This window comes from Salmo salar, chromosome ssa16 (assembly GCF_905237065.1).
Source record: "Salmo salar chromosome ssa16, Ssal_v3.1, whole genome shotgun sequence".
Lineage (NCBI taxonomy): Eukaryota > Metazoa > Chordata > Actinopteri > Salmoniformes > Salmonidae > Salmo > Salmo salar.
In genome coordinates this window covers 38,361,629-38,433,717 of record NC_059457.1, presented here as the reverse complement: position 1 = coordinate 38,433,717, position 72,089 = coordinate 38,361,629, and the positions used below count along the sequence as shown (strand labels likewise).

General features: G+C 44.4%; 1 protein-coding gene across 1 annotated transcript; it reads right to left on the bottom strand.

Annotated features, from left to right (window-relative positions):
* Positions 1 to 41,248: 41,248 nt before the first annotated feature.
* Positions 41,249 to 71,256, bottom strand: LOC106573601 (midnolin). The gene is made up of 8 exons (XM_014148791.2): positions 70,580 to 71,256; positions 67,870 to 68,098; positions 66,323 to 66,410; positions 66,037 to 66,099; positions 55,324 to 55,848; positions 54,002 to 54,149; positions 52,849 to 53,178; positions 41,249 to 44,779 (listed from the first exon to the last, which is right to left on the bottom strand). The coding sequence occupies exons 1-8, from the start codon at positions 70,653 to 70,655 to the stop codon at positions 44,517 to 44,519; spliced, it is 1,722 nt and encodes a 573-aa protein (XP_014004266.1). The 5' UTR covers positions 70,656 to 71,256; the 3' UTR covers positions 41,249 to 44,516.
* Positions 71,257 to 72,089: the final 833 nt, after the last annotated feature.

Genomic DNA, 72,089 nt, shown 5'->3' with positions numbered 1-72,089 from the left:
ACAAACAAGAAAACAATCGAACGAACAGTGTTGCATGCTAACACACAGCAGTACAACAACAACTTCCCACAAAGGGACAGGTGAAACAGGGCTACCTAAGTATGACTCTCAATCAGCAACAACGATGTACAGCTGTTCCTGATTGAGAGCCATACCAGGCCAACACAAAGAAATACACAACATAGAAAACCATAGAAATACAAAACAAGAACAAGAACATTACCCAAAAACCCCGGAACACATAAATCAAACACCCCTACTACATAATTACATATACCATTAAACCCCGAACCACATAAAACAAATACCCCCTCCACGTCCTGACCAAACTACAATAAACAATAACCCCTTATACTGGTCAGGACGTGACACTGTACTTGAATTGATGTAATGTGGATTCGGTTTTTTTTCTCATTTCTTTGTGGAATCCCTCTGGCTGTTATGTTTATGTTTTGCATGTTACTGTTATTAATAAAAATAAATAAAAAAAATACATTTTTTTTTAAAGAAAAAAAAGTGAGTCTATGATGAATCAGGAGAACAACGGTGATCTGACCGACCTCAACATACGTGACTACTATTTGTGCTTGGCAGCCTACGCAGCCAGAGACTTTGTGAGGGGTGACTAACAAATACAGGATCGAGAGAGGAGATGAGAGGAGAGGGAGTAGGAGGGAGGTAGGGCACAGGAAATGGACAGAGAGAGAAAGAGAGCTAGAGAGAGCGAAAGAGGGGAAGGAAACGAAGAGGATGACTACAACAACAATCACTTCCTCTAATTGTGTGTCTCCCCCTTGGCTGTCCGCTGAGAACTGTGGCATTTCAGTTCTGTCTTTATCAGTCAAAAAAAGAGAGGCTAACTAATTTAGGTCCAACGCCCCACTCGTTAGCGATGAGGGGTCAGAGAACATGCTGCTTTCTCAGAACCAGTAGTTACGCCACTATACCCCTCCTTCCTGCCTGACGGGAAGGAAGGATTATTTGTGAAAAATGGAGAAGTACTGTATGTGAACACGCATCTTACCCCGCCCACACAGACTGTGACAGGGCTGAAACCCACAGCCGATTCTGCTTGAATGATCCCATCAAACCAACCAAGGGCAGGCTCCCTACCAGCAGGCCAGCCTCCAGCTACTGCCAGCAGGCAGCCAGCCTGGTATGTCAGGTATATAGGGAGGAGAGAGATGGGGGACCATTCTAGAGCTACAAGCAAGTCAAGACGATGCAAAATTGGTTCACATTTCAAGAATCCATGGTGCAATTGCATTGTACACTCTATACAATGATACGGTCACACTATGATCTACAGATGGTCATACTATCAACAAACTATCTGTTGATAGGTATCTGCTTGCTAAGATCACGTTTAGGTTTAGAATAAGGTTTAGGGTAAGTGTTAAGGTTCGGATTAGGGCTAGGGCTAGGGCTAGGGCTAGTGTCTACTTTGTTGAAATGTTTTTGACAGTTACTGAACATCTATGGAACATCTACCGTACTTGGGACTATCCAAAAGAAGTGCTACCTGACAGGATATTATTCACTCACAGTCCAAATTAATGTTAGATTTTTAACTCAGTGAGTCAATTTGGACAAATGTTAACTTTGGTTCAGTTCTGCAACATTAGGTAAACATTGTTTCAGGGTCACGGAATGACCGAAGTATTTTCTGATTAATTATGGAAAATATTGAGCTGTCAGATAGGGTTTGTGAAGTTTCGGTAACGTGCCGTTTGCTCCTCACCCAGTTCCCCTTTGCGAGTCTCAGAAAAGGGAACTTGGCCAACAAGCACTCATGCATTCTCAAACTTAAACAAAGGAGCCAGCCTGCACAATACATTTGAGGAAGCACACAAATGATTGCATCAATGAACTCCAAACAAATCAAATTGCAGGTGTGTTATGAATTTAAGAATGCTATCGAAATGTCATTTGGAGTCAAACGTTTGTTTTGGAAGCTGTCAAACAAATCTCCCAATCAATATTTCACTTTTTGCTATTTTCCATCCTGGACTTTCCATTCAAATGTGTTTGTTGTTCTCATTCCTATACTTCCCCCAGAAAGCTCTTCCTCACTTTAAGATGCCTGTGGAATTTACAGGGTAAGTTCAATAGATGTGTGGTATATTGATTTATTCAAAATCAATAACTTTATATAAATATTATTCAATGACCCCATGCATCATGAATACGTTGTAGAGTATTTTGCACAAGGCAGATGAGTCAATGCCATGTGAAATCTATCTCGTTTTGAGAACATGTAGTATTTGATATCTATTACGCAGGTTCTCCATTTTCAAGTGGGAGAGGAGGACAAGGGTTTAAAAAGCCACAGAGGCATGTGCCCAGCAAACTATCACACACTCACTAGAAGCACTCTACTGAGATGGGTGTGTAATCCCTCGCCACTTCACTACCCCTCCACACACTCGCACACACACACACACACACACACACACACACACACACACACACACACACACACACACACACACACACACACACACACACACACACACACACACACACACGCATGTTTTCTTCTGGATCAAATGGAGGCATGACTATGGGCATTGCCAATGGTGCAGTTGACGACTGAACACTTGAGGCCCTCATGTTGACCGCAGTAACAAAAATGAACTGTTTTAAAGCTAGTTTCCTGCTACACATGTTGCTATGTGGTGGATATAAAGTGTTTAAGTTTTAAAGCTAATTTTGTGTAATTCTACACATTTTGCCGTGGCTTATGCCATCTGAGTGACTGAAACATTATAACAAAATCAATGGGGGCCACATTCAATGACAGAAATACTCCGGAATGCATAATTAAAAAAATATATATTCTCCTTGACTGTCTAGCTTTTATTTTGGTGATTGTTAGTTCTCAAAGTTTACATTATAAAAAAGTATATAGGTCCATTATCTTTTCTACACACTTTATATCTGGTTTTAATCATTTACAATTACACTGAAAACATTTTACCACCCAGAAAATATTATTTTTTTAAAATCATAAAAACATTTTTACTGTTTGGACTTTTCTGTGCAGAAAAAACCCTGACACACACACATACGCACACACACACTATGTACGCCAAAAACATTAGTTAGAAGTGCTCACATTTTACGGAACCTTCAGCTCCCAGCTTTCAGCATAGGCTTTTTCCATTTGTGGTGGCATGTTTGGGTGAGCTGAGCCCCTTGTTAATGTAAAAAATGTACCCTTACCTTTATCCTGATGGAATCTTAATTGTGCTTCTCTGGGCCGCCTGAAAGCCATTCATCAGCGTCACACTCGCCCAGGAAAAGAGACAGGGTCTGTCGAAGATCATTTTTTTGATCATATCAGTCTCTGAAACATGAAACAAAGCGATATACACTGCTCAAAAAAATAAAGGGAACACTAAAATAACACATCCTAGATCTGAATAAATGAAATAATCTTATTAAATACTTTTTTCTTTACATAGTTGAATGTGCTGACAACAAAATCACACAAAAATAATCAATGGAAATCCAATTTATCAACCCATGGAGGTCTGGATTTGGAGTCACACTCAAAATTAAAGTGGAAAACCACACTACAGGCTGATCCAACTTTGATGTAATGTCCTTAAAACAAGTCAAAATGAGGCTCAGTAGTGTGTGTGGCCTCCACGTGCCTGTATGACCTCCCTACAATGCCTGGGCATGCTCCTGATGAGGTGGTGGATGGTCTCCTGAGGGATCTCCTCCCAGACCTGGACTAAAGCATCCGCCAACTCCTGGACAGTCTGTGGTGCAACGTGGCGTTGGTGGATGGAGCGAGACATGATGTCCCAGATGTGCTCAATTGGATTCAGGTCTGGGGAACGGGCGGGCCAGTCCATAGCGTTAATGCCTTCCTCTTGCAGGAACTGCTGACACACTCTAGCCACATGAGGTCTAGCATTGTCTTGCATTAGGAGGAACCCAGGGCCAACCGCACCAGCATATGGTCTCACAAGGGGTCTGAGGATCTCATCTCGGTACCTAATGGCAGTCAGGCTACCTCTGGCGAGCACATGGAGGGCTGTGCGGCCCCCCAAAGAAATGCCACCCCACACCATGACTGACCCACCGCCAAACCGGTCATGCTGGAGGATGTTGCAGGCAGCAGAACGTTCTCCACGGCGTCTCCAGACTCTGTCACGTCTGTCACATGTGCTCAGTGTGAACCTGCTTTCATCTGTGAAGAGCACAGGGCGCCAGTGGCGAATTTGCCAATCTTGGTGTTCTCTGGCAAATGCAAAACGTCCTGCACGGTGTTGGGCTGTAAGCACAACCCCCACCTCTGGACGTCGGGCCCTCATACCACCCTCATGGAGTCTGTTTCTGACCATTTGAGCAGACACATGCACATTTGTGGCCTGCTGGAGGTCATTTTGCAGGGCTCTGACAGTGCTCCTCCTGCTCCTCCTTGCACAAAGGCGGAGGTAGCGGTCCTGCTGCTGGGTTGTTGCCCTCCTACGGCCTCCTCCACGTCTCCTGATGTACTGGCCTGTCTCCTGGTAGCGCCTCCATGCTCTGGACACTACACTGACAGACACAGCAAACCTTCTTGCCACAGCTTGCATTGATGTGCCATCCTGGATGAGCTGCACTACCTGAGTCACTTGTGTGGGTTGTAGACTCTGTCTCATGCTACCACTAGAGTGAAAGCACCACCAGCATTCAAAAGTGACCAAAACATCAGCCAGGAAGCATAGGAACTGAGAAGTGGTCTGTGGTCACCACCTGCAGAACCACTCCTTTATTGGGGGTGTCTTACTAATTGCCTATAATTTCCACCTGTTGTCTATTCCATTTGCACAACAGCATTTGAAATGTATTGTCAATCAGTGTTGCTTCCTAAGTGGACAGTTTGATTTCACAGAAGTGTGATTGACTTGGAGTTACATTGTGTTATTTAAGTGTTCCCTTTATTTTTTTGAGCAGTGTATTAGGCTACACACACTGGCACACACACACACTCACATCATACACACAGATGTGAGGATTCACGTACACACAGGGCCGGCTCCAGATAAGCGATATAAGCAGTTGCTTAGGGACGCAGGCCACTAGGGGAGAGTTAGAATAGTAGAAGTTGGACATTTGGTTGCATCGGCAAATGTTCTATTGTTACATCAGTCAGTGATAGTCACTCAATTGGCCATGTCAGCTAACAATTTTTTGATTGGGAAGTTAGCTGGCAAGTCTTTTAGTAATCATTGCCGAATACCAAGCGGTCAAGCAGGACAAGTGCCCAGGGCCCCTGACCTCCAGGGGGCGCCCATTGATTTTGTTAGTCACTCTCACTCAGATATCTTTAACATGGCACAAGTCATGGAAAATGTGTAGAATTACAGGAAATTAGCTTTAAACTGAAAAAATTGTCTCTCCACCCCGTGGCAAAGTTAGTAGAATTGCTTGAAATTTTACCAAATCTCGCTTATTGCCCCTAAAAGTCTGGAGCCGGCCCTGCGGGCGTACACAAACACATTTCTCCCCAAATTAAATTAGTGTTTGTTGTTTCCATTTGATTCTACTGGTCATCTATTGTCTTTTGATATTGATCTTGATTTCAATGGATCGAACAGAGAACACAACACTGAACAATATCATTACAAAGGGTCCTGGGCTACGTTAGTCAAGGATGATTTGAAGGTTTACTGGTGAATCCAATTCATTCACTCCAGTGCAGTTTATTCAATGTAGCCTGATATTGATAAATGCAAAGACAAGGGCTGCGTGCACATATGGGCTGTGGAGACTTTCAGAGGGTAGTGGCTGTGTGTGTCTGTCAGGGGAGGGACTATTTTTCATGTTTGCCATATCAGCCAACCACTGAGGACAACACCACAGTGGCACTGTAAAGAACCATGCATCTGAATCATGCGACTCTGAGGCCAACACCACAGTGGCACTGTAAAGAACTATGCATCTGAATCATGTGACTCTGAGGACAACATCACAGTGGCACTGTAAAGAACCATGCATCTGAATCATGTGACTCAGTGTAATTGATAGCCTGCCTTTCAGCTTCGAAATGAAAGTAAGATTTGGCCATTTTTTAACACAGAGGGCTAAAACAAGACTGCAATCCACCACTTCCCTTTGTGAGAAATCTCCCCATACAGCGTATACCCACTTCTGTTTTACCAGAAGCCATTAAGCAAAAGCAGCAGTCACTAAGTAAGGTGCTATAGGCCTGTCCTGCTCCTGTACAAGTAAATATACTGATGCTTACACAGCCAGGTTCCCTGCAGTCTCTTCTGTCATGCCAATGCAGATTCACTGACTGATTCTTATTCTGTTGTATGATTATTTCTGTCATATCTTGTAGCCTACAGCTTCACTAAGTTATTCAGATTTCAGAGAAAATATACATTCTGCTTTTGCTTATTGGGAGAAAAATAGACAACCATTGTATTTGTGACAACCATTGTAAAACAATTGCCCTTTTTTCTTTTGGACGTTGTTCACTTTCTGTTCCGACTTCACTTCTGCCAGCCATCTGCAAGCTCAGGGGGAAATGACCAATGTTCCCTCTAACCGCGCTCTAAGCTGCGCTCGTGCGCGGTGTGCGCAGTAGACTGCCGTGCAGAAGAAATATCAGCCCACAGAGAGAAACACTACAATGAGTTTCACTCAACTTTCTTGAGCAGTGGTCACCAACTGGTCAATCGCAATCCAAGGCATTGGTGTTCTCACCCAACCTTTCTGTAAAAAACCCAACAATAAAACCTGTTGGCAGTAGGTGTACCCGAATTCAGCTGCCCTGCATGCCGGGTAGGCGAACTGTTGCCATTTTGAACCATTTCATGTGTCTGAAGGTACAAACTCTGCCTTCCCAGCGGGCGGGCCCGGAGAGCAAATCAAGTGCACTATAGGCCTATCGCTGGCCAATCGGATGGCTCAGATTACCGTGTCTGCAGTAATGTAGCAGGCATAACAAAAAGCTATAGAAAATTTGATACTGAGATTTCAAAACATTTAAAACCATTACTAGAAAGAGACTGTCAACAAATACAGCAAAGATCTTCTGTTTTTATGAGTGAGTTCAAGTTTAAGTTCTTACTCAGCACTGTCAACACTTTGTATTCAACACTTTTATAAGCCATAAAATGCGTGTTCTTTCTATTTCAACAGCGCTACAACAAGCACTGCAGCAGTAATGAATGAATAGGAAAGTGTACTTATAGGCTTGCATTGTTGTTATTATTAGCGGCTTGGGTCTTTTTTAATATATTTAACTTTCTCTCTTCATAGGAATAACAACATGAATGCGCGCATGAGGCAGAATGAAAGTGGTGCGACTCGAGTTTCGCAATCAGCTGGAAGACAGTGTCCCTTTTTAGTCAGTGTCAGTGGAGGAAAGGGAGAGCGGAGGGATGCTGAGGGTCCTGTTCTCTCCCTCCACTGAGACTGACCATCAGATGCAGGCACCATCAGCCCAGTAAAATAGAGTTTTTCATTGTTAACACTCAACATGTCCTTTTACTGTGAGAATTGTGATCGAATCAACGCAATATTAGCAACTTTCAATGCAACATACCGAAACAAAAATAACTAGGCAAGAAATGTTGTTGTAGGCAGAACGCATTGGAGCAGGATTCTATTACACTGACACGCACAACTCAGCCCATACTCTACACAGACCTGTGTGACATAAACAAACAGAGCTGCAGTAGACCTATATGCAAATAGACCATTGTCATATATGGATCTGTCCCATTTACTTTGAACTGGACTGTGTTTACAGCATGAGCCGTCATGAGTAGATGCACATGTTTTGAGATCAAAGCAAGAGATGCATGTAGCCATGTGTGCACACTGTGTTCATATCCATTGGTGGTTAGTGAGTTATTAGCCCAGTTATAGATCATTAGTAGTCAGCAATAGGGAAGTGATTGCTTCCGACAAAAGCACAAAACGTGTATATTTCTAGACCTCTTTGAAAGCGAGTCAGGTAAAGAGCTTTTTTTGTCTTGAAGGGGCAGTGTTGTATTTTGAGACAGGCTTGATTAAGCTAAGTGGCCAATAGGCAGATGTTAGCATAATTTGTCTGATTCACTGTAATAATGATATGGGAATAATAATGCATTTTATTTTGTAAAGTGGTTTCTTGCATCAAACAACACAACAACATTTGCAGTCAACTCCTTGTCTGAAGGACAAGTGAATAAATTGGTTAATGTTTTTTTCAAAAGGCTCATGGAATGTAGGCCTACATTGAACACCACACATTGGCTGCTACTGTAGGCTGATGCATGAAGTGAAAGGTTGAGGTGAGTGTCTGTGCATGGATGCGTGCCTGTGTGTGTGTCCCTGTGTGTGTGTCCGTGTGTGGGGAAAACAGGTGACATGGCAGGAGTCCTGATGAGGGCCAGGGGAAAGTCAGCCTGATCAGGTTAAACACCACATGGGTTCCCATTGATCCAATCAGCCATCCACAACCTCTCTGATATACTGCTGTTTCGCAATTTAACATTTATCTAAACCAGGGCTCTCCAACCCTTTTCCTGGAGAGCTACGTTCCTGTAGGTTTTCACTCAACCCTAATTTAGCACACCTGATTCTAATAATTAGCTGGTTGATTAGCTAAATCAGGTTAGTTACAACCCGGGGTTGGAGTGAAAACCTACAGTACGGTAACTCTCCATGAACAGGGTCGGAGAGACCTGATCTAACCTCATGCTCAGAGGCCCGCAATCTTTCTGTGTCAGAGTTCCTTATTGAGCTGTATGAGAAGGGTTAATCAGTATTTGCCAGCAGGCCTGCATGCCTCTCCCCTCCACCTGCTCTGACCTCTACTCAGACTACCTGCAGCCATGTGTGTTGTCACCAGGCCCTATCTATCTATCTATCTATCTATCTATCTATCTATCTATCTATCTATCTATCTATCTATCTATCTATCTATCTATCTATCTATCTATCTATCTATCTATCTATCTATCTATCTATCTATCTATCTATCTATCTATCTATCTATCTATCTATCTATCTATCTATCTATCTATCTATCTATCTATCTATCTATCTATCTATCTATCTATCTATCTATCTATCTATCTATCTATCTATCTATCTATCTATCTATCTATCTATCTATCTATCTATCTATCTATCTATCTATCTATCTATCTATCTATCCCTCTCCTGACTACCACTCCCTTCTTCTCCTCTCCTCCCCTCTTCCTCCACTCCTCCCTGCTGTGCACACCTGCTTTGGGAGCCTCTTGCCCAGGCAGGGTGGAGGAACAGACACTCTCTGTTTTCTTCCAGATAATCATCACATTGCTCACATGCTTACTCTTCTCTGGCTACCTGGCCTGCCTCCAAGCTTACCTCAGCCAAGACCGATGCTGCATCTGCCCCGCCATACACGGGCCCCACTAATAGCCTCTGAGAGCACACAATACAGCCTCTCTCTTTCTGTCTTCACCTCTACTCCACCTCTCTTTCTCAATGTTTCCACCTCCTTCCCACTCCAACCCTACCCCTGCATCTCCTACCGCAGGTGTCCCCAGGCTAAGGGAATAGCAGGGTTCATTACGCTGTTGAGGTACAGCTAGGGTTGTAAATCCACCCCGCCCCCACCTCCACCACTTATATACTGTAGCTATTCAAAGAAAAGAATGCAAAGAGATAAAGAGATGTAGTCCTTCCCCAACACACATGGCAGATCATCCACCATGTCTCATAACCACAGTACATTTGGAGGGTATATCATCAATCGTATTGTCACTATCTGACCTTATTCTCAATGGTCCAGGCATGTTTGGTGTTCAAGTGCCTCTTATCCAGAGGTCTGTTCATCTCTTCAGTGAACAACTAGCCCTATGGGCTCCAAAACAGCCATTGTGACTGTGTAAGCAAACCCCAGTGGAACAGAGTGGCCCAGTGTAGAAGAAATAGGAGAAATTGTTAATTTATTAATTAATGCTATCAGGTTGCCCAGTTCATGTTTTACAAAAAGCCAGGCAGAGGCAGATTAGTTATCAGTGCCAGCTGTCCAGTCTAGACTGGCCTCCTTCTCTCGCTCTCTCGCTCTCTCTCTCTCTCTCTCTCTCGCTCTCTCTCTCGCTCTCTCTTGCTCTCTCTCACTCTCTCTCTCCTCTCTCTCTCTCGCTCTCTCTCGCTCTCTCTCCTCTCTCTCTCTCACGCTCTCTCTCTCACACTCTCTCTCTCTCTCCTTCCCTCCCTCACTCCTTCCTTGAGTTTTACTGTGGCCAGAGTCTCTGTGCAGATGGATAGGGCCCTGATCAATCAAGGAGGATCAATAGCTCCAGACTGGTGTGGGGTGAAAGTTGTGGGCTGACTGACATGTGAATGGTTGTCTGGGTGCAGAGGGGAGGGGACTAGGGAGTGGAAAGGGGAAGGGCCCGTGTCGGGTAGTGCCACAGACTGTATTCTCTCAACAGGGGACATGAGTGAGATGGATGGAGAAACAGTGGAGCCAGTCGACACTACTACCTACCGACCTGACTGTCACTCCTCTCTGTTCACGATTCATTAAGTCAACAACCAGTTTGGTAAATGTCACCGTGCTGGAGGGGGAAAACACAGAAGAAAACTCTTTAACTGTTGTGCTTTCTTAGCGTGTGACACCGTGCACTGTACTTTCTCAACATGTAGGGAGGGAGTATTCTTATGTTTGGCACATAGCCAAATTACTAAATATTAGTTTTTCCTATTATGTATTCCTTTTTCTGTTATTCTAGATTACATAATGTGTTGATCTAAATGACCTGATTTATGGTTAAGTGGTATCCGACCCTTATTTGTTATCAAGCACTTCGACACTTGAAGTCAACATTGAATCTGGTATTTCCCTCCCCAAAAACAAAGTTCAAACGAAGCACAACAGAAGACCCTGGCACATTGAAACAAACCAGATATGACTTAACAGCTTAAATCAGCATAGAATCCCATCCATCTAGCTGAGAGGCGTGAGGCCTCTGTGAGGTGATGGTGGTGGACAGGGTCACTGCTCTGTACTCTGCTTTATTGTTTCTGCTTGTCTTCCGGCCGGTTGCTGGCTCTGGTCTATGTATGATTCAGTCCAGACTCTGCCGTGTGTGGTGTGTGTGCCTCATACTAAGCCCTGTGACACTAGACACAGACAGTCACCAACAAGAAGGAAGGAAGTACAACTCAGAGTCCAATCAGCCAACTGGCCGACCAGCAGCTGGCACGCACTAGTGAAGAGTTCAAGGGGTTCGTTCTGCTTTCACAGGCCACCTACTGTAAAAGAGGAAATGGTTCAGAAATGGGGAGTCAACAAAAATAAACTCCAGGTTAAACTGTTAACTTATGAAATAAGGACCTAAAAACTAAGGACAGAAAAATCCAGTAAGCCAAATCTCCAGGCTACAAATCAGATACATCTCACATTCACACACCTACTCACAGACCTACTTCTGTATATATTGGGTTTGAGCTGAGGGTTGAGTTTTGGGCGGCAGTCAGTCAGAAGTCATGGCGGTGTTTCCTGTTGTAGGGCGAGGAGGTGCCTCATGGTTGCATGCAGAGACAGGAAGTGGAGGGTAAATAGAGGGAATCCCATCCCTGCCGCCACTTCACACCAGCGCGGAGATTTCACAATAGCTTCCACTGAGGGATCCCGTCCCCTGGCCTCTCGTAATGACAAAGGAAGTTTGTGTGTCTGTCTGTCCGGCCAGCTCAGCCAATGAGACAGAGAGGAGGATTTAAAACTTATTTTGTATTCAGATGTTGAAATTCAATCAAACCATATGTATATGCTGTGTATTTGTTTCCAGACTAATTGTAAACCTAAAGAGGGTAAAGAGCTATGGCGTTAATGTTGCAATGCAAGTTTGATTGAATTAAGCCCCAAGTTTTTCCTGATGCCATCATATGAAACTTTCAATCACAACAAAGAAAACACAGCGAAGAGATATGTTTCATTCTAACTCTGCAGGTTCAGGGTTATTATTTGCGGGCCCTTTGGTGTGGTTCGTAAAAAATGGACATTGTGCAGAACGATGACAGATACAAGACTAAGAGAAAGTATGTGAACATATCATTATGATGCAATGGTGTGTAACCATGGAATGTTCTGGGGAATTAGCCTAGTTTGGGAAATGTCATAGTCATTGCTCACCTCCGCACAAAGCACTGGCTTCCCTTAGATGGTGACCTTATGTTTTCTTGTCTTTGCCTTCCATGTGAGACCTTGGGTTCACACATTTATAATTCACAATTATTTCCCGAGGATAAATATTGCTCTGAACTGCCATCCTGTACGACGGTAGCATCATTTGTATTGACAACGTTGTAAAACCGCAGATCTGCTTAATGGTGACGTGATATGCTGCTCCTGAATATTTGATGTAAATTTTATAGGAAAGTCATAAAAGATTTTCAAATCTCAATTTATCCTGTCAAACAAATATTGATTTAACCTGTGAATTTACGGAACCTTTCCTCCAGTTCCTGGAGGGCTAAAGGATGAATGGTTGGACCGTAAATAGCATGTCGAACTCACAATTACATTTTTTTCACTTTTTACATTCCAATAGGGCTTAACTATCTCATTTGAATTTACTTGCGAGTATGATGGAGTGCCTCAGGGAGAAATATTGATTCCACAGATTTAGAACCTGCTGCCTGGATAAATGGAAGCCCAATACCAGCAGTTGACGCTATTGAGTCGTTTAATCCTACCATCCAAAGGGAATGCATGCAGCTATACACTCGTATCTCCCGTGGACCAGTTTATACATTCTCTATTAAGGCTGCAAAGGTGACAATTTCCTCCTTCATTGGATTTAATGGTGAGAATACAGGTAAAAAAAATATGCATTCTTTCTAAATGAAATACTATTTTCCACCACAATGCTAGAGTAGCTAATGTTAGTCCTGGATGTTGCGTATCGCATTCAGCCAATCAGGTGAAAGTCACCCAGTAAAATACTACTTGAGTAAAAGTCTAAAAGTATTTGGTTTCATGTATACTTAAGTATCAAAAGTACATGTTATTGCAAAAATATACTTACATTACCAGTCAAAAGTTTGGAGACATACTCATTCAAGGGTTTTTCTTTATTTTTTACTATTTTCTTCATTGTAGAATAATAGTGAAGACATCAAAGCTATGAAAAAAACATATGGAATCATGTAGTAACCAAAAAAGCATTAAACAAAAAAAAGAGTAATATTTAAGATTCTTCAAAGTAGCCACCCTATGCCTTGATGACAGCTTTTCACACTCTTGGCATTCCCATAACCAGCTTCATGAGGTAGTCACCTGGAATACATTTAATTTATCAGGTGTGCCTTGTTAAAAGTTAATTTGAGGAATTTATTTCCTTCTTAATGCCTTTGAGCCAATCAGTTGTGTTGTGACAAGATAGGGGTGGTATACAGAAGATAGCACTATTTGGTAAAAGGCCAAGTCCATATTATGGCAAGAACAGCTCAAATAAGCAAAGAGAAATGACAGTCCATAATTACTTTATGACATGAGGGTCAGTCAATTTGGAAAATGTCAAGAACTTTGAAAGTTTCTCCAAGTGCAGTCGCAAAAACCATCAAGCGCTATGATTAAACTGGCTCTCATGAGGACCACAACAGGAATGGAAGACCCAGAGTTACCTCTGCTGCAGAGGATAAGTTCATTAGAGTTACCAGCCTTAGAAATTGCAGCCCAAATAAATGAATCACAGAGTTCAAGTAACAGACACATCTCAACATCAACTGTTCAGAGGATACTGCATGAATCAGGCCTTCATGGTCGAATTGCTGCAAAGAAATCCCTACTAAAGGACACCAATAATAAGAAGAGACTTGCTTGTGCCAAGAACCACAAGCAATGTACATTAGATCAGTGTAAATCTGTCCTTTGGTCTGTTGAGTCCAAATTTTAGATTTTTGGTTCCAACCGCTGTGTCTTTGTGAGACGCAGAGTAGGTGAATGGATGATCTCCGCATGTGTGGTTCCCACCGTGAAGAATGGAGGAGGAGGTGTGGGGGTGCACCGCGATCCTGGTCGTTGTGGATCGTTTCTCTAAGTCCTGTCATCTCCTTCCTCTGCCCGGTCTCCCTACAGCCCTACAGACTGCGGAAGCCCTGTTTGCACGCGTCTTCCGGCACTACGGTGTGCCTGAGGATATAGTGTTTGATCGGGGTCCCCAGTTCACGTCTATGGTCTGGAAGGCATTCATGGAGCGTCTGGGGGTCTCTATCAGCCTTACTTCAGGTTTTCACCCTGAGAGTAATGGGCAGGTGGAGAGAGTAAACCAGGATGTGGGTAGGTTTCTGCGGTCCTATTGCCAGGACCGTCCGGGGGAGTGGGCGGCGTACGTGCCCTGGGCCGAGATGGCACAGAACTCACTCCTCCACTAACCTCTCTCCCTTCCAGTGCGTACTGGGGTACCAGCTGGTTCTGGCACCTTGGCATCAGGGTCAGACCGAGGTTCCTGCGGTGGACAATTGGTTCAGGTGCGCAGAGGAGACATGGGAAGCCATCCGTGTCTCCCTTCAGCAGGCCGTGACCCGTCAAAAGAAGAACGCAGATCGCCACCGCTGTGAAACCCCTATGTCCGCACCGGCGGACCGGGTCTGGCTCTCGACCCGAAACCTGCCCCTCCGCCTGCCCTGCCGGAAGCTGGGCCCGCGGTTTGTGGGGCCATTTAAAGTCCTGAGGAGAGTGAACAAGGTTTGTTATAGGTTACAGCTTCCACCCGATTACCGTATTAACCCCTCGTTCCATGTGTCTCTCCTCAGGCCGGTGGTGGCTGGTCCGCTCCAGGAGTCTGAGGTGCGGGACGTTCCTCTGCCCCCTCTGGACATCGGGGGGCCCCGGCGTGCTCCGTTCACTCCATACTGGATTCGAGGCATTGGGCGAGGGGCCTTCTGTATCTCGTGGAGTGGGAGGGGTACGGTCCGGAGGAGAGGTGCTGGGTTCCGGTCGAAGACATGTTGGACCCTTTTATGCTGCAGGAGTTCCACCATCTTCGTCCGGATCGCCCTGCGACTCGCCCTACGGGTCATCCCCAAGGCCGGTGGCGCGTCGGGGGGGGTACTGTCACGACTTCCGCCGAAGTCAGTCCCTCACCTTGTTTGGGCGGCGTTTGGCGGTTGACGTCACCGACCTTCTAGCCATCGCCGATCCACTTTTCATTTTCCATTGGTTTTGTCTTGTCTTCCATCACACCTGGTTCCAATTCCATCAATTACATGTTGTGCATTTAACCCTCTGTTCCCCCCATGTCCTTGTCTGTAATTGTTTGTTGTCAGTGCTTGTGCATGTTATGTTCTGGTGTGCGTCGCGTTATGTACCTATTTATTTTCATTGTTCTGTATCCAGTGGGTTTTGATGATTAAACTGAGCCGTTGGAAACACAGTTTTGCTCTCCTGCGTCTGACTTCTCTGCCGCCAGTACGCGCCCCTGACAGTTTCTGACAAGCAGGGCCTGACCCAGGCATAAAGGGTCGCTTAGGGCGCCAGGTTGCTAGGGGGCCCCCGACAACTATTGAGAGTAAAAATAGAGGAATACACCTGGTGCAATTTTGAAATGTGATTTTAAACTGCAAATATGTCTCTCCACTCTGTGGCAAAATGGGTAGAATTGTAGGATATTAGTTCTAAAACTGCATATTTATCTGTTTGCCCCATGGCAAAATGTGTAGGAAGTGCAGAGAATGTGCTTTAAAACTGCAGTATTTCTCTATGCCCAATGGCAAAATGTGTAGAATTGCAGGAAATTAACTTCTTGGCGTCAAATCTCGCTTAGGGCCCCCAAAAGGCTTGGGTCGGCCCTGCTGACAAGCAAGAGATCCAATCCAGACCACTCATTATATGTTCCAGATCGTGCCTGTTCAAACAACAATATTAATCCACATTCAAACGGACAGCTGGGTCTTGTTTAGTATCCGTTCTGTCCATGTACCTGTCATCAACAACAACTGTACCATAATAGTGTAGCAGAAGGAACATCACTGAGCTGATCTGATCGAGAGTTAAGATGGAGACTGAGACACTGATGATCAGGCCAGTCACACTGGTAGGTCAAGGATCATTCTTCCTGTGTGGGGGCCAATGCACACAGATCAATACATAATATCGTACAAATTGAATTTGACCTGGATCGACCCAGACGGCGTGTGCGGCTGGCTGTGATCTGTGGACGAGTGCACAGTAAATCCTAATGATCAGCATGGGGAGGGGGAGTGAGGCGCGGTTGGGGGTGTAGTATCAGTTCATCACATCCAGCCTGGAGGTCAGCCAGATTCCCTACCATTACCTTCCAGAGGGTTTCACTAACATACAGCTCTGGAAAAAATTAAGAGACGTCTGCAAAATTATAGGTTTCTCTGGTTTTACTATTTATAGGTATGTGTTTGGGTAAAATTAACATTTTTGTTTTATTCTATAAACTACTGACAACATTTCTCCCAAATTCTAAATAAAAATATTGTCATTTAGAGCATTTATTTTCAGAAAATGACAACTGGTCAAAATAACAAAAAAGATGCAGTGTTGTCAGGCCTCGAATAATGCAAAGAAAATAAGTTCATATTAATTTTAGCTAACTCCCATCTCCAAGGGGGAGGAGTCTACAATAAATCAATTAGAAAGCACAAAAGGAGGGAGAGGCAGTGCAAACCATAGAAATTCATGCTAATTAGAAGTAGGCACGTATAATATGGTAAATAAAGATCAACAAATTCCAAATAATCATTTAACACACAAAAAGGGCTGGTCTCCATTTGGGGGAAAAACAAGGTAGGGCAACATGTGATACGTATCTGTTTGTATTACTTTTACCCCCATCTTTACTGGATCTCTCTATCTTGTGCTTTTCAAACAGGCCCCCAGACCATGGTATGGCATTTTTGTATGTAAATAGAACAGTAATTCCACATAAATGAATAAAAATGAAAAGGCTGGTTGTTTTTATCCAAGTAAAGACAAAGGAGATGATTGTGGACTAGAGGAAAAGGAGAACCGAGCACGCCCCAATTCTCATCTACGTGGCTGTAAAGGCGCAGGTTGAGAGCTTCAAGTTCCTTGGCGTGCACATCACCAACAAACTAACATGGTCCAAGCACATCAAGACAGTCGTGAAGAGGGCACGACAAGACCTATTCCCCCTCAGGAGACTGAAAAGATTTGGCATGGGTCCTCAGATCTTCAAAAGGTTTTACAGCTGCACCATCGAGAGCATCCTGACGGGTTACATCACTGCCTGGCATGGCAACTGCTCGCCTCCTACCACAAGGCACTACAGAGGGTAGTGCGTATGGCCCAGTACATCACCGGGGCCAAGCTTCCTGCCATCCAGGACCTCTATACAAGGCGTTGTCAGAGAAAGGCCCTACAAATTGTCAAAGACTCCAGCCACCCTAGTCATAGACTGTTCTCTCTGCTACCGCACAGCAAGCAGTACCGGAGCGCCAAGTCTAGGTCCAAGAGGCTTCTAAACAGCTTCTATCCCCAAGCCATAAGCCTCCTGAACAGCTAATCAATTGGCTACCAAGACTATTTCCACCCCCCCATGCTGCTGCTACTCTCTGTTATTATCTATGCATAGCCACTTTAATAACCCTACCTGCATGTACATAATTACCTCAATTACCTCGACACCGGTGCCCCCACACATTGACACATTGACTCTGAACCGGTACCCCCTGTATATAGCCCCGCTATTGTTATTTACTGCTGCTCCTTAATTATTTGTTTTTCTTATCTCTTACTTTTTTTTGTATTTTCTTAAAACTGCATTGTTGGTTAAGGGCTTGTAAGTAAGCATTTCACTGTCAGGTCTATACCTGTTGTATTCGGCGCATGTGACAAATACATTTTGATTTGATTTGATTTAAATATGTATTTGAACAAAGCTTTACTTCTGTTTTTTCTTAGCAAGATTTGTTTGTCTTGCTGTATGTAATAATCTCGTTCAGTAGAGATAATATAGATGTGTTTGTCTTTGCTGTATGTAATAATCTCATTCAGTAGAGATAATATAGATTTGTTTGTCTTTCCTGTATGTAGCAATCCCGTTCAGTAGAGATAATATAGATGTGTTTGTCTTTGCTGTATGTAACAATCTTGTTCAGTAGAGATAATATAGATGTGTTTGTCTTTGCTGTATGTAGCAATCTTGTTCAGTAGAGATAATATAGATGTGTTTGTCTTTGCTGTATGTAACAATCTTGTTCAGTAGAGATAATATAGATGTGTTTGTCTTTGCTGTATGTAGCAATCTTGTTCAGTAGAGATAATATATACAACAGTTTGGGTGCTTTTTATCCCTTCCTAATTTAATTTATATCTGATGCAACATAACATAAATGTATCATAATTGATGCTAGTTCTCTATTCCTCAACAGATCATTTGTAAGACAATGGTCACAAACTGTCAGGTTGTTAAAATAACTCAGTGAATGTTAACGTTTATGTCAAGATTTCACCTCATCCTATTTCCACTACAGCTATGACAGGGGGCCACATGGTTATTTAAAGTTCTGCTGAAAGTTGTTTACTAGAAAAGTCAGCAGTAATCATAAAGAGAATGAACCGAGTCTCTTTACCAGGAACAAAAACACACTGCTAATTTGGCCAACAACAGATGACTACGTGTGTTTTTACAGAATCTGCGTCTGTTAAAGCAGTAGGCGAATATATTTGTGTATCTGACAGCCTTCACAGGGTCAAAGTGAAAAACAATCTGTAGAAAAAGCTCTCATTCAATTCCACCCGGCAACACAGCTCTTGTGAAGGCTATTGTGTTGGTGTCGTTTAGATGGACAGTTTCTGCATATACAGGGGGAGGTTAAGGGCACATTTATTTGAGTCCATCTAATTGACGTTTGCAGATCGATGAATCAGAAAGCTTCTCTGCAGAGCCCGCCAATACAGACCTATTCCCCTGAGTGTCCCGGGTCCCCCCCAACATGCGTACGAGGCCAGGCACATCATCAGTCACAACTATTGGTCCAGTCACAACATTCTGCACCTGCCCCACCACACAATCCCCATTGATCAGCAGGGGCACCTACCCCTCCTCCATGAGGCTCCATATTGTTGGAGGAACAGCTCACCAGCATTAGTGGATGTGTCACTGGTGGCAATGCCTTGTCTATTGTCGACCAATTCCATGGGTATACGTCAGCTATGATAGAATGAAATCACATTGTCAGGATTCCCTACGATAAGTCATAAGAACCGCTAGCCCTTTGATGATTAGTGGGCCTGTGTAACCTGATGACGTGGACTAGTTCTAATGACAGTCCATTTGGCAGTTCCAGCTCTGACGCATAAGACCATGCTGAACAGAACACACAGATGTTTTCTGAAGATTGGTCTTCTGAGTGGATTTATGTTCTTGGTTGGATCATAACTGAGAGTCAGTGTAACACTTGTCACAAGATTCAGGCCACCTAATTGTCCCTAGAATTTCTAAGCAAACAGCTGGAGGCAGGGCTTTCTCCTATAGAGCTCCATTTTTATGGAACGGTCTGCCTACCCATGTGAGAGACGCAGACTCGGTCTCAACCTTTAAGTCTTTACTGAAGACTCATCTCTTCAGTAGGTCCTATGATTGAGTGTAGTCTGGCCCAGGAGTGTGAAGGTGAACGGAAAGGCTCTGGAGCAACGAACCGCCCTTGCTGTCTCTGCCTGGCCGGTTCCCCTCTCTCCACTGGGATTCTCTGCCTCTAACCCTATTACAGGGGCTGAGTCACTGGCTTACTGGTGCTCTTCCATGCCGTCCCTAGGAGGGGTGTGTCACTTGAGTGGGTTGAGTCACTGACGTGGTCTTCCTGTCTGGGTTGGCGCCCCCCCTTGGCTTGTGCCGTGGCGGAGATCTTTGTGGGCTATACTCGGCCTTGTCTCAGGATGGTAAGTTGGTGCTTGAAGATATCCCTCTAGTGGTGTGGGGGTTGTGCTTTGGCAAAGTGGGTGAGGTTATATCCTGCCTGTTTGGCCCTGTCTGGGGGTATCATCGGATGCGGCCACAGTGTCTTCTGACCCCTCCTGTCTCAGCCTCCAGTATTTATGCTGCAGTAGTTTATGTGTCGGGGGGCTAGGGTCAGTCTGTTATTGTTATATCTGGAGTATTTCTCCTGTCTTATCCGGTGTCCTGTGTGAATTTAAATATGCTCTCTCTAATTCTCTCTTTCTCTCTTTCTTTCTTTCTCTCTCTCGGAGGACCTGAGCCCTAGGACCATGCCTCAGGACTACCTGGCATGATGACTCCTTGCTGTCCCCAGTCCACCTGGCCGTGCTGCTGCTCCAGTTTCAACTGTTCTGCCTGCGGCTATGGAACCCTGACCTGTTCACCGGACGTGCTACCTATCCCAGACCTGCTGTTTTCAACTCTCTAGAGACAGCAGGAGCGGTAGAGATACTCTCAATGATAGGCTATGAAAAGCCAACTGACAATTACTCTTTAGGTGCTGACATGTTGCACCCTCGACAACTACTGTAATTATTATTATTTGACCATGCTGGTCATTTATGAACATTTGAACATCTTGGCCATGTTCGTTTATAATCTCCACCCGGCACAGCCAGAAGAGGACTGGCCACCCCTCATAGCCTGGTTCCTCTCTAGGTTTCTTCCTAGGTTTTGGCCTTTCTAAGGAGTTTTTCCTAGCCACCGTGCTTCTACACCTGCATTGCTTGCTGTTTGGGGTTTTAGGCTGGGTTTCTGCACAGCACTTTGAGATATCAGCTGATGTAAGAAGGGCTATATAAATACATTTGATTTGATTTGAACACTCTGGTACTGTTGACTTACATCCCTTCCTGGTGGACTCCCAGAGTGTCTGGTTCTTCAATGGTGAGGATGTTTTGAGAGTGGAAGACATGTTCTGAGAGGAGTGAAACCCAGGCCACCCCAGCACCCAGAACACCCCTGGCTGTTTCAGGAGAAAGAGGGTCTGGGTGGGGAGGAGAACTGTCTGTCTGGATGATTATAGGAGGCAAACAAGCAGACGTGCAGGGGGTGAGTAGTTGAGGGGCAGGGTGTATGTGTCTGTGTGTTCTGCGAGGTGGGGGGTTCCTGGAGAGATTTCGGTGGCATTTCAGAGGAGGCTCAGCGTGGGTGGCTCAGGGTTAAGTCAAACCCCCCTCCCACCCCCCCCCTTCTCCTCCACACCCCAGACCCCCCCAGTCCCCCCTCTGCACCCCACCACCTCCACTGCATGCCCAATTCACAATCAGTTCCTCCACTCTACCCCTACCAACGATACCCCCCGCCCTTTGCCTAACACACAATCTAAGTAGAGTCTCTCTCATGGATTCAGCCTTGAGAGCCAAACAAAGTCTGAGCCCCATCTCCAAGCCTCCATGCTAATAGACCAGTAGCCTCATCAGCATTAGGGAATAATTACCATCAGTGAAGCCATAATTAGTGAGGAATTTTTGTAGCGTTGGTGTGAATGCTGCTGGTTTAATGAGCCAGTGGGGAGAGAGGTCAGGCGAGGAGAGCAGATACAATAGGGAGCATCAGCCTCAGAGCAGGCTCAACCACTCAGGGTCATACAGCATACAGCCGCTCTAAAGGGGGGGGGGGGGGGGTAGATATGCTTTAATATTGCAGATAGATTGTGGCTTCCATCAATGTAATATATTTCTTGGTACAAATATAGATATGCACTACCGTTCAAAAGTTTGGGGTCACTTAGAAATGTCCTTGTTTTTGAAAGAAGGCCAGCATCCCGGAGTCGCCTCTTCGCTGTTGACGTTGAGACTGGTGTTTTGTGGGTAGTATTTAATGAAGCTGCCAGTTGAGGACATGTGAGGCATCTGTTTCTCAAACTAGACACTCTAATGTACTTGTCCTCTTGCTCAGTTGTGCACCGAGGCCTCCCACTCTTCTTTCTATTCTCGTTAGAGCAAGTTTGCTCTGTTCTGTGAAGGGAGTAGTATACAGCGTTGACGAGATCTTCAGTTTCTTGGCAATTTCTCGCATGGAATAGAATTAATTTCTCAGAACAAGAATAGACAGACAGGTTTCAGAAGAAAGTTCTTTGTTTCTGGCCATTTTGAGCCTGTAATCGAACCCACAAATGCTGATGCTCCAGATACTCAACTAGTCTAAAGAAGGCCAGTTTTATTGCTTCTTTAATTAGAACAACCGTTTTCAGCTCTGCTAACATAATTGCCAAAGGGTTTTCTAATGATCAATTAGCCTTTTAAAATGATAAACTTGGATTAGCTAACACAACGTGCCATTGGAACACAGAAGTGACGGTTGCTGATAATGGGCCTCTGTACACCTATGTAGATATTCCATTAAAAATCATCCGTTTCCAGCTGCAATAGTCATTTACAACATCAACAATGTCTACACTGTATTTCTGATCAATTTGATGTTATTTTAATGGACAAAAAATGTGCTTTTCTTTCAAAAACAAGAACATTTCTAAGTGACCACAAACTTTTGAACGGTAGTGTTTATATATTGATAAAAGTCACCTTGTCCACAAGAGATTTACATGCTTATCAAAATGTCACGCAAGGTAAGACTACACGAAACACAGCCCTTATTTTAAGTGTTTTTAAAATGCTTTCCTTTCAAAAACAAGGACATTTCTAAGTGACCCCAAACTTTTGAACGGGAGTGTATACTGGGAATAGTGCCTTTCCTCAGCCACAGTGTGTTATGTTTGCAAAAGTACTATCTCACAACTCGATGAAACCTTCACTCTTGTGCAGACATTTAGAAACAAAACATGCCAATTTGAAAAATAAACCGCAGGAGTTTTTTGAGCGAGAATTAAGACGACTTTCAAGTAGTAAGACATGTATAAAAGCAACAGATACCATTCATAAAAAGGGCAAGAAACGTCCGAGTGGCTAGGACAGGCCATGCTATTGTGGAGGACTAAATTCTTCCTGCTACCGCGGATATAGCTGGGACAATGGTGGGGGAAAAGGCCAAAAGAACTACACAAACAATGCCTTCATCAAACAACACTGTTTCATGATGCATCAGTGACATGGCAGCAGATGTTTTGAAACAATTACTGCTTCGCATACAAGCCAGTGAATTCTATGCGTTACAGATGGATGAGTCAACAGACTTGGCAGGCCTGTTACAGCTACTGGTATATGTCCGCTACGTTTATGGGGGTCAAATAAGGAAGACATCCTCTTCTGAAAACCACTGGAAACCAGGACAACATTAGAGGATATTTTTAAAGTACTGGAAAGCTTTGTGACATCAAATGGACTTTGGTGGTCAAGATGTGTTGGTATCTGTACTGATGGCGCCAAAGCCATGACAGTTCTACATGACATCTTGTAGTTCCAAGATGGCGTAGCAGTCGGACGTGTGTGTTTTTCTTTGTCTTATACCGTGTCTTATCCAATGTAAATAGCCGGTCTTTTTCATATATATCTTAATTTCACTTTCCATCTACGAACTAAATATAATTTCCTGCAACCCGCCTCACCCAATGTGGTATGGATCTGCTATTTTTATTCCATATAACTGGAACTTCCATCAGGAGCTAGCCAGCTAACTAGCTACTAGTCTTTGTTAGCCACGGCTAGCAGTCTTCACCTTTTTCTCAGTCACCAGCCAGCCTTAGCTCAGACAACACCAGACAGCACAGCGCGATTTTAACCCAGAGAATATCGGATTGCTTCTCTCTACCACATCAAAGGATTCCTGCCTCTCTCGATCATTACTCCGGATCATCGCAGCTAGCTAGCTGCAAATGAGTGGCTACTGTTAACTAACACCTCCGTCTCGAAGCAAGCACCAGCTAGCCTTGAGCTAGCCTCGAGCTAGGCCCATATACCAGCTAATTCTAGGGCTATAATACCTCCTTTGCCAATTGGCCTAGACCCTTTATTGTCGACACAGAGTCCTGCCGATCCATCACAACTGGACTGCCAACGTGATCGACAGATGTGGTCTCAACAGGCTATTCTGTTACGATGTTTCCGAAGAACCATCTACTATTCCCGGCCCGCTAGCTATTCTGAACGCTGTGTCCCCTGCTCGCCTAGCGTATTAGTGACTACCGAACGGCACCCTGACTCACCTATTGCTGCTCTATTGACCCTATGATCACTCGGCTACACAGCTGATGCCCCCTGGACTATTTCAATAACATGGTACCTCATTTTGTTTACCTGTCGGCCCCAGGCTCAAACTCAGGTCCTGTATGTATCTAAGTGACCCGCTCTGCCCATTCATCGCCATTTACCCGTTGTTGTCTTAGCTCTCCTGATCAACAACTGTGATTGCTTTATGCCTCTCTCTAATGTCAATATGCCTTGTCTACTGCTGTCTTGGCTAGTTCTTACTGTTTTATTTCACTGTAGAGCCCTCAGTCCCGCTCAAAATGCCTTAGATAGCTCTTTTGTCCCACCCCACACACATGCAGAGACTTCACCTGGTTTAACTGGTGCCTCCAGAGACGAAAACTCTGCTCCTTTTATTCTCTGTCCCCAACGCACTAGACGACCAGTTCTTGTAGCCTTTAGCCGTACCCTTATCATACTCCTCCTCTGTTCCTCTGGTGATGTAGAGGTTAACCCAGGCCCTGTAGCCCCCAGTTCCACTCCTATTCCCCAGGCGCTATCATTTGTTGACTTCTGTAATCGTAAAACTCTTGGTTTCATGCATGTTAAAGATAAACTTCTCCTTAATATAACCGCTGTGTCAGATTTCAAAAAAGCTTCACGACGAAAGCACACCATGCCATAATCTGAGTACAGCGCTCAGCCACCAAAACAAGCCATACAGATAGCCTCCATGTTGTGGAGTCAACAAAAGTCAGAAAAAGCATGATCTTCATCGGAATGCACTCCCAGGAATCGTTCGTTTTGTTCGATAAAGTTAATCTTTATGTCCAAATACCTCCTCTTTGTTCGCGCATTTAGTTTACTAATCGAAATGCACAAGGCGCGGGCACAAAGTCCAGACAAAAAGTCAAAAAAGTTCCATTACAGTTCGTAGAGACATGTCAAACGATGTATGTAATCAATCTTTAGGATGTTTTTATCCTAAATCTTCAATAATATTCCAACCGGACAATTCCGTTGTCTTTAGAAAGGAAAGGGAACGGATCTCGCGCTCACAGCCGTGCACGATCAATAACTAAAGGCTTTCACCTGGGCCATCTGCTTAGAGGGGTCTTATTCGCTCCCCTTTCACAGTAGACGCCTGAAACAACGTTCTAAAGACTGTTGACATCTAGTGGAAGCCTTAGGAAGTGCAATCTGACCCCATTTACACTGTATATTGGAAAGGCAATCACTTGAAATACTACAAACCTCAGATTTCCCACTTCCTGGTTGGATTGTTCTCAGGTTTTCACCTGCAATATGAGTTCTGTTATACTCACAGACATCATTCAAACAGTTCTAGAAAATTCAGAGTGTTTTCTATCCACGTCTACTAATAATATGCATATCCTAGCTCCTGGGCCTGAGTAGCAGGCAGTTTCCTCTGGGCACGCTTTTCATCCGAACGTGAAAATACTGCCCCCTTGCCCAAAAGAGGTTAACATCAGAAGCCTCCTCCCTTAGTTTGTTTTATTCACTGCTTTAGCACACTCTGCCAACCCTGATGTCCTAGTTGTGTCTGAATCCTGGCTTAGGAAGACCACCAAAAATTCTGAAATTTCCATCCCAACTACAACATTTTCCGCCAAGATAGAACTGCCAAAGGGGGTGGAGTTGCAATCTACTGCAGAGATAGCCTGCAGAGTTCTGTCATGCTATTCAGGTCTGTGCCCAAACAGTTCGAGCTTCTACTTTTAAAAATCCACCTTTCCAGCAATAAGTCTCTCAATGTTGCCACTTGTTATAGACCCCCCTCAGCCCCCAGCTGTGCCCTGGACACCATATGTGAATTAATTGCCCCCCATTTATTTTCAGATTTTGTACTGTTAGGTGACCTAAATTGGGACATGCTTAATAACCTGTTGGGGCTAGGGGGCAGTATTTGCACGGCTGGATAAAAAAATGTACCCGATTTAATCTGGTTACTAATCCTACCCAGTAACTAGAATATGCATATACTTATTATATATGGATAGAAAATACTCTAAAGTTTCTAAAACTGTTTGAATGGTGTCTGTGAGTATAACAGAACTCATTTGGCAGGCAAAACCCTGAGACATTTTCTGACAGGAAGTGGATACCTGATGTGTTGTATTACCTTTAAACCTATGCCATTGAAAAACACAGGGGCTGAGGAATATTTTGGCACTTCCTATTGCTTCCACTAGATGTCACCAGCCTTTACAAAGTGTTTTGAGTCTTCTGGAGGGAGATCTGACCGAACAAGAGCCATGGAACGATGATGGCCCATTAGACACCTGGCGCGAGTTCATGTTGGGTACCCTTGTTCCAATACGTTATAAAAGAGAATGCATTCGTCCACCTTGAATATTATTCATGTTCTGGTTAAAAAGGCCCTAATGATTTATGCTATACAACGTTTGACATGTTTGAACGAACGTAAATATATTTTTTCCCCTCGTACATGAAGTGAAGTCCGGCGGGCTTAGATCATGTGCTAACAAGACGGAGATTTTTGGACATAAATGATGAGCTTTTTTGAACAAAACTACATTCGTTATGGACCTGTGATACCTGGAAGTGACATCTGATGAAGAGAATCAAAGGTAATGGATTATTTACATAGTATTTTCGATTTTAGATCTCCCCAACATGACGTCTAGTCTGTATCGCAACGCGTATTTTTCTGGGCGCAGTGCTCAGATTATTGCAAAGTGTGATTTCCCAGTAAGGTTATTTTTAAATCTGGCAAGTTGATTGCATTCAAGAGATGTAAATCTATAATTCTTTAAATGACAATATAATATTTTACCAATGTTTTCTAATTTTAATTATTTAATTTGTGGCGCTGACTTGACTGCCGGTTATTGGAGGGAAACGATTTCCTCAACATCAATGCCATAGTAAAACGCTGTTTTTGGATATAAATATGAACTTGATAGAACTAAAAATGCATGCATTGTCTAACATAATGTCCTAGGAGTGTCATCTAATGGAGATTGTAAAAGGTTAGTGCATCATTTTAGCTGGTTTTATGGTTTTGGTGACCCTGTCTTTGAATTGACAAAACATTACACACAACTCTTGTAAATGTACTGTCCTAACATACTCTAAATTTATGCTTTCGCCGTAAAACCTTTTTGAAATCGTAAAACGTGGTTAGATTAAGGAGATGTTTATCTTTCAAAGGGTGTAAAATAGTTGTATGTTTGAAAAATTTGAATTTTGACATTTATTTGGATTCAAATTTGCCGCTCTTGAAATGCACCTGCTGTTGATGGAGTGCACCACGGGTGGGACGCTTGCGTCCCACCTAGCCCATAGAGGTTAACACCCCGGCCGTCCTACAATCCAAACTAGATGTCCTCAATCTCACACAAATTATCAAGGAACCTACCAGGTACAACCCTAAATCCGTAAACATGGGCACCCTCATAGATATCATCTTTCCCAACCTGCCTTCTAAATACACCTCTGCTGTCTTCAACCAGGATCTCAGTGATCACTGCCTCATTGCCTGCGTCCGTTATGGGTCCGCAGTCAAACGACCACTCCTCATCACTGTCAAACACTCCCTAAAACACTTCAGCGAGCAGGCCTTTCTAATCGACCTGGCCCAGGTATCCTGGAAGGATATTGACCTCATTCCATCAGTAGAGGATGCCTGGTTATTCTTTAAAAGTGCTTTCCTCAGCATCTTAAATAAGCATGCCCCATTCAAAAAATGTAGAACTAAGAACAGATATAGCCCTTGGTTCACTCCAGGCTTGACTGCCCTTGACCAGCACAAAAGAATCCTGTGGCGTACTGCATTAGCATCAAATAGCCCCCGCAATATGCAACTTTTCAGGGAAGTTAGGAACCAATATACACAGGCAGTTAGGAAAGCAAAGGCTAGCTTTTTCAAACAGAAATTTGCATCCTGTAGCACAAACTCCAAAAGGGACACTGTAAAGTCCATGGAGAATAAGAGCACCTCCTCCCAGCTGCCCACTGCACTGAGGCTAGGAAATACTGTCACCACCGATAAATCTACGATAATCGATCATTTCAATAAACATTTTTCAACGACTGGCCATGCTTTCCACCTGGCTACCCCTACCCCGGCCAAAAGCCCTGCACCCCCTACAGCAACTTACCCAAGCCTCCCCCAGTTCTCATTCACCCAAATCCAGATAGCTGATGTTCTGAAAGAGATGCAAAATCTGGACCACTACAAATCAGCTGGGCTAGACAATCTGGACCCTCTCTTTCTAAAATTATCTGCCGAAAAAGTTGCAACCCCTATTACTAGCCTGTTCAAACTCTCTTTCATATCGTCTGAGATCCCTAAAGATTGGAAAGCTACTGCGGTCATCCCCCTCTTCAAAGGGGGACACACTCTAGACCCAAACTGTTACAGACCTATATCTAACCTACCCTGCCTTTCTAAAGTCTTCAAAAGCCAAGTTAACAAACAGATCACCGACCATTTCGAATCCCACCGTACCTTCTCCACTATGCAATCTGGTTTCTGAGCTGGTCACGGGTGCACCTCAGCCAGGCTCAAGGTCCTAAACGATATCATAACCACCATTGATAAAAGACAATACTGTGCAGCCGTCTTCATCGACTTGGCCAAGGCTTTCGACTCAATCACCGCATTCTTATCGGCAGACTCAACAGCCTTGGTTTCTCAAATGACTGCCTCGCCTGGTTCACCAACTACTTGTCAGATAGAGTTCAGTGTGTCAAATCAGAGGGCCTGTTGTCTGGACCTCTGGCAATCTCTATGGGGGTGCCACAGGGTTCAATTCTTGGGCCGACAACTACAAATACCTAGGTGTCTGGTTAGACTGTAAACTCTCCTTCCAGACTCACATTAAGCATCTCCAAGCCAAAATTAAATCTAGAATGTTCTTCCTATTTCGTTGCAAAGCATCCTTCACTCATGCTGCCAAACATACCCTCGTACAACTGACCATCCTACCGATCCTTGGCTTCGGCGATGTCATTTACAAAATAGCCTCCAACACTCTACTCAGAAAATTGGATGTTGTCTATCACAGTGCCATCTGTTTTGTCTCCAAAGCCCCATATACTACCCACCACTGCAACCGGTATGCTATCGTTGGCTGGTCCTCGCTTCATATTCGTTGCTCCAGGTCATCTATAAGTCTTTGCTAGGTAAAGCCTGCACCTTATCTCAGCTCACTGGTCACCATAGCAGCACCCACCCGTAGCACGCGCTCCAGCAGGTATATTTCACTGGTCATCCCCAAAGCCAACACTTCCTTTGGTCGCCTTTCCTTCCAGTTCTCTGCTGCCAATGACTGGAACAAATTGCAAAAATCACTGAAGCTGGAGACTTATATCTCCCTCGCTAACTTTTAGTATCAGCTGTCAGAGCAGCTTACCGATCATTGCACCTGTACACACCCATCTATAAATAGCCCACCCAACTATCTCATCCCCATATTGTTATTTATTTTTTTGCTCCTTTGCACCCCAGTGTCTCTACTTGCACGTACATCTTCTGCACATCTATCACTCCAGTGTTTAATTGCTGAATTGTAAACATTTTCCCATTATGGCCTATTTATTGCCTTACCTCCCTAATCTTACTACATTTGCACACACTGTATATAGATTTTTCTATTGTGTTATTGACTGTACATTTGTTTATCCCATGTGTAACTCTGTGTTGTTTGTGTCGCACTGCTTTGCTTTATCTTGGCCAGGTTGCAGTTGTAAATGAGAACTTGTTCTCAACTGGCCTACCTGGTTAAATAAAGGTGAAATAAAATAAATTAAAAAACTTGGAGACATAGTGGAGAGGTAACGCACGTGCAAGCAGTTGCTTCCGATGCCACTTGATTACACTGCAGGTTCCACGAAGAGGCTCTTGCTGCCAAGGGAATGCCTGACAGCTTGAAATCAGTTTTGGTCACTACAGTGAAAATGGTTAAAGCAAGGCCTCTGAACTCGCATGTATTTTCTGCACTATGCAATAATATGGGCGGCGACCATGCAACACTTTTACAAAATACAGAAGTGCGCTGGTTATCAAGGGGCAAAGTATTGACCCGTTTCTTTTAAATTGAAAGACGAGCTTAAAGTTTTCTTTACTGACCATAATGTTCACTGACTGCTTGCATGATGACGAGTTTCTCACATGACTGGCCTATCTGACTGATGTTTTTTCTCACCTGAATGATCTGAATCTAGGATTACATGGTCTCTCCACAACTATATTTCATGTGCGGGACAAAATTGAGGCTATGATTAAGAAGTTGGAGCTCTTCTCTGTCTGCATTAACAAGGACAACACACAGGTCTTTTCATGATTGTATGATTTTTCTGTGTGCAAATGAACTCAAGCTTACATTCAATATCAAATGTCAAATGGTTGCGCAATTACGCAGGTACTTTCCCGAAACGGATGACACAAACAACTGGATTCGTTATCCTTTTCATGCCCTGCCACCAGTTCACTTAGTGATATCTGAACAAGAGAGCCTCATCGAAATTGCAACAAGCGGTTCTGTGAAAATGTAATTTAATCAGAAGCCACTGCCAGATTTCTGGATTGGGCTGCGCTCAGAGTATCCTGCCTCGGCAAATCATGCTGTTAAGACACTGATGCCCTTTGCAACCACGTACCTATGTGAGAGTGGATTCATGGCCCTCACTAGCATGAAAACGAAACACAGGCACAGACTGTGTGTGGAAAACGATTTAAGACAGAGACTGTCTCCAATACAACCCAACATTGCAGAGTTATGTGCATCCTTTCAAGCACACCCTTCTCATTAACCTGCGGTGAGTTAGTCACAATTTTTGATGAACAAATAAGGTTTTATATGTAAGATGGTTAAATAAAGAGCAAAATTATTGATTGTTATTATATTATTATTTGTGCCCTGGTTCTATAAGAGCTCTTTGTCACTTCCCACGAGCCGGGTTGTGACAAAAACTCACACTCATTGTTATGTTTAATAAATGTATTGTATACTGTGTGTGTGGCAGGCTTATAATGATGGCAAAAAAAAAATTTGAGAGTGCGCTGACCCTGGTGCTAGAGGGGGTACGCAGCTGGAGGTTGAATGTTTGAAGGGGTACGGGACTATAAAGTTTGGGAAACACTGACTTAGAGGAACCAAAACAATATGCATCCATGCCAAGTACATTCTACCCAGGCAGGTCTGGACATGTATTCACATAGAGTCAGGATAGGAATGCTGAAATAGAATCAGTTTAGCCTTTTAGATCATAATGAATAAGATTACATAGCCGGGGGGACCTGATCTCTAAGACGGCTAAATTACTTCTTCTGCTTAGTCAGTACCTACTGTATGAAGCCAATGGAAACAGCAGAGTTGTATTTGCTATATACTATGAGATAAGAAGTAGGCCAGGGGAACAGTCTCACTAGCTACGTTTCCATCCAACTGGTGACAGATTTTCAAGTGAATATTCTAAAATCTGTATAAAGAAAATATGTTCATTTTCCCACCAGTGGTGTTTCCAACAAACTGACTTGTTGTGGATAAAAATCAGTGTATGATGAGGTAGTGCACACAAAATGTAGTTTTCCACTTAAGATTTCATGTACTGAATAAAAATCTAAAGTTCAGTGTGTTTCCATCACATTTCCAACTCTACCCTTAGTTTGGTCACAAAAACTGTTGCGTTAAATAGCAAATGTGTCACTCTGGTCATGTCATGTGCACTCTAGCCAACAGCTCACAGATACAGTGCGGGCGACTGCGCAGGTAGGCTAATCTACAGTTGAAGTTGGAAGTTTACATACACCTTAGCCAAATACATAAAAACTCAGTTTTTCACAATCCCTGACATTTAATCATAGTAAAAAATCCCCTGTCTTAGGTCAGTTAGGGTCACCACTTTATTTTAAGAATGTGAAATGTCAGAATAATAGTAAAAATAATGATTTATTTTAGCTTTTATTTCTTTCATCACATTCTCAGTGGGTCAGAAGTTTACATACACTCAATTAGTATTTGGTAGCATTGCCTTTAAATTGTTTAACTTGGGTCAAACGTTTCAGGTAGCCTTCCACAAGCTTCCCACAATAAGTTGGGTGAATTTTGGCCCATTCCTCCTTACAGAGCTGGTGTAACTGAGTCAGGTTTGTAGGCCTCCTTGCTCGCACACACTTTTTCAGTTATTTTTTTGACCTACTTTTGTACCTGTTTCCTCCAGCATCTTCACAAGGTCCTTTGCTGTTGTTCTGGGATTGATTTGCACTTTTCGCACCAAAGTAGGTTCATCTCTAGGAGACAGAAGGCGTCTTCTTCCTGAGCGGTATGACGGATGTGTGGTCCCATGGTGTTTATACTTACGTACTATTGTTTGTACAGATGAACATGGTACCTTCAGGCATTTGGAAATTGCTCCCAAGGATGAACCAGACTTGTGGAGGTCTACAATTTTTTCTCTGAGGTCTTGGCTGATTTCTTTTGATTTTCCCATGGTGTCAAGCAAAGAGGCACTGAGTTTGAAGGTAGGCCTTGAAATACATCCACATGTACACCTCCAATTTACTTAAACTATGTCAATTAGCCTATCAGAAGCTTCTAAAGCCATTACATAATTTTCTGGAATTTTCCAAGCTGCTTAAAGGCACAGTCAATTTAGTGTATAAAACTTCTGACCCACTGGAATTGTGATAGTGAATTATAAGTGAAATGATCTGTCTGTAAACAATTGTTGGAAAAATTACTTGTGTCATGCACAAAGTAGATGTCCTAACTGACTTGCCAAAACTATAGTTTGTTAACAAGAAATTTGTGGAGTGGTTGAAAAATGAGTTTAAATGACTCCAACCTAAGTGTATGTAAACTTCCGACTTCAACTGTACATGATGAGATTATTATGGATAAGAGCAAGAATGTTTTTATTTGTCAAATGGCAGTCAAGCATCGATCATCACGTCACCAGAATCAGACCCTCAATATTTATTGGAAAGGAGCATCAAGATCACTGTGCACTTTCAACACCCTGCGAAGTTCACCATCATTTATTTCATCTGTAGCCTAATAAAGACTGCAGTAATCTACAGTACGTGGTTTCCCGAGTCGTAGTGTGAGGATCACGCTCCGTATCAAATCAAATGTATTTATATAGCCCTTCTTACATCAGCTGATATCTCAAAGTGCTGTACAGAAACCCAGCCTAAAACCCCAAACAGCAAGCAATGCAGGTGTAGAAGCACGGTGGCTAGGAAAAACTCCCTAGATAGGCAAAAACCTAGGAAGAAACCTAGAGAGGAACCAGGCTATGAGGGGTGGCCAGTCCTCTTCTGGCTGTGCCGGGTGGAGATTGTAACAGAACATGGCCAAGATGTTCAAATGTTCATAAATGACCAGCATGGTCAAATAATAATAATCACAGTAGTTGTCGAGGGTGCAACAGGCCAGCATCTCAGGAGTAAATGTCAGTTGACTTTTCATAGCCGATCATTGAAAGTATCTCTACCGCTCCTGCTTTCTCTAGAGAGTTGAAAACAGCAGGTCTGGGACAGGTAGCACGTCCGGTGAACAGGTCGGGTTCCATAGCCGCAGGCAGAACAGTTGAAACTGGAGCAGCAGCATGGCCAGGTACACTGGGGACAGCAAGGAGTCATCATGCCAGGTAGTCCTGAGGCATGGTCCTAGGGTTCAGGTCCTCCTCCAAGAGAGAGAAAGAAAGAAAGAGAGAAAGAGAGAATTAGAGAAAGCATACTTAAATTCACACAGAAGACCGGATAAGACAGGAGAAATACTCCAGATATAACAGACTAACCCTAGCCCCCCGACACATAAACTACTGCAGCATAAATACTGGAGGCTGAGACAGGAGGGGTCAGGAGACACTGTGGCCCCATCCGATGATACCCCCGGACAAGGGGGGGGGGGGGCATATCATCGTGTGACTTCAAGTTAACTTCAATATGATGCTTATTATATCAATACTTGCACATAAAGGCATTTCCACCTCCATTTCTCGCATTATACATTTGTCAAACAAAAAAATTATCTGTCGGCATTTAAAAAATTGGACCAAAACTTCCTGTTTCCATCCCAGCTGTTGTGATTTTTTTTGTAATACAGTATGACTTTACTCGCATTAAACTGTGGATGGAAACATGGTTATTAACTGATATCCAGCAACACTGACACCAAGCCAGTGAACTTCTCAGATTGTGATGCATCATTTTGATAATGGCTAGCTGGATATGTGTTTTCAATACAGATCACAACACCAAAACTTTGGGTGACAAGGTCATAAGGTTACTTGAACAATACATTTAAACAATGACATCAGAAAATCACAATGCATTGTTATTATTGCTTTCCTATCGTGCTGTTACACAAGAACATGTTTGTAGTATTTGTCACACTTGAGCAATGGCTGTCATTATTTAGACTGCAGTACTTAAACACTGTCCTTGATTGCATACAGTACATAGTGAACATATGGCCTTTGCCAAGAGAGACATTTTCTTAAAAGGACAATGCTGTCAAAACATTTGGCAGTGCTCTCATCATTTTCTATAAGCATTTGAAAATTCATCCGAGACTGTTTGTTTTATGTCTCCCGCAGCTGCTCCCTCTTTGTCTCTCTGTACTAGAAATGACGTCAAGATAGCGATAAAGGTGAGCCTTCCTCGCTGCTTATGGTTTCAGTTTGTTACCATGGAAGCACTCTCCACTTCCTGCCAGAGTAGGGCTTCCTGTGTTCATTCATTTTTTGTGCGTGTGCTCCAGAGGAGTTACTAAGAGGTGTTTACAATACCATATAAGGGGTTTAATGAACAACGAGCTCAGGGCTTTCCCTAAATAAAATAAACATGGTTAAGGACATGGCTGTGATTATCATAAGCATGTCTGTCGTCCTGATGACGAGCTAAGTGAATTCCTTTCATACACGTGAGAATATACAAACGCGTGTGAGTGTACACACACATACACATACATGCACACACGCATGCACACACGCTTCTGTCCCTTTCCAAAACTCTTTTCCGACATTCCAATCTCCACCCATTTGCAAAGCAACGAATTATCCCTACTTAAAACAGGCAAATGTTTAGACAGCTTGACATGTTATTTCAAGAGACTGTGAAATTGTAGCTACAAAACCAGAAAGTGGTCTATCTTGGTCAAAATCTGCTCTTTCATGTGATTGAAAGTGCTCTTTGGCATTGCCATTACATATATAAACACTGGTCGCAAATGATAAACCATGTTTTAGGTGTGTTTTCAAGGGTGTGAGATTCTCTGTGCCTGTCTGTGATGTTCACCAGAGATCTGTGTCATAGGTACTTAGGGCCATCTGTCCTCCCAGCCACCTCCTCTTCCTCTGATAATATAAAACTGCTGAGCAGACAACCATTATGTCATTAAGACAGGCCGTTCTCTCTTTCTCTCTCTCTCTCTCTCTCTCTCTTGCTCTCTCTCGTACTTCAACGCCTAGACAGAGACCTTTGAGCAGGGTGCAGCGGTTTGGCCATGAGTGGGTTTATCATATTTTCCACTGAGGCCAGCCTAGAGAATGTGAAAGCAGTGCATACACAGCAAAGAGCTCGTAGCGAGACTACTTCGAGGTAGACACCCTGGTAAAGAGTCAATGCTGCATCTAAGAATGCTGCAGCGGTGACATTCTATTCTTGCAGCTGTATGCTCTTTTATTATGCTATCTCACATATTTTGGGTTGTTTGCAGAATCCCTGCCCTGCTGTCAGAGAGGGAGGGGCAGACAGGAGAACCTTCCTTCCTCTGCCTGGGCCTCGGCTGCAGTGTGGAGCTGGAGTCAGGCCAGCTCCTTTATATCCAGCCCTGTGCTGTGCTATGTATCAATGACCTCAGCTGTTTCTCCCCACTGTAATGCCATTAAATGACTCATAGTGCCACATTTACTGATGAGGGTGGTAAATGTGGCACTATTCTGGGCAAGAAAAATGCAAATGAATTCGGCATACGGTACTGTACTCAGGCTGCTGAATAGCACCTGTTGGAAGGCAACCAAAACACCACCTGCCTCGCCCTGCCCTTTCAGAAGAGCAGTCCACTATATAAAACACATGATTTGTACAGCAGGCCTGGTCAGCTCGGAGCAGCAGTACACATTACAATTAAGTTAGACAGCTTCCTAATTAGGCAAGGAGCCAGAGTGTCTAACAGAGGTTCAGCCTACACTGAACACGATGTGGTGGGAGTGTTAAGGGCTGGTGTGTAGGTCAGGTTAGGGCCCGTGTCACAGCCAGTAAATGGGAGGATGAGCAACAGGCGAGCAGCCTGTCAACCAGCCACTGATCATTAATTTGTAAAGGCACCCTGTGACTGGCTGTGGCTTTGTAGGCGAGAGGTGGTAGCAGTTAGGCGGGCAGAGTGTAGAGGAGGGCGGATGGGAGCAGGGCCTGTCGAGGTGAAATAAGCTCAGCTCACCATCTTTCTCACCACAGCTGCTAAAGGTCACCGGAGCAACTACATGCCAAGCCAAGCCCTGCTCTTTACTAGAAAGAAACGCCTCCAAATAAAAAGTGTTCAGCACAGTCGCAGAAGAGGCCACCAGCTAATTCTACTGTGAGCGACCACAACACCTTTAGCAGGTGGGGACGTGGAGGACCTCACACAAACTAGAATGTCAAGCCTGAATGTTAACCCAAATTACCATGAGAAGCTCACCTTCACTTTGTGGTACTTTTGAACTTTGCATAAAGGAACAGTAGGCTCCACAGTATACTATCCTACAGTATACTCTGACTATCCTGCCGATCCTTGACTTCGGCGATGTCATTTACAAAATAGCCTCCAACACTATACTCAGAAAACTGGATGTAGTCTATCACAGTGCCATCCGTTTTGTCACCAAAGCCCCACATACTACCCACCACTGCGACCTGTATGCTCTCGTTGGCTGGTCCTCACTACATATCCGTCGCCAAACCCACTGGCTCCAGGTCATCTCTAAGTCTTTGCAAGGTAAAGCCCCACCTTATCTCATCTCACTGGTCACCATAGCAACACTCACCCGTAGCACGCGCTCCAGCAGGTATATTTCACTGGTCATCCCCAAAGCCAACACTTTCTTTGGCCGCCTTTCCTTCCAGTTCTCTGCTGCCAATGACTGGAACAAATTGCAAAAATCACTGAAGCTGGAGACTTATATCTCCCTCTCTAACTTTAAGCATCAGCAGTCAGAGCAGCTTACCGATCACTGTACCTGTACATAGCCAATCTGTAAATAGCACACACAACTACCTCATCCCCATATTGTTATCTATCTTTTTGCTCTTTTGCACCCCAGTATCTCTACTTGCACATCATCATCTGCACATCTATCACTCTAGTGTTAATGGTAAATTGTAATTATTTCACCTCTATGGCCTTTTTATTGCTTTACCTCCCTAATCTTCTACATTTGCACACACTGTATATAGACTTTGTATTGTGTTATTGACTGTACGTTTGTTTATCCTTTGCAGTTGTAAATGAGAACTTGTTCTCAACTGGCCTACCTGGTTAAATAAAGGTGAAATAAATAAATAAATACTGCTCCTATACCCATTTTAAAAGTGAACACGACAAAATCTGATGTGGATCCTTCTCAGAAACATTTGAACTTTCCTTCATCTTTCTATCCCTAGAAATGACACATAGTGATATATCTGTAAAATGTTATTCTCCCACACCTATCACCACTGACAGTTGACAGTTGAATAGTGGCCGCCACATGGTTGTGTTGGTCCACATCCTGTTTATGCTAGGTCTATTTTAACCTTGACCCCTTTGTCATGCGTGGGCATGCTTTAAGGTCAGCTCTGAGAGGTCAGGGCTCATTGATGTGAATGAACAGCTGCCCCCACTGTTCAGCTGACCCTCCATGTGCTGTTCAGTGCAGCTCATTACGGAGGAAGAGAGCCTGAACAGATATCAAAGGTCCCCTCAGCTCACAGCTGCATAAATATCCACCAGGTATTATTTCAAACAGATCACCATTCTTCTCTTTTGAGTGGGCAGAGACAAACAAGAACGGGACAAAAGGCAATGGAATCCCAACAGTAGAAGCCATGAGAACTATATCCGTACACGAGAACCTGAGAGGATTTTAGTTCCGTTCTAATGTTTGTTTGTGCTTCATTACCCAGACGCAGGTTTCGGCCAGGATTTCATCACAAGAGGTTGTTCTCATTGTAGACATAATTCTTATGCAACACGGTATTCACAGAGATGAGTAACCATCAGACACAAAGGAAGACTTCATAAACAGTTGAGTTGAATCAATTATTTTTGTTGTCTTCAAAATGTATCCAATCACCTCGAACAAAGTAATCCTAGAGTTGTAAACAGAAACACAACACAATATAAAGGATGTAACATAATGCCCTTTCATCAATTTTGTTGTTTAGTGAGATGCCAAGGTTTTTCCCATTTGTGCGTCACACGTGAGGTATACAACTGAGGCTGACTGGTCTGACCACAGTTAAAAGTTTGAAAACCGACCAACAGTACTGAACTGCATCCAGAGATTCCTGTATCCCAGAGCCACAGGAATTTCAGTTTGTGGTGGCAGCTGTGGTCTCAGTGAACACACACGGTCTCTGTCTTTCCCTCCTGCTCAGTTTCACTCTCGACTCAAACACACACACACACACACACACACACACACACACACACACACACACACACACACACACACACACACACACACACACACACACACACACACACACACACAGTAACATCAGGCCTGCCGTCAGCAGACTCAAAATGTGGAGGCAGAGAAGTTCACCAAGTCAGCGTAAAAACAGAGGGCCTCTTCTGGGAAATTCATCAACCCATGGTTGTAACATTACTGTAAACATCCAGTATGTGTGAATGTCAGAGTTCTCTATCTCTGCTCTCGCTCTCTCTTTGTTCATTTAGTACAACACACATGAGGGTAATATACGTCTACAGTGGCAGGTGAATATGTCACAGGTGTGACTCATTTGCATGTTTAACCGAACAAGATTTTCTATTGGTTAATTGCCTGGTCATGTGACTTGAGCTGCATGTATTTAATTCCCCTGTTGTGTGTTTCTTGGTGCTGCCCATAAGATGTGAATGGAATCTGGAGGCATGCTGGAGCCTAGGTTTTGCCAGAGCATGGGATGTCTTGTTTTGGTAAAAGCACATCGCTAATGGATTTTGTTTGAGCTGAAGTGAGATCTTTAATAAAATGGACGCCTGCCTCCTGGGCTGCATTGCTTCCTGTGACCCTTTCAGTTTTTTGGGTTTGGTTTGTATGTCTGTATTTTAACTAGCATGGTTTTAAAAATAAAGAGGAAGATAAATTCTATTCATGAAAACTTTGGAAACAAAGCAAAGGAATGGAATGGAGAAACTGAAATGTGTTGAAATGGAACATGCCTTAAAATAAACGTTAAACTGTCTTCTGTGTTCTGCCTCTGCTTCCTGATGCCTGCTCAATCCCAGACCTTTCACCTTTCAACTTCGTGACAAATACACAAACTGTAAAGACATCAAATGTACAGGGGGTGCAATTGGGTGTGTGATATTTTCAGCAAATGTATGTCAGCATCTTTTTTTGTCAGATGTGTTTTTGTTTGTTTACGCTATGGGTTTCTCCTAACTGATCAAAAGCCAGAGCAGACAGACAGTTATCACAGTTATGTTATGGTAACACCTGCACCAAGGAATGTCTGCCTGCTAGACGTTTGATGCCACCAATTCTACTCTACCCGATTACATTATCATCCATACATTCTATTGTTTTCTGAGGGGTGACCAAATCAATAGCTCTGGGGTACCCCAGGGTTCAATCACTGGGTCTCTTTACATTTCTCCCCCACATGGACTCACATACTGTATATCATCGGAATAGTTACTTCTCTTATTATGATAGAGGTTTCCCTTATATCTTCTGAGTTCTAGTCCTATTCTCAGCTAAAAGGGTCAATTGAGAGTTTAGTACTGAGAACTGAACCCGAATCAAATGGGAGGACGCTGATCAATGTCTAATCTTTCGGCAATATTCTGCATTATGGGCTTCCTTATTAAAGTGGTATGTCGAGGATTTATTCACTGCTGTACGCCGTGTACCTGCTGGGTAGAGAAGGGCAGCAAGTGGGAGGGTTTGATTATCTGCATCTATCATCATGGAGAAAGAAAGGGGTGAGGGATAGATCTCTACAGTCCTTTGCTATTATCTTCACCATCAACATGGAGGTGCAACCAAGGCTATACATCTGCTGGCTGGAGGTTGGCACAGTTGCTATTTATTGCATTCTAATCAGAGAGCAAAAGCATCCCGCTCTGATAACACGTCAGAGATAAAAGAAGGACCAGATATTTGGTCAAAGTAGATTATTAGTAATTGCTAAAGGACTCCGAACTTCATAGTACTACACAGCACTTTAGCACTTAATGATAAAATTAAACAAATTGCTTCTTCCTCTTAAGTGTTACTCTACTGTACCCCCACCCACAGGTATTAGCTCAAAAAAATGAGCGTCCATAATTTTGCAGACCTCATTACAAGATCACTATAGCAACACACATTACCAATTCCAAAACAGCCATTTCCAAAATGTCCCCAGCTTTGATGCTTCTGCCCTGTAAATAACATCCATCCAGGGACTGTGTTGCAGCATTAGCCTGACATATTCTGAGCAGCAATGCCTTGACATACAGTAGCTTTGTCCTTTCAAGTGCAAGTCTTTCAGGCATTTCCGCATCACCAAGTCATGCCGTTCTGTTCTGAGCAGCCTTCCTTCCCCAATCTGAGAGTGTGTGCTTTAGAACCTGGCGATATAACTGCAGGCGTCAGAGAGCTCGCTGCACATGTTCCACTTGCTTACTGCTCTTATCTCTCTCCAATCTGTCACTCCTTTTCTCTTCTCTACTTCCTCTCATCCTCAGCCTGACTGACAGATAGGGAGATCTCATCTGTCTGTTCTTTCAGCCCTGGGAGCTTCTCTCTCTCTTCTATCATTTTCCCTAGTGGGAAAATGAGCCAGCAGATATACAAGCTAACATATTGCCATTCTATATGATGGGTAAATTGATACTTTATTAAATGTACTTCCTAGCTCTTCTGCTTTTTCATAATGTAACTGTTATCTGATTACCTTAAGAAACAGACTCTCGTACGAAATACAACTCTTATTTGGTACATTTCATTCAATACTCAAAACTCAATATTCTTCAATAAGGATTTGAACACCGACACGGACGATTGGGTCTACTCATTTTGTATTTTTATTTATTACCTAAAAAAGAAAAATGTTCTATCACAAGTCACACTGAAATGTATTGCTTAAGAAAAAAATATATTGATATATTTTTTAGTTTTTTTTGGGAAACATGATTTCCGTTATATTCCATCAAATAGGACATAGGAATTAGTCATTGCTATGTCCCAACCACCTTGTCCCACTTATACAAATGCACAAAGAAATACATCATTCACAGTTACCGTTTTGGTTTCATAAATTAATACAGTCACACATGTGCTACACCGGTCTATAGCTAGAACATTGTAAATTGTATTCTTGACTCTTGTCATTATTTTCAATGGTTGGCTACAAGAAATAACAGGCAACTTAAATGACGTGATCAGAACTCCACCAACAAACTGTTTTTTAAATGCCCTCCCCATCCCCTCTTTTGTCCCATCTCATCCCATGTCATCTTTTAATATTTCGGTTTTTTTGTTTAAATTTCACACATAAGTGAGGCACACACAGAGTATATTTCATACATGTATACAAAATTCTATTAAATTTAGGGGGGAGTAATTTGTCCTTTGAAATGTCTTATCCAAGGAGACAGGAAGTGCATGTTATGTCATCTCACGTCCTCAGAGGACACCTGCCAAGTCAGTCAGGCCACTTTGTTGCCATAGTTGCACATTGCAGTCAAAACTTCCACCTCAGGTACTTTGTTTTGTTAATGTGTTGATTTTCAGCTTGTTGGTGGGCAGGACAGAGTGGAGGATTTGGACAAAGTAGACCAACAAACATGGCAACACAATGGAGAGAAAATGGGAAAACCGATTGAGGAACAAACACATCAATATTAATTCACTCAACGTGCTTACCCCTAAAAACTACAGCTCTCGTGTGGTTACAGACTCTTATATGAATTAATTCATGAATCAAAGGAAATAATTTGTTCATCTTATATCTGACACACTCTGCAAGGGCAACGTTTAAGGCACAGAAGCCTTGACATAAGACTCTACCCTTTAAAAGCACAAACAAGAGATGCCCGAATCCTCAGTGACAATAGCGTTGTGACAAAATACAGGTAAAGAAAGAAACCGTGTCCCCCAGTCCACACCTGTCTTGTTTAGTGAAAGATAAGGCCACTTAAAAAAAGAAGAGGTTCACCAAACAAGGTAATCTCTCACTGCAAACTCTGAGTGCAATCATGGTAGGGTGCTCAGACGTATGTTTCTCCATACAAGTTTGGGTTCGGGGATGTGTATGCTGGTCCGAAGGGTTTCCCTGTTAGTTAGTTCCAAACATGCACCTTGTTGAACACTATGTTATTAAGTAGGCTGCGTGGGGTTATAGTTGGATGCTGCCTGGGTACTTGTCTCTGTGTTGAGGAGATCAGTGTTGGTTGAACTAGCATTCAGGGAGGAAAGTCAGTTGCTCTTTGCTCATGATCATCACAGTCCAGGGAATGTTCAGTTCAGGGTAAGATATGAGTCCAGTCTTCTGTTTTGGTTTGCTTTGAGAATACTTGGAGCAGGACACTGCTGTTGTTTTTCAGAACAGAAAAACCTAACCAACAAAAGCAGCAGATCATTATTCATGCATGTTTTACCTCCTCTTCAAAGCACCCATTTCTCCTCCATTTGTTTTCTTCCAACAACAACAAATCTGGATAATTCACACTTTTTGCATGCAAAGAAAAGTTACTCTTTTCCCCGTCTATCAAAGTCCCATGTAGCAGCAAATCTCTTAGAAAGTCTGTCAAAGGCCTAATCTGATATGTGAGGGAATCCACTGGTGGAGGCACTAGTTGATGAAAGTGGAGACAGGTTCCCTGCTTGGGATTTCTTAGCTTTCTTCCACCTCTCCTTTCCAATAGTAGAACAAGGGCCTTGGTTAAAGTGTGATGTAGGTTCAAAAAGGAATATGGGACATGTGTCTACATCATCTCCATGGTAAGGAATGGAGAGAATCATCTGTACCGAACCTCCATGGTTTGAGTGACAAAAGGGATGAATCAGCCCTCGCAATGAATATACACAAATGTCTCACACACACACACACACACATTTGTGATCCCCACCTATAAGTGAAATAGGTTTGTAAGACACAAGTTGGATTCAATGGGATTTTTTCTCCATTATTTGTTTGTGGCTATATGACCCTAATGAGTGAATGAGCTGATGAATGATTGGATGAATACGTTTGTTAGTTATCAATTTAATGAATGGCTTGACCCAAGCCAAACTGGACTAATGTTTTTTTAAAACAGCAGATGAAAAGTTAAACAGATTTCTTTCCAAATACATTTTTAAATCATGATTTTAAAATCCTCTAAAGCACTCCATTAATATTATCTTTGTTTATTAATTTATGAATTCCTATTAATATCCTACTGTATGTCACTGAGGTTGCTGTTCATGTAATAGTCTGAACTTTAGTCAAATGCCCATTTCCCATGAGTCATTGCTCCTCATATCCTACTTCCTGCACACTCTGACCTGCTGTTCCAAAATCATGAAAAATTGGCAAATCAACGACTACTTTTGAAACTGTCGATGAAAACCTGAATGCTTTGTGAACAATGCTACATAGTTCTTTAGAAAAAAATAAAATAACAATACATTTCAAATGAAAATAAAAAGATAACCCTATAAGTAAAAAGTTGACTCTGGTCGGTGAAGTGGAGACCTAGAATGCCCATTAGAGTAGGCCAGGGATGGCTGGGGCCAGGGGTTCTGTCTGTCCTGTGTAGTTACACCACGGCCCCAGCCACCATCACTCCTGCTCACAAGTCCAGTGTGGATCTCTCTCCAGAGTTCTGCTTGAAAAAAATCTATGAAAAAAACAAAACAAAAACACACCAAAACACCACCATCACCACCATCCAAGTCTGCTATGCTCAGTTCTGTTTTTTTTCTTCTCATAGGCAGTACGTATTTGCAGTCTATATGCATAACTGTAGTCTCGTAAATCCAGACATATCCGTTCCCAGTCTAAATGTCAAAAATCTGTTTCTGTTGTTTATTTCTAATGGTAGGAGGCTGTGGGGGACATGACAAGATGAAAGTCAGCAGGGAGCCTTTTGGTGTGACAGTTGGTTGTCCCACCGAGAGAAGACCATGACCAGCTTTCTTCCCTCTCTCTCTTTTTTTTTTTTCATGCTCCACACTCGGCTCCAGCCTGTTTTCCACACCTCCGAAACCATCCCCAACTTCCTCTCGCTTAATCCCAGAGTCTGGCTCTCCATTATCCAGCCAATCGGCATCCTCGTCTTTATCATTAAGCCATGACGAACTCGGACTTCATGTCGGCCTTGACGTCGGGCTTCCACACAGAGTCGTCGAAGTCGAGGTCCATGGATCCCTCGCTGGACACACTGCTGTGGCTGTTGCTGCGTCCTGCCTTGCGGTTGGGCAGCCAGTGGTAGGGCGCTCTGGAGTCCCGCCTCGCCTTCCTGCGCAGGCGCTTCTGCTGCATCAGGAGCTGCAGACGCTCCACCTTGCAGCGAGTCGCACGGTTCTCTGTCTGACGCACACGGTCACCTGGAGGAGGGAGGAAAGGAAAGCAGAAGGTCAATGAACAGACCAAACCAACTTTTTTCAAACAGTCATACTTTTCCAGTACCTTTTGATACACCCTGCTTTGCAAGATGTATAAAGTACAGTAAATAAATAAAGCATTGGTAGGAGAGGTTGTATATGTGATGGAGGGGAGAGGGAACAGAGAGCTCTGTTCAGTGTGCATCCAGTGTTATCTAAGGCCAGGCAGAGGAGAAATATACTCAGACTGGCGTGATGGCTATGCTGCGACTCAGACAGAGAGAGACAAAAAGACATGCTGCTGTGGTCATTCTTAAGCGCCTGAAACACACACACACACACGTACAACTAATCACACACCGTGGTTAGTGTCTGGAATGTGTAGTGAAACGCCCCACTGTGTTCTATTAGCCCTGTGTCCTCCTTCACAACCCCCTTAACACTGTTTGGGAGAAAATGACTGGGACAGAAGTCTCCTTGAAATCTCACAATCACAGCGAGAACACACTCACTCATTCTTACACACACACACACACACACACACACACACACACACACACACACACACACACACACACACACACACTCTAATTTCTGCCTATCATATGCAGACACATAACTACGACTGGCAATCCAAATGAGTGCCATTGTCAGAGCTGTGTGACTAAGTCCATTTATAGCTGTTGATGTGCTTATATGAGAGGCTGATCTCCAGGGAGAGGCCTTTGGTTCCATTGTGAATGGCTGCCCACACCACACAACTCAACCTTCATTTCATTTAGAAATATATTCAGGAGCTGGAGAGGAAGACAAGCACAATCTATTAGCTAGGTCCATTAGTATCTGTCTCGGAATGAAAGAATGGCCTAGAATGTCAATAACCTGAAGCCCCCTCTCTCGAAAACACACAAACACGGAGAAACACACAAAGCACATGCACACACACACACACACATATGCACGGGCACACTCATGCACACACAAGTGTGTACACACTAACACACAAACACACACACAGCAGCCGCAGCAGCAGTAGCTTTTAACATGGATCGATGGCAAATGAAAAAGACCTATTGATTAAACCTTAGCTCTAGTGCAGCCATCCATCTCCAGCTGAGGACACTGCTATTGGCTTTCAATAGAAAATGCAAGCGAATGGAAATTGTAAGCGAAGAGAGCTTGGCTTCTTCTTTATGGCTGCAGCATCCTACTCCCAGCTCATTGATCCATCACCCTCCCACTGCCTCCCCTTACCCCTCTACCCCCAGCCCACCACCCCCCTTCATGGGCCAGTCTCCCCAGAGAGGGCTAGGTGGGGCGGAAGGGTGGAGGGGAGGGGCGCGGGCAGTGGAATTACGCCCCACGGGTGATGGGGAATGGGGGAGGCGAGGGGAAGGGATCAGATGTAGCTGGCAGTTTTTCACAATCAATTGTGCCCTCTCTCCTCCTCCTCCTCCTCTTCCCCCATCGGAATGAATTCCTGACTGTGTGTGGGCTTAATTTACCTCTTCCCTTCATTTGCTTATCAGATTGAGCAGAGCGATTCTCTGGCTAGAAATATTCACTACTTCTGGCAATGAATGCTAACTAACTCTCAGCCCTGCTGGAGCCTCAGAAAGAATAGAGCTGAATGGAGGAGCACTGAATTAAATAGTACAAGGTCTATTTTGCACAAGTTATTCTACGTTTTCCTCACTAGATAACACTGTGTGTCTACATGAGGTCCTATGCCACAGGACTATATTTCCTGCCTGGTATATATTATAGGGGGTAACTAGTGGGTTATTGTGTGTTAGGGGCATTGTTCAGCTGCCTGCATGTGAAGTCTATACATTCTGCCAGGGGCTTTGTTCCCCCTGCGCCCCCCCTCCTCCTCTCCCCATCCTCTCCTTCCCTCTCCTCGGCTAAGTCATTACAGAGCTCCCTTCAATTACACAGAAAAGAAACCCCACCACATGCCCTCTACTTTCTCTCTTTTGCACTCTCTCTCAGAGAGAAAAGGGATTTCTCTCCTCTCCAGCTGCCCTTTATTTATCTCTCTCCCCTCTCTCCCTCACTCTCTAGTCTAAAGCCACAGACAAACGTGGGGTTGTCTCCTGCACCTCAAAGCTGGTCAGGCGTGGGTCACATAGCTCAAGCCCTGCTTAATGAGGAGTGACTGGCGCCTGGGGCGCGGACTCCTTATAGAACACACACACAGGAGGGAGGGAGAGAGAGAATGATAGAGGTGGATGGGGGCAGGGAGAAAGAACACAAAGGCATAGCGCAAACACTAGCAGGGTGAAACCCTCCACATCTTCCTTATTGTTGGTTTCTCCATTGTCTGACAAACACAGCTCTCTGACGCACTCAGCACAGAGGAGGAAGTAATAACACATATTTTCTTGGAAGCCACCACAGGCAAATATTAGGCAAGGGACCGGTCAGGAGCAGAGAGAACAAGGAACATACAACAGAGGGCATTCGCTCCCTCTCTTTCTTCCTCCTTCCCTCTCTTTCTGTCTGGTTATGCAACCTTCCTGCACCCTGTGCTGCTCCTCCATCAGCACTGTATCGTCTCTATCCGTCCCCCCTTGGAGCGGAGCTGTGTGTGCGTGTGTGTCCTCAGTACACACTTTCACAGGCCCAGTAAAAGCCTACAGTGACTAAAGGCATTGACAGGAGTGCTCTAGTCACAGAGCTGTAGCTGACTGAGCTATGAGGACAAAACCCTCTCCAGCTTCCCCCTGCTGTCCAGCTGCTCAGGGCAGGCCACAGAGGACCACGTACAACATGGTGCAGGGACAGAGGAGCACAGCAGAACAAACCACATGGGAGGGGTGTGGGTGGTAGTAGGGGTAGTATGGAGGGGGGAGGAGGTAGAGACTAACCCAAAAGCCCCTGTGGAATCCCAGAACTCCACCCAGCCAAAAAAACACTCCGCACCCTCTACTGTTTCCGAGAATGACTGCATACACTCCATAAACACACAGGCTACTTTACAGAAAGTACTGCATGCAGGTTGGGGGAGGGGTATCTCAGCTGGGCTGTGGTAGTAGCAACTGACCACCATGTTGCAAGGCAGAGAGAGACCGAGACAGACAGAGACCGAGACAGAGAGAGACAGAGAGAGACCGAGACCGAGACAGACAGAGACCGAGACAGAGAGAGACCGAGAGAGAGACCAGAGACCGAGACAGAGAGAGACCGAGACAGAGAGAGAGAGAGACCGAGAGAGAGAGACCGAGACCGAGAGAGAGAGACCGAGACCGAGAGAGAGAGACCGAGACGAGAGAGAGAGACCGAGACAGAGAGAGACCGAGACAGAGAGAGACCGAGACAGAGAGAGACCGAGACAGAGAGAGAGAAGAAAAGACAGGCTATGTGCGCCCACAAAATGGAGGTGGAAACTGAGCTGCACTTCCTAACCTCCTGCCAAATGTATGACCATATTAGAGACATTATAGAGACATCTATAATATTAGAGACATCTATTGCGTGAAATACCAGTGTGCCATTACAGCAACAAGATTTGTGACCTGTTGCCACAAGAAAAGGGCAACCAGTGAAGAACAAACACCACTGTAAATACAACCCATATTTATTTTCCCTTTTGTACTTTAACTATTTGAACATCGTTACAACACTGTATATAGACATAATATGACATTTGAAATGTCTTAATTCTTTTGGAACTTATGTGAGTGTAATGTTTACTGTACACTTGCATTGTTTATTTTATTGTTTGTTTAGTATCTACTTCACTTTCTTTGGCAATGTTAAAATATGTTTCCCATGCCAATAAAGCCCTAAAATTCAAAGAGAGAGAAAGAGAAAGAGAGAGACTGATCTATGAACAATCAATTTGTCAGTCAGCCTCCTAGAGCCTGGGCCAAGTAGGAGGGCTACAGCAGGACAAATACAGAGGAGATTAAAGGAGCTTTTCCTCGTATTGTTCCCTTATAGATTCCGCTTCATTAACAGTTGTCCAAGTGTTGTTGATTGTTTGTTTGCCTTCATAATTCTTGTGATCTCACGGAAGGAGAGTGTTGTTTGCCGAGCATCAGGGCCCAGTTTTTCAAAAGCTATCTATCTGGATTTCACCTATCCAATAGGATTACATGCATAGAAATATAATTAATAGAATGGAAAAATCATTGACTTGAATGGGGACTCCTGTTCTATTCATTTTATTTCTGATAGCTGAAATCCGAAAAGATCTTTTTTTAAAAACTGGCCCCCGGGGGTTCAGGTAGAGCGTGTGAAGGCTCAAACTGCAGCAAAAATAGCCTGGGTTTAAATACAGGAAGAACCTTGCTTTTTAGAGTCTTGTAGTAAATCCCACCAAGATCTACAGGAGCTGAATGGGACCTGATCCTTGCATCCTCCATTTGTATACAGTGGTGGAGCCCCACCTATTCTAGAGTCACTAAAACTGAAAATGTACTACATTCACACAATTCCCCAATAATAACCTGACACTCTTAGGCCTACTACTCTGAGGAAAGCCAAAGTCATTTTCCAAAACATGACACAGAGCCAACCCTCTGTGGCTTTGCCTTTCCCCCTGTGCTCCTCTCCTCTCCTAGCTATCCATACATCACTGCAGCTACAGGCCCATCCTCCAACACAGACACATGTCATTCCTGGTTGGCTTGGGCCCTGAGCACAGCCCAGAGGGTAAACACAGGCCTGGAGAACACGTAGCCCTGCCATCCATCCTAGCCATCCGGAGCCCAAAGAAGAAGACAGAGAGAGGAAGAGGTAGAGGAAACCCAGAGGAAAAGGGCCAAACTGAGGGAGTCAGACCAGTCAAAAGGAGCGAACGTCCCCGTTTTGACAGGCGTTGAAAGGGCATCGACAGCCCTGCAGGGGCACGAGCTCTTAAATGACTTTTAGAGGCAATTAACATTCTCTTCTTTTTTCTCCCTCTCTCGTCGTTAGACAATGAAAGGGCACCTGACGCGGTTGGTTAGCTGGCACTGTTATAGGTCGAGGCTGATAGGTCAGGGATGGGGTTAGATGGCTCGGTTACTGTTGCTCATCAACGTGTGTGTGTTTCACTGGCCGGATGGCTGCTTACATGCTCGCTGACAGCCTGGCGATGCTGGTCAATGAATTATGCATAGTGCCCTGGTGCCCTAGCTTGGTGGGTCAACCATGCAGAAGCACGACAGACAGAGTGAGCAGGGTGACGGATCAGAGCACCTGGTCAGGTCAACACTGATACCCACACACACGTCAGAAACAAGGAGAGGAGACAAACATAGTCCAGAGATGAAGAGAGGACTGAGACAGAGGTTAAATAATAGGGGAGGACCTGGCAAAGAGCTTCCACAGTAGAACAGAGCTAGCGGTTCAGAATTAGCCATGTTGACAATGCTAACGCGAGGCAGTGGCAGACTGCAGAGCGTTAACATTTCAACACAGATTTGTCTTCCAGTAGAATGCACCAACTGCAAAGGCCATTCGCTCTGGGCTGGATTAAACAAGCTGGGAGAGGAATTTATCCATTCCCACCCAATCCCTCTATCTCTAGCTCTCTTTCTCGCTCTGTCTCTTTCTCGCTCTCTCTTTCTCGCTCTCTCTCTTTCGCTCTCTCTTTCGCTCTCTCTTTCTCTCCATGCACACAAAGCTCCACCCTGCCTTCCTCAGCCAGAGCTAGACTAACCTGACCTGACAGATAGTGAGGAGATGGGAGGGAGGGAGGAAGAAACAGGAGGGGGAGGAGAGAAGAGTTACCCCCTACCTTCCTTTTTTTCACAACTCATTTTGTTCCCTTTTTCCCTATCAGTTGAACCAAGCAGCTGCAGAGGGGTGGGTCTTAAAACCAGGTCTAATCCTGAGGCATGGAGGGCTCCCTCACTCCATCTTTTCCTCCCTATTTTTCTCTTTCCTTCTCTCTCCCTTCTTCTCTGCCCTACAATGGCTGAGCCTGGTTCCCTGCATGGAGCCTGGGTCACAGCAGACAGACAAAGGACTGGGCCGGGCAGCAGGCTAGGGGTCCCACTGAGCACAGGAATTCAGCTAACAATTAGCCTAACACCCCCTTCTAAAGCCCTCCCCTCAGAACCTAGCCACAGGCCCTGCTTCTGGCCCTGGGCCTAACAAAGACCTGTACGCAGCAGTCACCACCACCAAAATCAGCCATGCTGCCACCCCACAACCAAAACCAGACTTTTCTAGCTAGTTAGCTAGGCTAGCTTTTCCATCTATCTCCAGATCGATGGATCTTATTCAAAGCCCTCTTCTATCCTCCCGTCTCTGCACATTAACTTGCAGTGGAAAGGGTAAAGGCTCTCTGGAGATAGCAGAGCTATGTGACATTTTCAAGAGGCTGTCTCAACCTGAGGTAACATAACACAGACATTAAAGGTCTGGGAAGGTACTAAGCAGTAAGCATAGGTTATTCCTGTAGTCCAATGGAAGCGGGCTTCTACGAAGAGTTAAGCTGTGAAGTCTTTCACCAGGTGTTGGCTGATAAGACCGTCGTCTCAGGGTTTTACCGGAACAATTAGTCATCTGCCTTCTAAAATGTTCCTCACCAAGCATTCCGAAGTCACGAAGCTAAACGGACAGACAGCTTCCGTCCATACAGAAAAGCCTCAGCTCATTAATTGATAAGCGAGTGGATTCAGCCGGTCGCAGTCTGACTCCAAAGGCATTTATTTAGCCCTTTGTTTTTTTCTGTGAAAGTACAAATGAATCTGTGGGCAGTTAGCAGAGGCCGGATATAAACAACAATCTTATGAAAGGACGTTTAATGTGTGTTGTTTTTTCTTCCTCCCACTGCCCTACAAACACAATGTGCATTCTTTCAATTTTTTTTTTCATAAATCTATCTATTTAAAGTCAAGAGTGAACACAAGCCGCCATTGATGGTGTCCTGGGCTGGACGAGACCAGAGAGAGATGTATTTTACAGATGAGGCTAGTTTTGGACAGCGACTGAGGAAGCAGTGGAACGGCCCATTCACGGGAGAGACGGGGGGGAGAGTGGGACAAAGGAAGAGAGAAAAAGCATGGGATGACGGCTGAGTGGAGGAGTGGAAGAGGGGTAGTGGTGAGGGAAGGGGGCTTCCTGGGTTAAGAAAATAAGCATGTATTATTCAACTGTGCAGAACTTTTTTAAGGGGCTCAATGGGTACTGCAGAGTTCCCTGGATGTTCGGTGAACTTTCGGTCCGTGCTTCGATTAAGTGCTCCATTCTATCGCAATGCCCAGTTACAATACAAGTGCTGATGTCAGTCCTTGTCTACCATGGAACTCATGGTTTCTTTCAAACAAAGAGACCACATAAAACTTTAATCAGAGCCATTCAAAGATCCTCCTCCACTATTCATCTCTACTCAACATGCAACAAGAGCAGACTCATGGAAGAACAGTTCAATTTCCTCTGGTAAGGTTTAAACAAGCAGAGCGTGGACAATGCGCTTCAGCACTAAGACTACCTGACACATGCCTGTGAATGTTATCAGTGGTGAGGATCTGTCCTAGCCTCTGTGTGGAGGGCGGTAATCCCCAGTCCGGCCTATCCCCTCAGCCCAGAGACAAAGAGAAGTCTTTTGCTGCGGCTGGGTCTGCCTGACAACTGAGCCTGATGGAACAGCCCAAGAGGAGCTTCTCCTTCCCCCGTACTCCTCCTCTACTCCGCTCTTCCAACCTCTGCATTCCCTTTATTTCTCTTTCCTTTTGAGCAAGGTTCTGAAAAGTCATTCTGAGAGTTGAAAGAAAAAGCTTGTTTATCATAATTGTGTTTATCAGAACTGGCATCTGATCCAATTGTCTTATCGAGTCCAGAAAAACATGTGGGTATAATAAGTTGAACAGCATTTGAACAGAAACACAACAGCAGAAACAAAGCCGTTGACGAATCCTCTTATGGGCTCTACAACAGACCAGCGGCTCATCTAAATTCCTTAACAAGCTCTTGACTAGAGTCCTTTCAATCACTCTCATCCACAACAACAACATCTGTTGCTCTGCTGCAAGGGGGCTCAAAGACAGTGAAGGGCCTTTTGTGTGTGTGTGTGTGTGTGTGTGTGTGTGTGTGTGTGTGTGTGTGTGTGTGTGTGTGATGTTATCAATGCTCACCAGGGGGCTTGCACATGCGGATCTGGCTCTGGCACTGCACCAGCGGGTGGAGGGGGGATGAGATGGGGTTTCTGGCGGGCACCGAGGTAGCTTTGGCAGAGATGCCGGCGATGCCAGCGGTGGTGGCTGGGGGCGAAGGAGGGGGTGAGGGCGGCGTGGAGGCGGGGGAGGGCGAGCCACACTGGGTCTGGTAGCGGAGCTGGGTGAGGGAGGGGGGCACGCCCTGGTAGTGGCGCGTGGCACTCAGGAGGTCGTTGAGGATCTGCAGGATGGTGCCGATGTCTCGCCTGGGCCGCCCAGTGCTGTCCTGACAGTTAGGATGCAAAGTGCCTGAGGGAGAAAAGGAGACAGAGAGAAAAAGAGAGAGAGAAAAGAGAGATGGAGAAAGTGTTACAAACCACTACAACTCCCCTCAGCTCCAATCTAACCACAGATAAACCCCCCCACCCAGACCCAGTAGGACACAGCAGTAATCTGAGCCGCTGACAGAGTGCTATGCCATAGTGTTAGAGTTAAAGCCTTAGTGTACCGTAATTTCCGGACTATTGGGCGCACCTGAATATAAGCCGCACCCACTGAATTAAAAAAAATATATATTATTTTGAACATAAATAAGCCGCAGATGTCTATAAGCCGCAGGTGCCTACCGGTACATTGAAACAAATGAACTTTACACAGGCTTTAACGAAACACAGCTTGTAACAACAAAAAATTTGCAGTAAGCTTTAGTTGTCTTTTTGCACTGAGTCAATTCCTCACGCTGCTGTTTCCAACGTCTTATCATCGACTCATTAAGACCAAGCTCCCGTGCAGCAGCTCTGTTTCCTTTTCCAACAGCCAGATCAATCGCCTTCAACTTGAAAGCTGCATCATATGCATTTCTCCGTGTCTTTGCCATGATGAGGGTGACAAAATGACTACCGTAATCAGAATGATGGGAAGTTTGAGAGCGCTCGATTTAATCTAAACAGTAAACAAAAAAGTTGTTTGACCTTAACCCGTTTGGCAATGAAATTAAACGGAAAAAAATGTGAAAGCGGGAAAAATCCATATATTAGCCGCATCATTGTTTAAGCCGCGACGTTCAAAGCGTGGGAAAAAAGTTGCTGCTTATAGTCCGGAAATTACGGTAATGCTATTTGCCCTCACTCACCTGAAAAAGTCCCTGAGAAGACCCCAGGAGCGTGGTTGACGAAGCTTTCGATGATGGCACCTGGTTTACGGGAGGAGGAGGAGGAGGAGGAAGAGGAGGAGTGCACTGAAGCACTAGTGTCGTTGCTGGGGCTCTTAGCACAGTTAGCCTGTAGAGGAGAGGAGACGTCGGTCTAACGTTAGAGATAAACCTTCAACAAACCAACACTCTCCCTGCAGTGAGTGATAAGAAATATACAGCCACTCGACAGTAGTTTTTAGTAGTTGCATTATGACCATGAGATGCATGTATGCAATACGTGGTCATGTAAGACACACATGGAACATGCTACTGAAATAGAACTGTTTATCACAAGAGATGAGGTGGCAGTGACTTGAACCCGGTGTTGTAACATTCATGTTATAATTAAGCAATAATGCCCGAGAAGGTGCAGTATATATATATTTTTTTTTTGGGGGGGGCAATATACCAGAGCTAAGGGCTGTTCTTATGCACGACGCAACGTCACAAACCCCCGAGGTGCCTTATTGCTATTATAAACTGGTTACCAACGTAATTAGAGCAGTACAACTAAACATTTTGTCATACCCGTGGTAAATGGTCTGATATACCATGCCTTTCAGCCAATCAGAATTCAGGCCTCAAACCACCCAGTTTATAACAGCCATGTTGTAACAGCGAGTGATGTTGTAAGTAACCCTAATGTAAACCATGTCGTTCCTCGTATAGGGAAGCATAAGACTCAGAAGAAACTGAGTCCTGGGAGCTCCTTTTACTGTCCCTGACAACAGACCTATCTGTTACCTGCCCTGCTCGGCTCTGTGAACTCAAAACCTACAGGAGGAACAGGGGGAGCGAAAAGGGGAGTAGGGGGACATTTCAGAGTGAAGAACTTTCTTTTTTCATTGATCTATGTGGCCTCTAAACTACACCAACCCATATCTGGTTTTGTTTCTGAAAACTCATAGAGTTGACTTCAGGCGAAGAGAGAGAGAGAAGAAAATAACAACCAAGTTGGTGGAAATCAGCTGTCATTAGAGTGACAGATAGCTCCTAGCTCCAGGCTGCAGTGAGAGAGGCCTGCTGACCAGCGAGACGGCTAATGATCAACAAGACAACAACCTACAAAGACTAACTCATTAACTCCTCTCCCTCTATCTTCCCTCTCTTTCTTTCATCCTTTCGTCTCTCCTGGTCTCTGGCGAGGTAATAATAGTGTGTGCTATGTCCTGGCCCGCCTTTGTGTAAGCGTGGTATGCACTGAGTAATACAGTGCTATAAAGCAGTAGGTAGGTTGATTGGTTGGTTGGTGGGGGTCTTACCTCAGGACAGGGGGCTGCAGTGGGGGTGCTCTGGGGGTCGGAAGCGGGGCTGGGCCGACCCGGGGAGGCCTGGTGGGAGCGACTAAACAGACTGCCGGGCAGCTGGGAGGGACGAGGAGCAGGAGGAGGAGGGGTGCTGCAGTGACTTGAGGGGGCGGAAGAGGAAGAGGGGTACATGGGAGGAGAGGGCTGGTGTGAAGGGGCAGGGGGAAAGGCCGCTGTGCTGGTAGAGGGGAAGGGCACTGGGTGGGCCTGGGACTGGTTAGGATGGGGGCGGGAGTGGGGGTGAGAGTGGTGGTGGTGGGGGGTGGGGGCGCGGGGGTGATGCCCGCTGCTGAACCCTCCAGACGCGCCTGTGGCCTGTCCCATGGTGCCCTCTGTTCCCCCGCGGGCGATGAGCTGCCTGTGCTGTAAGTGCTGCCCTCCAGACTGCTGGGCAGCCAACTGCAGCTGGACAAACATCATGTGATCACCTACTCGCAGCGCCAGGGTCAGAGGAGAGCGGCCAGACAGGAAGTCACTGACCTGGAGACAGGAAGAGGAGGAGTTGAGTCACCTAGTTCATGGACTATAGACTACAAAAACTCATTATATATTGAATGCTTATGCAACATACATTAAATGCATACTAACTACATGTTTAATATACCAGAAATAGGTAGGTCTATACACACCAAGAGAAGGTCTGTTAGCTCTACATCATTGTTTTCCAGGCTTGGGGCTTTGTTAATGAGTTTAACAAAAGCACATGTATGGATGTGAAAGCAGAAAGACAGAACAGTGCATTGAGCTGCATTGAATTGCCCCAGCTGAGAGGCTGGTACGCCAGACTATCCCATCCTGTAATCAATCACTGCCCTGGACACAAACACTGGGCTATTAACATTTGCTGGGGGGGGATGAAAGGAGCTATTGGAAAACTCACAGAACACACACACACACACACACACGCACGCATCTAAACACACATAATCAAGCACGCACACTGGTGCACACATATACACCATGCCCACCCACTCCTGTTTCCAATGCCCCTATAGTCCAGAGTCTGAACCTCGTTCCCAGACATACAAAGGCCACCCTTCTGTTTGGCCCCCGGCCTGAAAAATCAGAACTTCGATACAGGATGCAGCGTAGACCCACTCGCCCCACAGCCTCACACACTCATAATACCCGATTGTTCGGTGGTCTGCGGCAGATCTTGAAGGGCTGCCCATTTTAGGAGCACGAGAATGGGCCCCGGAGCCAAGAATGGAGGCCCTGACCCACTCACTCCAGGCCACACCACAGAGAGCGTTGTCACGACTTGGCCGTAGGACACATTAGTGCCACACTGCTCCTACAATCTCCCTGTTGTCTCACCCTTCCAGGGACCTTGTTACTGCTCTGGTGAAGGGAGAGCATTGACGGGTCAGAGAGTTCATCTCCCCCAGGACACTGAGGTAATGACGTCTCAGGCTCTCCCCAAATAGGAACGGGAGTACAAGAGGCTCTCAGCACTAACACAATGTAACGCTTATTTTCTGTAAGACTTCAACTCAAGAGGGAGGGAGGAGAGTGCGAGAGAGAGAGAAAGACAGAGAGGGGGGAGAGAGCGAGAGAAAGACGAGAGAGAAAGACAAGAAAGAGAGAGGGGAGAGAAAGACGACAAAGTTGAGAAAAAGAAAGCGAGAGAGAGAGAGGAGAGAAAAAGCACAGAGAACAGAAAGAGCGCTCCCTCCAGACCCATATGCCTTTGGAGGGTGCTTGTGTGTGTTGACCTGTTGTTAACCCTCTGAATCACCAGGCTCTGCCCTCCATCATTTTCCTCTTTCTTCAGCTTATTTATTTTTCTATCGACCGCCGGCTATCTGCAGCCACGGTGACCTTTGCACATTGGTATTGACACACAGCGGAGGAGAGGAGCAAAGGAGGGGGAGGGAGGAGGAGGGACGTCACCCAACACAACACCTCTATCTCCCAGCATCTCACAATGAGCCAACACGTAGGAATATACATGCATGATTGTTCACTAGTCCTAATCACATGTCATGTTAATATAGTGGGTGTTTCTCAATATGCATACTACCGTGCTCCAAACTCTCATGCTCCGAGTATATTCTCCGAGGACATTCTCTTGAGTACATTCTTGCGAGGAGGAGTGTGGAGAACGCATAAAACATTACATTTGAGAAGCACTTGCACTCACCCTAACATATTACCTCACACTGCCCTAACATATTACCTCACACTGCATCTCCCCATTCACTGAACCTTCTTCCAGCCAGGACAATTGCAAAAATAGCGACAAATCAAGATATACACAAAGCAAACCTTTTACTTCATAACTAGCTATATGTGAATCGTAATAATGTAGCTAACCAGATAGTTTTAGGTAATTTTTGCCTGTTAAACTAACGTTATGCAAGGCAGATGCCAATTCTTTGTGGGTAGTAGGCTAGCTAACAACTCTTTGTGGCTATCTGGCTAGCTAACAGTAGAAGCTAGCCAGTTAGCCCTATTGACTTACATTGGGCTTGTGATCTATGCACACTACAGTGGGTATTGTAAGCAGGTAAACATGCCAAAATTAACACAGCATGTATTTATTCATGTATCGATATAAATTATGTAGTCAGGCAACATATGAGACGTAAATAGGCAACATTTGATTCCGAAGTTGGAGTGTATTTTCTCTCACTTCAGCTCAAATAATGGCCGACATCGATAACAAGAAATGTTGCATCAATGCATGCTTCAAAATATGTACAAACGGAGTACGCATTTGAGAAGTTCCCTCTGTGCTCCATTTCACGTACTACACCCAGGGACCGACTATGATGGTGACGATGACTAATAAAGCATAATGGTGCTGTTCTTAGTAAGGGCAGGCATGGGAAAGCAGAGGACAAGCACGAGGTGAGATGGCTCTAGTAAACTCCTCACACAAAGGTCACCTGTGAGTCAACCAAGGGGGGGCAGGGAGAAAAGAGAGGGAGGGAGGCGAGGGGGATGGAACAGAAGGAGGGGGTAGTTGATTGTATCCCTGACTGACAGCTGTCAGGAGAATGAGTAGGCAGTTTGCAAAACCCCATCACACACACAAAAGACAACGAGAAACACACACACACACACACACACACACACACACACACACACACACACACACACACACACACACACACACACACACACACACACACACACACACACACACACACACACACACACACACACACACACACACACACACACCTTGAGGGAGTCAGAGCGCTGTGTTTGATCTGGGTGGAGAAGAGAGAGGGGGATGACACATCAGTGTGGCTTTGCTGAGAGAGAGGAGAGAGAACGAGCGAGAGAGAGGAAGAGCGAGGCATTCCATCTCCCTTTAAAGACTAGTGTGGATTATTCAACAAACACCAAGCTGAGATTCATGATGCGTTCATACTGAGCTCCCAACCCCACATGGCAGACCTCAACTTAGACCGTCATATATGCAAGCTCCGCCTCTTGTTTTCTCTCTCTTTACATCTCACTCCCTTGGTACATTTGTCACTCCTGGCCCTGGCATCTCAGTCGTTGACTCATAAAGCCAAGTCTGATTCTGAAGTTTTCACCCAAACCCCAAGAATGAGTATGTGTGTCACACACACACACACACACACACACCACAATGTTCCCATTAGGTAATAACTGAAAAGGCCACAAGCCCACATAAACAAAAGCATTTAGCCACTTAAGCAATGGCTCCAGAACTCTCAGCCTGCCCTTTAAAAACGCTCACTGTCAGGTCTTTGTGGTCCATGCCTTATTTTCCCACCAGAAATAAATGAGGAACCCAAATAAGACCCTGGGCTCGGAATTCCAGCCTGGGCCTGATCAGTCTTTCCGCAACCTCACCTCAGATTGAAAGGGGAAGACAGGACGGGAAATGGGACAGGTTGCAGCTCTGAGCCCGGGGGTGGAGCCAGAGGCTGTGGACTGGAACACCTGAAATAGGTCAGTCTTCGGAGAGATGGGAGGTAACACTAACAGTTAACTGCCAGTGGGTACATGTTGCAGGAGAGGCTGTTCAAACCATCATGTTAAAACATCCATGTCTTAGATAGCGTATCACTACCAAGAAAACCTGTCCGTACACGACTTCTGCTCTCCCGAGACAAGTCAGTATTACATTGATGTCAGGAACAAAAAAATATAGGACTTCTAGAACAAAGCAGACAAAGAGCCTCTCTCAGAATCTTTGAGCCTTTAACCTCCTTCCTCTTTGGTGTCTTTACAAATTCCTAAGCCCTAGGAAGACAGTCGCTCCTGTCAGTCAGGACAACTCAAGTAGAGGAGAATGACAGTGAGCTAGGGCCCCAGTTTTGTTATGTTTAGACAGAAAGGAATGGCCTCCTCATTGTTCCTATTGTCCTGACGCAGCGAGAATGGTATGCGGAGCGAAGACAAACCAGTTGTCCATTTGTCTGACAAAAAGTGTACTCTGATCGGTACATTTCATAGACAGTGCTGTGATAAGTCAATGATAGCCTATCAGCTAATTGGGTGTTTGAGAAGGAACAATAGCACTATATGAACAACACCCAGTTCTCTGTTCAGTTCAACCTGACCTCCCACCATCTTGCTCTATCTGCCATTTTGTTTTGTTGTTGGGAGAGTTGCGACCGGGTGGCATTTTGTGTAGCTGTAGCAGCAGGCTTTGGTTGCTATGCAAAGAAGGGAGAATATGATAAGCAGAGACCGGGGAGGAGGGATGGATGGGGGGGATGAAGGAGAGGATATAGAAGGGGGGGTGGGGTGTCAGAGAGGTGATGATGAAATATTCAGAGAGTGTGCTTCTGGATGCTTTTCTCTTTTCTTCCTCCACCTCTGGGGCTGACCGGTTTAGTTATTGGGGTCCCTGTGGTTCAAGGAACTCATTTGCAGGCATTTTTCCTTTGCACACTAAGTGTACTGAGAGACAGGCAGAGAGAAGTGGGGAGGGAGGGAGGGAGGGAGGGAGGGAGGGAGGGAGGGAGGGAGGGAGGGAGGGAGGGAGGGAGGGAGGGAGGGAGGGAGGGAGGGAGGGAGGGAGGGAGTTGGAAACAGGACTGAGCTGACATTCATGAACAACTGAGCAGAGTTTGCATCAGAGACCAGAGAGGACAGGGATCTGTGGGAGGGTTCAAGCGAAGGAATCACCCTTCTCCTTCAGCTGCATTACAGCTGAGAAGCTCCTGGTCAACCTATCAAACAGCAAGGTGAAGGAGGGAAGGGGAGAGGTGAAATTCAGAAAGCAGCTTATTAACTCACCTATTGACCTAGATGTGTTGATCAAACTGGGAAACAATTGATACACTGTTTGTGCAGACTGGCGCTGGGTTAAGAAGCAATAACATGATTCTCAAAAGATAAGAAAAAAAATCTATGGCGCCTGCACCATGCCCCAAATCCTAAAAGCAGGCCCCATCTTCAAAAGACCCCATCATTGGAGAGATAGCCGTCTGTAATAGTGCCTGATAGGAAAGAGAAAGCAAAGAGGGCGAATGAGAAACAGAAAGCCAGCTGGCCATCAGTGAATTTGATGAACTGGGTGAAAAAAAAGCGACAGAATGGCATAATGACCAGGTTCCTGGTTCCAGCCCTCCACCCCCACTCCATCCCTCCATCCCCCCAGCCCTTTACATTACCTCTGATTCCAGTCAACCACAATGGCTTTGAAGGTTCTAAGGCAACAGACGCAAAGCAATCCACTTAAAAACTGAGTCTATTCGCTCGCCTTGCTGTATCACAGCACCTGCTGCTATTGCGAATGTGTCCCTCTCTAATACACACTCTCTCCACTCTCTGGGCGATCAAAGATGGTGCAACACCAATGCACAAGGCCTATGATTCCAACTGATGAATACATTCCGACCGAGTCTCTGTGATAAGAGGGGGAGAGAGAGAGAGAACGAGGGCCAGGCTTAACCACATGCTGGCTACAACAGGACAGAGAAATGAAAGGAGTGTAGATGAATAAAACAACATTTGGAGTAGATTGAAAGCCCATTTGTTATTTTTCCACAGCACTGAGATGTGGTAGCCGGTACGGTTTGTGTGTATTCTTTGCACACAGGGAGATGGGCTATCTGGGCTATCGGTTTTATCTAACAAGATATTCATGGCCTCCACCGCCTCCCAGACACTAGCCCAGTCAGTCACGATCACCATGCTGCAGGAGCACTTGAAGCACAAAGGTGGCCAGCCGATGAAAAACAATGATCGTCACGACATAATACACACACTACAGTATATTTTCACTGGATACACGCTCAAGAGCTCTTTCGCTCTTACTGTCTCCCACATACAGGAACACACACACAAACAAACAAACAAAATGCACACACACACACACACACAATAGGACAAAGAAAATATCAGCAAATCCATCTCCCCCATTTCTCAAACACACCTTGACACCCCTCCTCTATGTGCCTGTCTGAATCACAAAGAGATTACACAGGTGCAGAAACACTCCACCAGCTTATTAATGCGTTCTCAGGCTAGGATTTATAGGGAACAAAAACAAATAGTCCCTCTTTTCAATATTGTCTTTCAATCAGTCAATATACAATTAGATTTATACATTCAGCTCCGAATGAATAGCCTTCATTTACGAGGAGAAATTACAATTTTAAAAGCAGGATTCCTGCCTGCATTTAAAAAACGTTGATTTGAAGTAGGAAGACAGCAGGCAGGTTTTATAGATGGGCTGATGCTCTCATATTGACATGGTGACTCAGTCATTTTTTAATTCCATCCACTCCCGAATCCTCAATACAATTAAAGAACAATGATTTCCAGTAGTGTCTGACTGATGAACTACCATCTTGATGAGGTGAGTATTGGGCAGGGGTCTGGAAAAATAAACATATTGACCAATTGCATTGAGCAGTATCGTACACACACACACACACAGGCACAAACAGACACATACACGTGTGCACGCATACACGCACGAGCACCTCACACACATTTTATGTTGTACTTCTAATACCTTATCTAGAAAAGAACAGTAAAATATGACTAACATGAATGGACCATATAGTTAATAGAGCTGTGACAAGACAAGGCCTTATCAGACAGAGCAACCTGCGATAGCAACGCTCCACCACACAGAACACTCCTCTACCTCCTGGTGAACTTTCCCCTCCTCCTCACCCACCCTCCTTCTGCCCATCTCCTTATCTTTGAGTCACGCCTGTCCTTCCAAACATCCTCCCTCTGTGGCTCAGAACAACCTGTACACAACACGCCGCAACACCTTAAAACGAATGGCGTGACTCAGCAAGGCCATCTATACCTCCCTCCAGCCCTGCATTCCCCCTGCCTGGCCCGGCCCGCCATGCTCCCTGGGGGAGTGCAGTGACTGGAAATGACAAGAGGGGTGACCCAGAGGTGACTCATATATTGTCAGATCCCACTATTTGCATCTGTCCGTTTTCAGACACAATAACAATGCTGGGTCTTATTCAGAGACCAGCGTTGGCTGGTGGAGGAGGGTGTTGGGAGGAGGAGGTGAGAAAACGTAGAACAGAAATGTAAGAATGTACTCCTCAGGGACATGGCCAAGACACCGCCTCCCAAAAGACAATATATGTACTTCCTCCAGGACAACATGACAATCTTCTCCTCCCTCCTATCCTTCCAGCTGGGCTATACATTGATTTTGAAATGGCCTCGTAGCACTGTTTCACTCAATGTGGAAAACAGTCATCGGGGAGACCTAAACCTAAAGCTTGACTCTGGGTCATTGTTTTGTACTGGACGGTCAGTCAGATAGGCAGGTTTTGTGGATTTGACTGGGATTTCTGCTTTAAAAGTGGAACAAAAGGGTGAGGTGGGGGAAGGGCAGTGTGTGGGGGATGGTTAGGTTAGGGGGCTTGGTTTCATACAAGCATCAATGAGCAAACACTCACTATAACATACAAAGGACTGGACAATCCTTATTTTCCAAACTAAAACATCAAGGAATAGCAGCTAATGAAGCTGACTATAAGCAGCCATGGTAAATATTACTCTTCATCGACCTAGCATATTTCTCATACACAGACATTACATCACTATACTCTGTCTGTCCAAGCTCGAGGGGCATTTTCTCATTCTTCCACCAACAGAAGAAAGCCTCTTAAATACAGTTTGCTCCACAGACAGACACAATCCCAGGCTCAGCTCAACCTAAGCCTATCTCGGGCAGACAGAGGGTGAAAACCAGCCCAGTCTTGATGGACTGTCAGGAGGTGGTGGCTTAATGCAGCTTAGATGTCAGGAGAAAATTTGCCTGGGAAGTCAAGCAGAGGAATTAAGGGAGCCAGTGCCCTTGACAGAGTCCAGCCTATTCTACCACAGTCAAAATACAGCAGGACATACAGTAGTCGACTGCAGGTGGCAGGCAGGCACTGGGCAGAGAACAAGACTTGCAAACCACAGCACAATCAAATGATAGGGCCATGGATGAGTTCCGATAATTGGCCTCCCTTTCCATAAAACACTTTCTATCCTGCTCCACGGAAGTCTGAAATAGATCTCTCCCGGGAAGCCACCCGACTGGGCAGGGTGCTGAGTACTCCTCCAGAAGCAGACTAGAACCGTTATAAGCTGGGCTTCTATGAACACACTGGACTTCCTGGCACATTACCTGATCTCCAACCCCGACTAGACCACACATATTTGGGGGGAGGGAGGAGGGTGAGGGATGGAGAAGCTTAAGCTACCAATTTTCCGAATGTTACCAGCCAGCCACTGACCTGGCTATTTTGAAATACGGGGGGTATCTGTTAACCTATCAGACACTCTAAGAGCTCAGAGCATTGATTGATTTTTGATAGCCCCCAAGTTGGAGGAGGAAGCGAATGGGAAAGCTTGTGTTGCTATTTTTTTTTTTATCTTACCCGGTATCTGTAATCTCTCCCCAATCTATATCGTCCCATTCCGCCTCATGAATTATAAAGCAGGAATCAATTCTCCCTGATAGAAACACATTAAATCAGTTTTATACTGGCATTCTTATTTTACTGGGTTTTCATTCTTGTCTGTGCATATGAGCCCATTGAATGACTCACCAGGCAATAGTTCAACCAGCTCACATTCTTACAGTAAAGTCTTGGAGACAAGAGGCGCGCTTGATGAAGAAGGAAGTCATACCAAAGTGACTCAAAATGACTATAGGTCTTAACTGCTGTATATGCCCTTTCCTGTTGCCTGCCTGCCCCCCTCGAGAGGAGGAGAGGCGAGGTCAATAGGCCTTGAATACAGAGCTGAGGCCAGTCAGAGTAGAGACTGTTTGAGGTTGGCACTGTTGAATTATGGGAAAGCCTTGACTAGTACAAACAGCAGTCAGTGTGGGCCGCCCAGCGAAGGCGTACCGCATGATGAGAAAGGCGTGCTTCCAGCACACCCAACTCCCACCCACCCACGCACACACACAAACACACTCACTCATCTGTCGTCACCGCTGTGCTGTGCGCAGGCAGGCTAGGCGCTGAGCTCACACAAACACTAACGCCAGGATTTCCAGTGAAAAATATCAGCGGGAGAGAAGCCACACTGAGGTTTTGACTTGCTACTATGCGTTTTACCAGTATGTGTTTTCTGTCCTCAAACTTCATTATCTTGACGTTAGTAGGGAAGTAAAACTTGCTACTTCAATAACACATTCACACAACCCCCAAATATAGGTGTGCTACTGGTCCATTTTATGACAAGGTCTTAACTAACATTAGTAACATATTTTTACTGCAACTATGTGCATCACAGACTTAACACACCTGGAGTCAGTCAGCTGCTGAGACAGTACGTCATCGCTGTTGTCAGTGCCATGGACTCTCTCATCCGCTCTGAGGTTGAGGAGGTCAGATCAGACCTGATCCCTTTACTTTCACTTTTTATCATGTCAGTGACTCACACCAAACCACTGACTCATATTCTTACTGTATTTCAACAGTTCCACAAAGGTACATCAAGTTCACGGGCACTATGTACTCATGCATGCATTCTATGCTTCCAGGAACTATAGGACACTGTTGATCGAAACGCACATCTGTCAGTTTAATCTCTGTTTATGAGTTGAGTCTATCTGTGTTGGCTTCGTGGAGGCAGCTCTCTATGGTGAGGGGAGAGCCAGCCAGGGCTCTGCACGAATGGGGGTTTGACTGAACTCTCAATCAGGCCCATGTTGGGTTGGATTTGCCTGGGCTTGCCTCCACACACACACACACACACACACACACACACACACACACACACACACACACACACACACACACACACACACACACACACACACACACACACACACACACACACACACACACACACACACACACACACACACACACACACACACACACACACACACGAAGTTGCCAGGAGACCAGAGGGTGTTGGTTATAATATCCACAGTGCCCAGTTTGCTTGTTTAAGAGGCTAACATTAAACATAGAACGAGCCTTGTGTTCATCAGCAACCTCACTCTTATCTTAGCTCTTCTCTAAACTATTTTTGACTGCTCCAGCTTGACATGCAAACAGATCTCATTCACTTTAAAACATCATTCTCCATGTTTTTCCAGGGGCAACCTGTTTAAGTTTCACATTAAACCAGGTGTATTTCAAATCAATGATTTAATCATTGTATGATCTCTAAAGCAGGTATACTAAATGATCTATTAATGAAGGCCACTTAAATAAAATGAGTTGAAAGAGTTCTTACCTGAGTTTCTGTTAAACTCTCCAAAGCTTGCATCACTGACTGTTCTGGTCTTGATGCTTGAGACTTCAAAGAAAGGACAAGGAGAAAAACATGATTTACTTGTAAGCCTAGTAGACAAAGGAGACAGACTTGTGCATTCAAAGATAGGAAGGAGATGAGATCAACACAGACTTAATTACCTACATTAACCTGTCTGATATTAATAACACTTTTATTATCTTGAGGCCAAAAACCCACCTGGGTTTATAGTACAACACACACTGTTAAGGTGTCTGATTATCCTTACCATTAAGCCTGCTTCAACTGTAGGTACAAGTGTTAACTTGCTCCCATCAGATATCCCTAGGTCCTGGAGTTTTCCTGAACTCAGACGCCTGAGGGGGAGAAAAAACACCATATTAGTTTACAGCCAAACTGATATTTTAACTGACTAACTCCTACATTTAGGAACACTTCCGCCTATTTACTGGATAGACATTTCATTTGTCATTCTGAGTGGTCCTTTTCAGGACCTCATCAAGTCAACAAAAAAAAGAAGTGGAAAAAAGTGAATGTCATGTTCAGGTTGATGAATGATAATGTAACCACACAGACCACTAGCATTGTCACTTTAATGTCACTCTTCTTAACCGTGACAGTAGGCTAGTGGAAGCGTTGCTTTGTGAAAAGCCTATCCTACTGTACTGTACAGTGTGAACTAAATGTCACCTCCAGCTGAACAAAGGGAGTCAGCAGCGCCGAAATTCAGCTATTTGGAGAGATGATTAAAAAAGGTACTCGGTTTTAGGGGATGATTTGATTTGGAGGCGATTATTCTAGGGGGATGTGGGATGGTTGTTATTTAAAAGAAAAACACTGCGACAGGGCGATTTGCATCAAATGACAAAGACCTCCTTTATCATACCACAGCTCTTACATTGTCATTTAACGCACGAAAATCTGACTCAATTGAAAACCGACTAAAACAGTTTCAGTTCTCTTTAAATAAAAAAAATGTGCAACACACGATTGTAAAGCGTTGTTAAACTATCGTCATATACTCAAGAGCTCCCCTTTTCAAAATGGCAATTATGTTCTCTCCATTCATTTGGGATTGTCTCCAGGGGGTTTCCTCGTAATAAAACGTGAGCAGAAAACAGTGAATATACGTTCGCTGGTATGCAAGGTGATTGTAGAAAGTTGTGAGTAACAATATATCATGAAAATTGAGAAATTAAATGGATGCCTTGCGTTCGTCTTCACCTAACCTTCACATAACACTAACCATGGAATACAATGGCGCACCCCACTTGCGTATCGATAGCGTCAATTAGATTCTAAACCCAAAGCCTCAGCATAATTGTGTATTTATTTAATATCAAATACAACGGTCAGACGGTAGCGATATAAATTAAGTAAACATGCACCATTGCTCGTATGCATTTCATTCAGCAAATGCATAAATCTTAGCTATTAATAACTTGTCAAATATATTTAATCAGTAATGGTATTTATAATGAACGCTGAAGGAATCAATACAAGTATGCCCCACAAGTTCCTCATCAATAGGCTACTGCTCCAAACCGTGACTGACCCGTTTGCGTTTCCATGCCTAATTCCAATACTGGTAGCACTGGCCAATATCGTCTTCCCTTGAATATAGTGCTGATACCCAACCTATGCAATTCTTGATCTCCACAATGTTCTACCGTTTAAATAAATGCAAAATATTCCTGTATACATCAGAGATTTGAACATAGAAAATACTATATCATGTATACATACATACATACATACATACATACATACATACGTATGCAGATATACTGACGTTTATAGATGTAGTCTACTCACGTTTCTTTATGTAGAAGGGCGAGTCTTTCTTTTGGTACTTTGAGTCTCTGAGAAAGTCTTCTCTTCAGTCCTTCCACAGTCTCCTCCAGGGGAAGAGCGAGCTCGAAGCGTGTGCCGGTTGTGGAATGGATATACAAATTCATGGAGGGTTCACTCGGTACGGCCTCGCAGGACGGAGCCCCGCGGCTGGTGCAGCTCCGGGCGCTAGGATGTTGGTCCATTCGATAGCCTGTTGTCAGGGGGGAGACAATGCAAGTTGAACGGGGTTGGAGAGAAAGAGCCGACCCTTTACGCAGTGTCCCTTGTTGTCAGAGAGAGAAACTGCTTGCATTCAAAAGAGAGAAAGAGGCTCTCTCTCTCTCTTGGTGCCTTTCTTTCTCTGTATGCCGAGAGGTTGAATAAACCCGAGTCCTCGCTCTTCTGATACGACCATGAGAATATTCCCTTTCTCATATAGAGAAAGGCTTTATAGCGCTTTTCTTGTGTATGCAACTTGCTCAAGAGAGGTTCCAACGACTACTCCAAATGTCCCAGGTTTTTAAACGCTTCAGAAGTGAATGAATGCCAAGCAGCAATACAAGTATTTGTTTCACAGGGAATATGCCACGGACAATCAACTACGAAAATAACTATTGCCTTTCTGAGAGAAAATGCGCAACACAGGCTATAGCTTTCTGTCCTTATTATTGTTTTAAATGCATGGGACTGAAAGCTGCCTTGAAGCCAAATACAAGACCTACAGAATGCAAAAGCCTCGTTAGATTAATACTGTATAGCTATCCACTGTGCACCCATGACCACAGCAGCTCGAATGAAAAATCGACAATGAACATTGTCTCAAAGTAGCTCACTTCCACAACGATAAAAAAAATACTCTCACAGTCCGCAGACATTCTACCCAATCACAAGAGAAGTTCTCGAAGACGCTGTTGATCTAAGCCAATGGCAAAAGTAGATTTACACCCACGTGGCGAACAGAGGCCTCCCATTTTCTCTCCCACACCATTTTGTCACAAATAACCAATCGGCTTGAAGGGGGCCAGGCCTTGGCGCGTCAAGCAATAGGATCGTTCCAGCACTCAGGCAACTTTAGCCATTCATAATATATTAGTCACAGAAGATAGCTCTATATGTGGTGGAATTTCAAATCCAATACCGAAGACTGCTGTAATGAAAACATCCTACCTCATATTCTTACATAGATAATGTATGTGGGTAGGCCTTTCAATTTAGGACTATGTTTTATTCTAGGTTATGCAGGCTACAATGGCAACAATGCACGTAGGTTGCACAATGCACTTAAATTGCCACATTGTCCATTTCCTATAAGTATGTCACGAAATGTACTATACATTGTTGCGCAACTTCAGGTTACACACGTTGGGTATCGTCGTCATTACTAATAGTACAGTGCTGACGTCATCTCCTTCCTTCATCTGGCTGCATCCAAAACCATTAAAGTAATCGCGCACAGTATGCAAATTACGCATTAGATGGGGTATTCCCTTCAGGAAGTGCGGTTCTTCATCAGCTCTTTGAGATGTTCTCGGGATAGAATGTACACTGGAGATATACAGGGTTCGGTTCCTACATCATGCAATTCCTACAATCAAATCAGCTTTACAAGAAAAAGAGGCAATATTGACTACTCACTTCGACAGCACATTCTGTGCGTAATTGCGCATTGCCAACTGCTGTGAAACTATCCCCATGTTTATCCACTGACTTCTCTGAATGCACATACTATTTCTTCTGCAACATAAACTCACATACCCTACTTGTCAACCCCTAAATATCACAGACATCAGGTTACTTAAGATAAGAGTATTCTCCAACCCCAGTTTAAAGCCGATCCTGAAAAAGCTAACTTTGACCGAGTCATGGGCTACTACATAGCTTTAAGAGAAAAGTTTAAAACGGGCCGCTTTAACTACTGTAAAAATCGTAGCCTACATAGTAAAGTGCGAAATATGTATTCTATGTAGAGCAAATGTTAAGAGTTTACTCTAGGAGCTTGATAAAAACAAGATACTCGCTCGCCATCCAGTGGTCAATGGAGGCACTTGGGGAGCCTTAACTTGTCTATTTGTTGTTGAAGGTGTTTATAACACATTTCGAATGAATAGTAGGCTAGTCTACCGGCAATTTCCCTCTGAGTACAGCTGCAGCTGACTGTAAGGTCAGTCTGGATAATGATATAATATCACAGACTCTGCACTTCGCATCTATATAGGAGGTAGGCTAGGCGGTGGGCTAGGCTGTGTGGTCGGCTTATAATTGCATAACATATGGATGCGAGCTGTCATCAGCTGTCCTATAGGTCAATACAAACCACCACATTCACTGTCTGCAGATAACACCAATTCCATTGCCAATATCAATTTCATTATTAAGTCAATTGGCTACATGTAGATGCATAATTTAGAAACTCTTAGAAGTTGGCAGAACTCCATTTGAATGCAATGCATGTAACCAAAACAAACGGTGAGACAATGTATCAATGTCCGCTATCAAATAGGTGCCCCAGGTGGCCTTTTAGAAACATAACAAAGATAAGAGTTACATGTCCAAATCTAACCCACGCAAATTTCTAACCTTTATTCAAAGGTAGGCTATTAAAACTTTAGAATCATCAATGTACATAGTTATCAAATATTCACTAAGACTACTCTTAGGTTTGACATGAGTCCAACGTTTGAATGTAACTTACCAATTATTGTGGCGAGAACTTTAAAGCTTTGCGATAAAGCTTGGGTTTTTCCAACACGTTTCCCCAGCTTTGGCATGTAAATCTTCCCAAACTATGAGAAAGACTGAAGTAGGCTATATCCACATAGGTCAGTAGACTATCCTATCCACTGTGACAGTAAATTCGCAGACAAATGTGTGCGTCTCGACTGTAGTAGTAATGACAGCTCTGTACTCCTCTTGCTCACTGCTTGAGTTCCAATTGTCCTAAAATGCCTGTATGACGTTTACCCACCAGTGTCTTTCGTATTACAAGTGCAATTCGGGAGGCGAGACACCTTTTAAACGAGCCCTCTCAGTTATGGGTGGAGAGTAGACTACGGTTCTTGCTGCGTCAGGATGCCATTTAAGGTAGCCACGGAATTCTTCCTCACATGAGAGTTCGTTTCCAAGATCTGCTGCCTAATTCGTTCTCCACCTTTGGAAATGTGCTTGGGCAAAGCTTTAAATCATGCACGGGATTTTTAGTGTCTGTGATTGCGCATCTATTGTAGTCTAAACAAGGGTAAGGACTTTTATCCCGAAGAACAAAAACATAAATCATATTCAACTGAGTTACGACCTTAACAAAAGGAGCGATTTCAGGAGGGGTGTAACCTTCCACTGACAACAGAAAAAAAACAGAAAAAACATCACTTGGCAACCAGTGCAGGACAACACAATGCATGGATACAGCCTACCTGAATATAAATAAAGGTTTATTTGGCAAGAGACCAGTTCTGCAGTTGATGACTTCCAGGTTGCTCCTCAAACAATGGCAATCCTATGCCAGGAATCATACCTTGACAGTTATTACACATTAATACAAGTGATTCATTGTTCATGTGATAGGCTAAGACCAAGTATTGTACATGTCAGTTTGTGTGCAAACCTATCAGTAAACCCTTACCTGAAGTCCACAAGTAGATGTGATACAGTAAATTGCTATGTAGATTGTAATGTTACATCATAAGTAGTTATATTCATTTGTGTCGTGTGTCAGCACGGTCGCACACTTTACAAAGATGCCAATATAGTTTGAAACACAATGATTTGATAAACCCGATGCCCCTTATTTCCTTGAAGACAGGGGACACAGTCTTGTTGATGCAAGTGAGGTTGAAGTGTTTCAATGATGAACCCATACCCACAGGCAGAGACGTTGCAGAGACGCCTCTAAACGAGTCACAGTCCCAAACATCACAGCATGATGAGTCAGCTTCTCCCAGGACCAGAGAGAGGGAGTTGGGGGGTGAGAGAAAAAGAGAGAAGCGATGAGAGAGGGGGGATGAGAGACCAGCACCACACTGCTGGAGGAGTCTGAGAGATGCACTACATGACCAAAAGTATGTGGACACCTGCTCATTGAACATCTCATTCCAAAATCATGGGTATTAATATGGAGTTGGTCTGCCCTTTGCTGCTATAACAGCTTCCACTCTTCTGGGAAGGCTTTCCACTAGAAGTTGGAACATTACTGCGGGGACTTGCTT

What these genes read in the sequence shown, in the direction of transcription:
- LOC106573601 (XM_014148791.2), bottom strand. Translation starts at nt 70,655, where the DNA reads ATGCCAAAGCTGGGGAAACGTGTTGGAAAAACCCAAGCTTTATCGCAA. An exon ending in CTTCTCAGGGACTTTTTCAG is followed by an intron (nt 53,179 to 54,001) that starts GTGAGTGAGGGC and finishes TTTCTCCCTCAG; the next exon opens with GCACTTTGCATCCTAACTGT. An exon ending in CCGCATGTGCAAGCCCCCTG is followed by an intron (nt 44,780 to 52,848) that starts GTGAGCATTGAT and finishes TCCCTCCTCCAG; the next exon opens with GTGACCGTGTGCGTCAGACA.